Here is a 72089-nt window from a genome sequence, read left to right as displayed (position 1 = left end):
TCTTTTTCAATAGCTTCTTAACTCTCTTAACCCCTGAGATGGTAGTAACTGCAAAAGGCTACACTGATTCTAACAGTGCGCTTTTTTTCTTTTTTCTGAAAGTTAAACCACAGTGTAGGTCTGAGATGAACACCTTGCAGGAGACCATTTCACAAGCATTTCTTTTTCCAACCAAGTTGATGATCTTCTCTAGAAGTTTTATAGTGTTTGGCTGAACAGATTACATTTACATGGCTAAACTAAGATTACAATGAGTTTGTTAAGTGTATTAATCATGTAACTCTTGTCCTCCTTTCCTAGTGAGTGGAACCTAGAATTGTGTGATGATATTTATCAGCCAGTGTAACTCTTGCTGGGACTAACACAGATTATCTCCCCATTTTCAGATATACAGTTAGTCACAAAGAAGGACTTAGTTCAAGTGTAAATACAGCTAAACAAAGAAGCAACACCATTTAGTATACAGACTGTCTTCAAAGGCTAGGAATATTTATGCATTAGTCTGAAAACAAACAAACCAAAACCAAATGTACTCAAGTTGGTGGGCAATAGCAAGGTATTCACATGATGAACTAGAAAGTGAGCCCGTGTATTTGTGCATCCACATGTGTATGTAGCGGGGCAATGGTAAGAAAGTGTCCTCATTAGGAAACTTAAAAGAATCATGCTTGTTTTTATGAAGCCCAAAGTCATACCTTACAAGAGTGACTTTTCTGCTTTGGGCTAGGAGATCATCTCATTATTCCTTTCAGTTTAGTGGCAAAACTTTAGCAAGAAGCCCTTCCAGCACTTCATATTTCTACAAATGCCAAAATACAAAATATGCTGGAGAATCCATGTGTTGCTTTGCTTATAAACAGGAATGATCTAGCCTGAGTACTGTTTAAAAAGAATCAAAAAACACAGAAAGGAAGGCAGACGAAAGAAGAAGGTAATAATAATGAAAAATCTCTCCAAGGGGGGGTGCATCTTCAGGAACTGGAATTTTTTATTTCTCCTCTGGATAAGAAACTATGCTATGCTATTTTATCTTTGCCATTCTCTTAAGCTCTTTGATAGATGTCATACTTTAAGGGAAATCATCAACAGTTTCAATTATTTATGAATGCTACAGAAAAACTGATCAAACAAGACATGGAAGGCAGGCAGTAGGAGGAACACTAATAACTAGACATGGGTTAGTTCTTCAGATATTTTCTTAAATTAGAAGGATTTTTCTTGACAAATATAGAAACATTTCACTACACAGTAGAGAGACTAAACCAGGAACTATGAAATTTCTGATAATAAATATAATCTAAAGCAGCTTCATAAAAATCGTCTTTTAACAACAGTCTGATTCAGCTTCCTGGTAAAGACAAAAACCACCACAATAATAGTAGAGCTCACTTTTTTACGGTGGCCTAAAACTGATTCAATCACTTCTTTCAGTCATTTGAGAATAAGATGCCTAATAGGGATGCCATAAATGTAATCTCCTTCTCATTTCTGTATTTTGGCTAATGCTTTTTATCATGTATAATGGTGACACGACCTGTGCTGACAGCAGCAGATTCAGGGCAATGTGTTGTCTCCATGTCCTCTTCCTCCACCCATACCACAATCCCTGTAGAGGTTTCGTATCTCAGTGCTATTCTTTTAATTGCTTTCCTGGTTGATATCTAACCTGTAGACTGTATTGATATCAACCTGTAGACTGAGCCAGCTTGAAGCAACCCTTTTCTTATAAAGAAGGTTTTTCAGTTGAGTATTTCTCAGAACTCATTTAGAAACTGCGTAACTCAACCTATTCAAAATGAAACAAACAAGCAGAACCCAAACCCAATCTGCTGTCTGGCAGAGCAGCAGATAAAGGTGAGAACAAGCAGCTCTGGGAGGGGGGAGGGCGGGAGGTGGGATAATATCAATAAAATATCGATTCATCTCAGCTATAACCAGAATAGTTCCTCTAACCATACTTGTAGTCCTTGTCTCCTGCTCCATCATATTGCCTGTACGTGACTTCTTTAATTGAAGTGATATGTCTTTTGGGTCACTTTCCTTGTGTTAATACATGATGAAAGACCTAACAGTCAAGTGAGGGAGGGGAAAGAATGAGGCAGCTGTTATAGTTACATTCACCTTCCTAATATAATACATGACTGGAAGAATCTGAAGGCACGTCTCAGGCAAACATCAAAACAGCTATTATACAAATATGCTAGAACATCAAAGTGAAAGCTCTTGTGTACCCTAGCTGATTTCCATTGCAAATACAAAGCCAACTCATTTATTTTCCAGTTTGTGCTCATTATTATTTTAATTTAACATGTTTGTCCAGAGGCAGCCGTCATGTTGATGCCATGGTGCTGTGTCACACAAGCTGTGGCCTGAGACACCCCAGCTGGGCATCTCAGTATCAAGAGAATTTATTCATGCCTCATACAAAATGTATTGTATGGGAAAGCTTGCAGTGGTATTTTGCAAAATAGCAAAATCTGTTACTTTGGGATGTTAGAGGTATTTTAAGAAACCCATATGGGCTTATCTAGTCTACTTTTCCTGAAGATGGTCAGATTATATCTTAGTGGTAGATAGAAAAGCCTCAGAATGCACTTACTGACATCAAAAGCAGATTGTCTGCAGGTCCAGTTGTCCTTCTGCATGAGACAAGCAAAATGAAATCTGCTGGGTTAATGGAACCCCCACTGATGCCAAGGTTAACATTTAACTGAAATTTTATTATAAGATCAGTTACAGGTCTGCTACAGAGCAACAATTCTACTGAGTTTTGAAGAGGAGGTGTCAGCTGTAATTGTGAAGAATCATGCAAATATACCCTGGAGCCAAACAGGAGAAAATAAAAAATAGCTTTATAACCAGTGATTTTAACTTCATTCGTTGGTTGTTGCAGGCATTTCACAGGTTCATGGAAGTTATGACTGGAAAGGACCTTAAGAACAGATTACAATTTTCTTAATGGTTATCCTAAATTTATCTTGCTGCAATTTCAATAAACTTTTGTCCTGTTTGCTAGGGAACAGTGACAATGGAGTGAACAGAGACCAGGGCTGGCAACAAGGTCTGTCAGCAGCCTCAGACACAGGACTGGAGATGAACCAGAGCCAGGTCCATCCAGGGGCAGCAGAAGATGAGACAGGAGATGAGGCTGAAGACACGACTGGAGACAAGGTGACAACATGAACCTGATGTCCATCTGGGAAACCCTGACAGAGAACTGGGGCAGGAGAAATCGGGATGGGGATCCCAGGAAAGGCTGCTCAGGACAATGAAGATCCATTAATGCTGACAGCATCCTGACAGTATTTGCAATGGTCATGGTGATCATTTATACTCTTCTGTGGAAGATGCATCTGCCGTTTTTATCCTTTCTTTTGAAGTTGCACTCTTATACTCACGGAAAGCAGAAAGAATTGTGAAAATGTACTTGCAAAAGGTGTATAAAATCATCCACTCAGTTCTTGTGTTGAGGGTGTTCTGTCTCCATACAAGCCTATGGAAGGATCCTGTTTCTTTGGTTTTTTTTTTTTGGTTGTTTCTCAAACCACTTTACTCTAAATTCAGATATGTGAACATGTTCAAAAAGCAGCCCATGAGAACTGTGCTTATCTTGCAGTGCTATTTTTTTATCAAAACAATTGTATAAAGAATATTTTTTTTCCTCCAGAAGGTATTGTGAAACAATTTGAGTCTTCAGTATGGGAAAATTGGGAAAAGTGCAACCACAGACACTACAACTGGTTGCAGTTTCAGATAAGATGGTTGAAACCCCAGACCTCTGTCATCTCCTTTAGTTTGTGCTTCCAATTACTGTAGCATGAGAACTGTCAGTACTGTCTCTGAGCAGCAGGTCATCCTCCCATGTTTTTCATGTACTCCAGGATCAACAGTTATTTTATTTGCTCAGCACTATTAAATGCTCATACAAAAACCATGGGCTGAAATCTGATAATTGCTTCTCATCCTTCCCAAACTACCAATTGTTCAGCTTTTCTTCCAAACATTATCTATGAAAGATTTAAGAGAGGATAGAAGAGCTCTCTAAAGGCTGAAAATGCGAGTAGTTATGTTGAACTGAATAGCAAAATGAATAATATATAAGTTATGTGTTTTTATATATTTTAATTAAATGAAAGACCACAGAGTTTCTGGTTTGCAACATGCTTTCTTGGAGCTTCTTCCAAAGAGTACACAGAGGTATACCTATACCCACTGTGGGATCTTTCACACACATTATGTGAACAGTGCAAACACTGAGTTATTTAAGAAAAAAGTATTTTGACAAGGAGCATCTATGTACGGAGAAAATGCACATACTTGGGAAATAGGTCAGTTTACAGTGCTAAAGCTTCACATATTCGACTATTTCCCACATTTTCTGCCGTATATTTTATTAAACCAGGAACTTTTGAACCTTTGTCCCTGTAGGGAATTTAATTTAATCAAGGCTCATTCACAGGAGCGACAGATACTATATCTTGTCTCAAAGTGCAGTCTAATTCTGTCTTGATGCTGCTGCATAATGGATGCATACTTTACACTTACATTCCAGAGTGTATTTTTCAGCTAATATACTGTCCCAGTACTGTAGAAAAATCATCTGAAAATTGAAATGTGTTTCTGTCAAATGGTAAAGATTAATAAAAATTGCTGTCTGCATGAAAAACCTGAACTAGTTTTCCAGAAAGAAGATATTTTATTAGCAGAAATAAGAAGTTCTTTTCTGAATTCATTCCCATATGATAAATTAACTTCTCTTACAGTACAGACATTAAATCATTCGAAGTTACCTTAACAGGTTCTCAACATCTGTGCCCTTGCCCTTCCTTCAATGCCCAGCAGCAGGAGCACTCCTCTAGCTAGAAATGAAAATGAGTTATTCAGTTATTCATATAAAAACACTGAGCCACCTCTTAACCAATGAAAAGTCCCTCTGTACACTGACTGCATAAGTGATCATCTGAGATCATTTGCTTTGTGAATCCCTCACCTGCTGTAGTTTCTGTCTCATAACCTTTAAGACCAATGACGTCTTGTAGTGACACTTTTCAAGCCCAGATTCCTTACCAATTTTTTTTTAATTTAAGACAAAGCATTTTTATTTTGCTCAAAACACTCATACCATTGAAGTTTTCCATATCCCTATAACTAAGACAGACTACCCAGACAGGAAATAAAGTGACTAAATCTGTCTTGCTTACTGCAGAAGTTTGACTTTCGTAAGTTGCAAAGGGACAAGAAGGAGGACAGATGGATGGGATAGGACACATTTCCTTGTTTGTTGCCAGGGACGGAACTTCTAGTTTGCTTCATTTGTCAGCAAATGATCCTAGAATATTGCCACTCTGGTTTCTTTACAAGATAATTAAATAATCAAACTATTCATGATGCCTCTTCAGAATCCCATTCATAGGGTGCTCATTTTCTGCATATATTGCAAATGGTTGATATACATTATGATCTGATAATCTGTCAGAATCATCTGATGCATGAATTTTTTTCTCATTTTATATACTTTGTCTTGGACAAACTGCATTATTTGTTAATAATACTACTGTACTATGTCAAGACGCTATTGTATATGAAATCCGGAATGCATTTTAATGAGAAAACAACACCCAAAAAAGTATTTCCTTCCCCAGTATCAGTATAAAAAATAACTTATAATTGTTTATGAACAGACTAACAAGAGCGAAGAATGAACACAAAGCTGGTCAGCAGGATTACCAGTGATCTGATGCTTCAGGCCAAACAGATTTCACTGTTTACTTTGCAAAAAACTCATGCTTCTTCCGCTTAAAAGCTAGATGAAAAATTTCTGTAACTATCATCTTTATAGATCCTCTCAGTGGGGGCTGCAAATTAAGAATATAAGACCTGTCATGGGATGATCTGCATTACTCCCAGTTCTACCTACGATAGTTTGCAATAATCCAGCTCCATTTTAGAATTGTTTAGAATTGTTTACAAACACGATGCATTGTCTCATAGCTGATTTTCCAACTCATGAAGAAGTCCAGTGCTCTCTCCACAGAAAAGAACATAATTCCCTTCCTAGTCTTAACTACAAGATTTCCCACCATGTTGCCAGCACTCAGAATTTCGCAGCATGCATGGACAAAGAAGGCTAATGTTCTGCGTTCTTCAGAGAGCATCCAGACAAACATGCACAAGCATCATCTGTGCAAGGCAGTGCAATCAAATAGGATTAGAAATGCATTTCATAGGTCAGTGCAATCCTTCATGTTTTTAGTACCATTAGCATCATCATGCCATTTGCTGGTGTTTTGTGCAAGGGTGCATGGGGTTAGTTTAGCTTAAGCTGATTCCTTACTATTTTAAACAGAATCATTATGAAACCTCTTTAAACATATGTCTATATTAGGCTGCTGCAGTGATTTAACAAAATCAGTTTCTAACCTGAATTTCCTCATGCAGCCAAGATCCAAGCTTGGAAATAGCACAATCTTCCAAATGGACTATCAGTTGAAAAATTAAAAATTCTTCAATGCCATCATCATAGAATCATAGAATCATAGAATGTTAGGGATTGGAAGGGACCTCAAAAGATCATCCAGTCCAATCCCCCTGCCGGAGCAGGAACACCTAGATGAGGCTACACAGGAACGTGTCCAGGTGGGTTTTGAATGTCTCCAGAGTAGGAGACTCCACAACCTCCCTGGGCAGCCTCTTCCAGTGCTCTGGTACCCTCACTGAGAAGAAGCTTCTTCTCAAGTTTAAGTGGAACCTTTTATGTTCCAGCTTAAACCCATTACCCCTTGTCCTACCATTGTTTGTCACCGAGAAGAGCCTGGCTCCATCCTTGTGACACTCACCCTTTGTATATTTGTAAACATAACTTAATCTGCTATCATTTATACTATAGGGGGAGAAGAAAATTGACATCTATGTAACAGATAAAACTGCTCTGCAGAAGACCTGCGAGTCATTGCATGTGAACTGAGAGAACTATTTGGACTTGATTACAGGCTGAAGGGTGTTCCAGTTGTATATACCACATGGATAATTCCTAACATATAAAGTCTCTTGGAAGGCCTGATCCAAATCCCCCTGAAACTTGGACTGTGTGGTCTTGGTGGCATCCATAACACAGGCTGTTCTTCTCTGAGTTCAGTGGTTGCTCATGGATGAATAATACTGGAACTTCTGGAAGAAGGTAATGGCGATGTTAGCCTGCCCTGTTTCTGAGGAGAAAGCGGTTGTGATGAGAGGCACACAGCATCATCAGCCCATCTCCCACCAAAGCTCAGTCCTACAACCAGTTGTCCTTGATACTGAAAACTTTTTTTCCCTTTCTGGGCCTCAGTCTATGAGTGCTTGTAGAGAAGCTGTTATTCCAGCAGGTGAAAATAGGGTGCGATGGAATGGTTTCTGAATTGGTTGCCTCTGTTCTTCTAAAGCATCAGCAGTCAAAGCTGGGATAGTGGTTACCCTTCACCTGGGGAAAACCTTACTAAGAAACTGAAAAAGAGACCAGAAATCACCTTTGCTGTCTCTGGATAACTAACCCTGCCCACTGTGTTTCTAACGCTTTCTGTGACAACAGCGGGTTCACAGCTTTCTCCCTCTTGTCAGAACCTCTGGCACTTAATAACAAGCAATCCCAAAGCACCAAATGCAGGCTTCACTTTATACTGTAATCTGATTTACCTTCTTTTTAGTGGTCAGATCTTCAGAGAATCTGTGGGAAAAGATCTCAAAGTCTCTTAGAAGCACAGCACAATTATTCTTCACTAGGCTTCAAAAAATTAAAGTTTTTTTTTTTTTATTTTCTACAATTTATTCAAAGAATTTGAGTTTGTGTTGGTTTGTTTGTTTGTTTTTTTCCTGTCTGCACACATAATTCAGGTATACTTTCTGTTCCTAATGAAGTATTAAGCTGGGCATAAGCTTAGTCTGTTAAGCTAATGATGGGGCAATGAAGAATTGCTGTTATTCCTATTTTGAATGGGGAGCTGAGGTCTGCTAGATAAGAGGTAGTATTTTTGGAATTGCCTGAGGGACAGAAAACTCCTGAGTTGAAATCCCAGTGAGAAGCCATGAGGATGGTAGTGTACTTTGTTGCCAACTAAAAATGTATTGGAGAAACTTATTTAAGGTAAGTTTTCATGTTCTTATTTGCTGAGTTTAACCCTAATGAGAATTTTCATGTCAGCAAATGGGACTGAACACAGGTTACTGCCAGAGCTCCATGCCTCTGCACATCTACCCAGAGATGCCATCTGCTAGAATATATGGAAAAAAATGAATGCAAAATATTAGGATTATAGTTGAAGGAAAATCACGTGAAGACTGTATTTATAACTTCATGGTTTTATCTTAGACATTATTTAATCATCTTTAGTAGAAAAAAATCTGGTTTACATTATATTGTCTTACATTTTCATATTTTCAGATATTTCTGCTCAGAAATATGTAGCCTAGAAGGAAACATAAGAGGGGATAATGCAGGTAAAGACTTCAGCATTCGAGGTGAGGTGGAAAAGAGAGTGCTGTAAAGATTACATCTTCCTACTCCATTTTTCTAACCAGACTGTGCCCTGCAACCACTAAAACATCCTCCACGCTTCAGTTCAGTCTTAGTTTACTCACAAAGCATCTGAATGTAATGAATAAGGAGCGACATTTTAGTAAGCGTGATTGACGCGCACAGGCAGATCTTGCTGTCTGCCAAATTCACTTTGTGCCCTGTAACTCAGAAGTGGTCAGAGCTGTGTGGTGGAGAATAAACTCTCAACATGAGAAATTTTCACAGGCACAGAACTGCCAGCTTCAGACATTTGGAAACCACAGTTCAGGCCTCAAAGGAGTGACACTTGGCTTTAGAAAGTATGAAACACACTTGGAGCAATACATTCTGTATTTTTGCATTTACACTTTGGATTAGGAGACTTCACCTTTCTTCTTATTATTTTTATTTCTTTCTTATTTTTTCTTAAGTAAAAGCTGGCATTCTTCTGAGATTTTATGGTCAAGCAGCCAGTCTCTGCGAATACACCGAGAAATTGCAAGGCTTAGGATGAAGTTGCAAGAGTTGGCAGCATGTCTGGCACAATGAAGGCTGCATCCTGCACAGGAAATTCCTGTAAGGTGTAAGATAGATAGAAGACTGGTAGCGGGAATATCAGGCTGAGATGAAATATGTCAGAGAAAAATAAGGGAGTAGATGAACTGAACTGCTTTGGCTCTTTTTATTGACATAAGCGCAAGTTCAGTCTCCTGAACCCTATAACTCACAGAGGGCTTTCAGAGAGGGAGAGCCTTCCTCCACCAGATCGGGCTTTTGCCATCTGTCTTCTTTTCTCTTTTCTCCATCTCTGTGCAGTGCAAACAGGAAGGGAGAATGTAAAAGCCACTGACACGTTATTAAATGAAAAATGTTCAGAAGAGGTCAGGAACGAAATCTCTGGGCTGTTTAAAGTTGCTTGATTGCTGCCTGTGTAGCAAATAAGGCAACCATACAAAGGTCACTGTGTCTCATCCTATTACATCAGTGCCCTTTCAAAGTACATTGTGTCCCTTCAAGTTGTGTCACATCAGGAGCTGGTTGAGTGCTTCATTGTGACCAATATTCATTGCTAATTTAACTTTCTGCTACTGGTACGTTATTTGTGAACCGATTCTTATGACTGCAAGCACTTTTTCTATTTGCAAGAGTGTTTGAGCAATTTGCAGATGCTCCGTTTGATCGTTCATGCTGTTAGAAGAGTCACATAAAACAAGCGATTGCTCCTTCTTGATCAGATGACACTCTTTTTTTTTTTAATAGCAGAAGAATAAGATTACTGAAACGTATCTTCTTTGAAAGAATAAAATAGCATGAGTAAAAAGAGCCAAAAGCTTTGTCAAATAAGTTGAGAATGAGCATGATCTTTGAGGATTTAAAATGCTGACTGTACTTTTAGTACAGGCTTGTGAGCTGGAGTATTTTTGGGTTACAAAACCAGTTAAAAATCAAATCCTTTCAAACGTTACATTAAGAGTAAAACTAAGAATTCTCCGCTAGAGGACGCTCTCTTCTTTTAAATGGCACACTCAGCTCTTGGTAAGGAATACAGGACCGTGTCCTTTGGTCCTAGTTGTGGGAGTGCTTAGTTTATAAAAACCTGTGAATGAGGTCAATGCTGAGGGACGTGTGTAAAGTCTCAGATGCTCAGCCTTTAGCTTGAAATAGAAAAAGATTTTTAAAGCAGCACCCAAATCAATTAACCAAGCTGTGAGATTGAACTGAAATGCATGGAAAATCTCACTCTGTTTTGACACATGCATAATATTTTACACATACTGTTGCACTCTCAAAATTATCTTCACCTCCTTCTATCGCTCACACTCAGAAACTGATCAAACATGATTCTTACCCACGATTAGGACACATTGGTTTATGTTGCCTTTTGTGAAAGCGGGAAGTGCCTAATATAAACTATTGAAACACAAGGGAAATAAAATGCTGCTTTTTCTTGGAGTCCATTCTCCCGTTAAACCCACCTGCTCCCCCTGCCTTTCCTCGAGCAGACCTCATGCTTGTGCAGCTGCAAAGTGAGCTGGATTCGTCAACTGCCTCAACAGAAAACAAACCCACCGAAACAGCCAGACAGGCGCAGGGAGGCAGAGCAGCAGGTCCCCTGCCAGGGAGCTGGCACAGAGCGAGCGGGCTGGCCAGGAGGGACAGGCAGGAGCAGGACTTGCTTCCAGCGGCAGTTTGCAGTTGCACCAGCTTAGGTGCAACATGATACCCCCGATTTTCAGGCCGTTAAAAATGTCGTGCAGACACCACTTTGGCTTTTTATTTGTTTTGTTCCTGAAACTGAAGTTAGGTCACATCCTGGCCTCTGATCTGTCGTGTTGGATTCAAGCACTTTCCTGGAGTTCACTGGGTTCACAGCTGCTTAGTTATGCAGCTACAGAACAGGTGGCCTGAGAGAGTCTGACCAATAAAAGATGTATAAATAAACTTGGGTTTACTTCTTTTTTTTTTAATTGTATTCCTCCTCATGAACATCATAGTCACATGGCTCTTCTGTATGACACTACAAACTATAGTACTCAAGGGATGCAGTCATTGAAAATAATGAAGATGATATATTGTGAATCTACTGGTTTATGCAAACAGTCTCTATAGTGCCTATTTATTTGAACAGAGACTAACTTGGACAAGGTCTACTATACGTATTCAAGTTATAACGCATTCTTACATATGTGGTACCCTTATTTTAAAAGCTAGATCCTGGATATGTGTTGAAGACACAAATGTGGTGTGATGATTTGGTGTTTTTCCTGTGTCTAAGAAATTTGTTACCATGCCCTAAGTTTAATGAGTGAAAGAAATTACTGTTTTTTAAATAAAACATCTGAAACAAACAAAAAAACTCCACCATTGATGTTTTAGCATTCCTCTATATTTGTTGTTTTTCAGGATTGAAATTTTATATTAGTATACTTTACAAATATTTATGCCTTTGATAGCATAGTAAAATGTTTAAAATATTTACTACTAAAAATTATTTTCTGTCTTTTTTGTACTTACTTTTGAAACATGCTGATAAAAAGCAAACAGACTTTTGATAGGCAGATGTAAACCCAGAGATAGCAAACTAGTACCCAAACTCTACTACGCTCATTAAGCATCTTGCCCTTCTTCCTGAGGGACTGAAGTAGGAGATATCTTTCATTGTACAAAGGTAGACTGTTTACATTACTGTTAGTTACTTGATGCTGGATGATATGTATGGTTTAAATATACAATAGCCCACAGATTAGAAAAGCATGCTTGTATGGATAAATTTGCTGAAGTCACAGAGTAAAAGAGTGCACACTTCCACGGAACAATGCAATGCGATTGGAAGACCCTTTGAGGTTAAAACCTAAGAACTACAAGTAAGAAAACACAATTCTGTTATCTATCTACTTTCATATGAGCAGGTAGTTGTGCTATCTAAATTTAACATTATACATTTCTCTTCAAGATAGACATCTCAAGGACCTGGACTATGATATGGGCCATGTTCCCATGCAAGGGAGTGGAAACCCTTTTATTTGTACTTGAGATTACTCTAATGAACTTTGATCCAGACTGTTTACCTGTCTGTCTGCTGCGTGGTGCTGGACAAGAAAGAAAAGGAGAGGAGGAAATCTGGGCTCTAAACTTCCATTTGCTGGTGGGCACATCTAATACAAGGAGAAAAGGCACCATGGTGTAGTGCTAACACAGGCCCACTGCAGGGGTATGTCTGAATCAACTCTTGCTACGTGACTCAAGGAAAAGTTTAATTAATAATTCTTTACCTTGTGCCCTTCATCTACCTTTGAAGCTTCATACCATGCCATAGTAAGCATAGCAATTGTCTATTCAGTCTGTAGATGAAAAATTCTGAAAAAAAAAGACCCAACCAAAAAATTCTGGTTCTAATTTTAGCTGAACTACTGGTGGTGTTAGCCAAAGTTCCTGAGGGTTAAATTAAGGCAGCAATAATAAGAATTAATTAGTATAAAGCAGACTATTGAGACACAACAAGCCATTCGGTATTGTCAAAATACACTTTAAAACTAGCTAGATAGCACATACTCAGCATTGCAGATTCTTCTCAGGCAATGGCTGCCAGGTAGGGATGATAATTTTATTGTAGCATAGAAAACAAATAGTTTAACAAGTATGAAGGAATGATGGAAGTCAGAGAAGAAGGAAGAACAATCAGTGGTTTAACAGGAGCCTCAGAAACTAGATATAGTCACACACACACACAAAGTAGGTGGAGCTTAACAGCAGTATTTTGGAAGAAAGTACACATTTTCTTAGCCAAACTGATAAAGCTGGATAAAATGGAGATGCTTTTGGCCTTGGCATCCCTTAATACCAAATGCAATAGGATACTGTTTCTCCCAGTATATTAGCTGACTTAGTAAATTATACGTCCTCTCCCTTTCTTCACTTCTATCCTTAGATCATCATGGTTGTAAACAACACTAATCCTATTTTCGCAAAATATTACAAAGCAGAAAGAAGATGTCTTCTACAGTGATAGGTATCAGAATCAAAATGAGAACAAGCATTCCTGCAGAAAGTAGTTCAGTCATGAAAATTTTAATTAATCATCTGTGACTCCTTTCCTCTTCTTGCGATGAAAGAATGTTTCTTTCTGCCAGGCACATACATAGGTGGCAAATGAAGTTCTTTCCTGATTATGGTGAGTGCAAAGGTCTTTGTTCCTAGGTGAAAGTTTCAAATCTTCATTTTCCTTTGGAAGCAAAAGTCAGTGTCTAGTCTCACCTGTTTTAAAGTATATGAAAGTTAAACCAAAACAGTGACAAGGCACAATTATGTCATCTAACACTAGTTACCCACACAGGGTCAGCTTGGTGCTGTCAGTGCTGACCTCTGGTAGAATATTGGGTGTCAAATTCAAAATCTTGGTCTTTCTCATTTATGACCATCCCAGGCCTTGGCTTATTGAACAATATTTCAGTTACAATTACAAAAGCAAACAATAATACAATATACTAACACTGTGGTTGGCACCTGCAAGCCGTTGGCACAATGGTGATCAGAGCAAAGCTTTCCAGAAAAGCACACCATGAAGGGAGATTCCCCAGAGTCTGTGAACCATCAGACCCCTTCAACACCTTCTGCTCCAAGTGCATTGCTTCCACCATTCTCTCCCGCCCTCCTCACACCCCATAGAAATTTACAACAACATATATGCTAATAAACACTTTAAAAGCAATCCTCCTTCCCTGTCTTGCTCTCATAAAAAATCCCTCTACCGAAGGTTTCTCTCTACACAGGCTCCTCTCCCTGGGGGCAGGCTGAAAGGAGAAAGAAGTGACAGATGTTGGCTGTTTTGGTTAATGCACTATTAGAAAGCACTCCAGCACTATGGTGATGAGGGCATTATAAAAGTCAATGTGGAAGAGAATAGAAAAGGCACATCACATGTAACAGCAGAAGCACAGTCGGTGTAACAACTGCATACAGCTTGTTTGCTGCACCTCGCTTTATAAAGCACCTTGTCCGCTTGCCAAGCCGCACCATTTGTCCTGGCCCACTGTTGACAACCGGACGGAGAAACATACAGGGTGAACACTCTTTCAGAGAATGTATACTCTGTCTTGCGTGTCCTAAAGCACTCAAGGGATTAAACAATAGGAATCACAGGCAGAATTAGGATTTTAATGGGGAACAATGAGTTTGAAAATTCCCATAATTTGGCCTTTGAGCACCATCTAATAAAACTGCAGGTGCAGGGGGCTGGAGACAGAGAATGTACTCTGACCAGACTTATGAGAAATTCAGCCTGTGTTTTAATGAGCAATGGGCTAAAGTAAGTCAATGCAGCTGACCTTGCTGGAGACACATTTTCCTCACACCGAATCCTGACATTTCAGACCTGCTTTCACACATTCCACGGATAGATGTCATTACTCATTATCACATTTATCATTACAAGTCTAAAACAATGAGGTGTCAACTAGGGAAAGGATTAAAATAGGCTTTGAAACTTTCCCTCCCAACCTCAGAAAGTACCTGGCATAGGTTATTATGTGGCAATGTGTTCTAAAAGACGAAAAAGAAGCCAGGCTTCTGACACTAAAAAGTGTTCCTCAGAGATGCTATTCTACTGAGACCAAAATTTTCCATTCTCCTGCTCTCTTCCAGACTAACAGAAGACATTGAGCTGAGCTTGGAAGGATAATAGCCAGTTCTGCCACATACTGGGGGTTTCATTTTCCACTGCAGGTAGCATCAAGCACACGGTGCAGATCTTTCCTCCTGTTTTGGAGGAAAGTCAATGCAATTTTCATGTATGGCAATAAAGCACATTACAAAGAATAACTTGACAGTCAATTTCTGAATCTATTTGTGGCAAACTGTCATGGGAAAGCTAGGGTGAATGGAAAATGACACAGTTACTGAGGTGTGGAGAAGGGTGAATACCTGGCATGCAAAACTAGAGAGGCTGAAATTATCTCCTTACAGATGTCACTCACTAAGCCTAAAGGGAGCCCAGCCACCCTGATTTCAGGTAGAGATGATGCTCAGTGCAGATCACAGGAGTCTTGTCCACCCTGCTGTACATGGCACCTTGCTCTGCTGTGCCAGAATGCCTCCATCCATTGCTCCATAAGCAACCAGATCCTGGAAAATGAGTTTTGAAAAAAATCCTCCTTTTTTTTTTTGGTAGGGCTTGGATGTTGTTTTTCTTTGGTTGGCAGCTTGTCTGGTTGGATTTGGTTCTTTTTTTTTTCAAGGCCTGCCAGTTCTTGGGGCTGCTTCATAACGTGACCAGATGCACGATGGTGCCAGAACACAGACAGAACCCCACGGCTCAAGGCAGAAAAGAGCAGGAACTGTGAGAAAAATAGGTGGTTGAGAAAATACAGGGAGGTAGTGCTGTCATATAGCTTATGTAGTGACTCCTAAGCCTGTTACACAATCCTAAATTGGTGATAAATGTCATATTCTTGGAATGGGAATCCTGCCTTTAGAACTGCTTTAATATTTTTTACTTTTTTTTTTTTTTTTAATAGAAAGAAAACTGGCATTTCACAAATAGTAAATCCTGCTATTTGCAAATGAACTTTTTTTTTTTTTCTTTAAAAAAAAAAACCCCTGCATCAGTTAATAGAATTCTCTGTCATTTAGCCAAATGCAAAGTCAGGTGAATAAGATTGCCAATTATCAGTATAATTTTGAAAGAGAGGTATTCAGGATTAATTGTATGCTTCACTTGGATAGCCAGTGTCTATCACTTTGTGTTTGCAGTGCCATCTTCTATCCAATTGACAGTATTACGTTTTTTATTTTAAATAGAATTCTCTCATTTGAAAAAATTAGAGCCTTTGTAAAAGAAAATCTACCCTCCCCAAATTAAATCTGTCCATTACTTTTTGATGCCACTCCATCATGACCAGCAGAACAGATAAGAGGACCAGAAAACCTAACAGAATCATGTTGAGGATGATTAGAAAATTGCTAGTTCTGTACATATGCATAGTCCTGCTAGGGAAATTGTTTATTGTTTGATTTGGGGATACAAGGAGACTGATTGCACTTACATCAGAGTGAGTACTATGTGAGAGCTGAATAACCTTGCCTTTACTCAGGTACTCCCCAAGTGCAAGTCTAGAACCCACAGAGCACTGACGGATCTATTTTGCTTTCTCTAGCACTTGCATTACTCAAGCGATAAAGTGCTGTATGCTGTACTGACAGAGGAAGGGGATCTAAAATGGCTTATGTGATACAACCCATAATGCAAAAAAGCTTTGTGTGGGAATGGATAATGCCCACACACATGCAGAATATCATGTTAACCGCTTCCTATTTTACAGCATAAAATGGCAAATGCAGATGCCACTATGTAGACCAAACAAAAAGAGGCAATAATTGATTTCGCAAACAGTGTTTGATTTCCATTTACTGATCACATATTCGTAGATTTAAAAGGCCAGAGGTACCATCACAATTGTTTTGTCTGGCCTCTTTTATTACACATGCCAGAGAACCTCACCCGTTAATTTCTGCCCCAAGACCATAACTCCTTCTTGTGTGAATAAAATCATTTTAGAGACATTTTTTTTTCAATTCCCAGTCCTATGACTACAAGTAAACAAGAACTGGGCGATTTTGTGTGAAGGCTGTAACCATCTAGTAGGGGATATATTTTTTTTCTGGGCTTTTTTAAAACTTTGGAATGTTTTCGCCATCACCTCTGACAAATGAAGTCCTGCACTTAGTCTGTCAGCAGTTAAAAGCACAGCAATACTTGTTTCTCCAACACCCGCCTCACCCTTGGCCTCTGCCAATGGAGGTGCCAGGTTTGGTGGCAGCTTCTGTAACATGGGGAGTTTTCAGCTCCAAACTGGACAGACAAGTTAATTCCCTTCACATGGTCCACTGAGCAGCCATCAGGTGGTGATGAATTTCAGCTGCTGTTCACTTGCACAGGGTTCACTTTTGTAATTGTAACTGAAATATTGTAATGGTCTACTCTGAGCTTTATTATTGATACTTTATAACAATTCGTTTCCCCCTTTTAAATTGTAAGTGTAATTTATCATGCTAGATTTTTGTTAAAATAGAATGAAGATGGAATTTAGCATATGACAGGGTATACTTATGTTATTCCACAGGAACATCAAGAATAGTTAGCCCCTGTTTTCGAAAGTTCAAAACCTAAACTGCATAGAATATGCCATGGTAAAGATCTTGTGGTATATTATCTGAAATAACTCTTAAAATAACTCCTGTCTCTATGCTTTGATACCTCCCTTGCATTTCCTGTAAATTAATCTTTAGTTTCTAACTCTTAATCTATGGAACTGCAATGTACAATATAAATGGGACCTTTTAAAAATAGCACGGTAATATAATGAATTAAAATGACAGTAAAGAAAAAAAAATCTTACCGTTGTGCCAGAAATCAGTTCAATATGCTGGCTTAGTCTTTTTTAAATGAAATTGAATTGATGAAGTTAAATGCAGTTCTTGCACAGAAAAATATGTATGATAAATATTTATGTGGTCAGCACTTTAGAAGTAACATATATTCACCATATATATCCATATGATCAAAATTTGGCATATCTTTCTTTACCATTTTTATGCAGGGTACAAACAAGCATACGATAGTAGTGAGTGAAAAGTAGAAAAATTTTGCTCCATATAGAGCTGCATTTATGAAAAGATAATAGTACACTGTTACCCCTTTTGTCTGAAAGTTTGTTTAATTTTCAAGGATGTGCCTTCATTTAATTAGAACCAGAAATGGTCAGTAGAGTCATCGTTGCTGATTATTTGTTTGGGTATTTTACATGAAGAATGCACCATATCCATAGATTTCCGCATGGGAGGATTTTTCCTTATGTTCTCAGCTCTCAGCTACCCAGCTGTCAGTGCAGAAATCTCTCTGAAGACTTTTCTCAGTGTCACGTTCCCGGTGCTGCTTTAAGCTGTCTCTGTATTTTCTGCTGCTTTTTTTTTCAGTTTCTCTTTCTCTCTTTTGCTAAGACTTTACTCAGCAAAATCTACTTGACCATTGCTGCTTCTGTTTTGAGAAATGATAAGCTGTAGTATTTTGCTTAACTATCTTCTTATACTTCAGCATTTTATTTCCATGCTGGAAAGCAACGATTTTTTTCAACCGCTGTAAGCAAGTGCAGTGCTACATTCTAACATTTTCAATGAAGCATGAGAGACTCTATATTAATATTTAACCTTTGTTCACCACTTTTATATTATGCTCAAGAAAGACACTAGAGAAAAAACAGAAACAGCTCTAGAAAATATCACATAACCTAACATAGCACACGTTTTTTTTGTGCCTATTAGTGGTTTCACTTTATTCACCACTGTTGCCAATTAATTGTTAGCCAGACAACATTAACAAAAGAAATAATTACTCAGTATCACCTATATCACCTAGTATCAATGCTCACAAGCATAGATAAAAGCCCTTACAAATCCTTATGATTTCTTGCACAATATAATGCTATAGAATGGAGCTTTTGTGTATGGGTGATGTTTATATGCTTGGCTTCTCTTACTAGAATCCTCCAAGGGATTTTGTTTCATTCATGTCACAGCTGTCCAGCCCAGATGCAGATGTTGTGCTGGGCTCTGATGCTGCAGTGAGTTCATGTCCACAAGCTGTGGCAGCATCGGAGAACAGTTCCCAGCAAAAGTATGTGTGAGAGGACCTTTCTTTGCTCTTGTCAGTGAGTTCAGAGCTCTGCCTGTGGTGGTTGTGAGAGGGACGATCCATTTGTAGAAATTAGGAAGATAAGGTAAATCACAGTCCAAAGATGGTGTTAATTATCTCAGTCAACTAAAACTGAGAGTCTGTAATCTTCTGTTCTTACAAAGGCCTCATCTTGGATCAGTGACGCAGTAGTAGCTAAATAAATGCTTCTCCTAAAAGTCAGTGTTGTATGGAACCAATCTAAATTTAACTATCTAAAAATTAAATGTCTGTTCTATACCTGGGCTCAACAGAAAGGAAAGTTTCCTCACTAATAACACATCTTACTGTACACAGTGCCTGTATCACTCCCTTATAGCCTAGACGCTTATGAGCTAGATGCTTGCCTTTAAGAAGATAAGGTGAGTTGTATCCCAGAGTTGGTGTATACTTACACGGCAGTCACAGAAACAAGCTTGCTTGGGTACCACAAGCAGTCTGCCAGTAGTCTACATGTGATGTGCATTTCTGGTATTCTGAATCTGAAGATTTAAAGGTGTGAAATTCTATTTACCTTGGATTTGAGAGTTTGCACATGAGTATGGTGGCTTAAGCCACTACTATTTGTTGCAATGGCAGGGAATGGTTCTGCAATCTCTATTGATTTGAAAAGACTGATTTTGAATTTGGTTTCTAGTTGCTATATTTGAGGTAACAACTACCTTAAGAATCATAGGCAACTGTAGGCAAAAGCCAGGAGGACAACTTTACAGTAAAGTATTCGTTATTCTTTTTGTACTATTTCATGTGACTGATTGTAGTTTTGCAAACATTTCAGGGTTAGCACCTATTAAAATGCTTCAACTACCATAACGCTTTTCTCCATGTTCTTTTAAAAGTTTTGAAGTTATTTGTTTGTAATCATAAGAATTGTTAAAAGAAGGAGGGTAGCAGGCATCAGAGCTGATACCTGAAGTGTCAATCAGCTTTTGGATCATCATTTGCTATGACAGCAGTGGGAAGGAAGAAAAATAGCAGTAGCAAATTTATTTTAATGTGTCCTGCAACCCTGTGATTGATTAGAGGAAAAACAGATTGTTTCATCCTTTTTCCACAATTGGATTTTCTGGTTAAATTCAGAACGGCCAAAGTGCAATAAAACACTCTCTTGAAAGCAGTAATCTCCCTAAATCTTCAAATTCCCCCCACCTCCACACACCTCATTTCATACACAAACACAGATCAAAATGATGCATAAAAGCAGCAAAACTGATTACCATCAGCAGAGTTTCCTTTTTAATGTATTAGACCTTTAATCTTTTCTTAAGTGTTGGCCATTAAAATTATTAAACTACTTCCCGTCCTCCTGCCAGTGTATATTTTTCGAATGAATTGACTAAGGTATTTAAAAAACACCACTGCGTTATTTCCACAGCTTTCCTGGTGTGTTTTCGAGTCTTGATTTTGCGTTGTTTAATGGAGCCATCTCTTCACTTTCTGCAAAGCCAGTGGCTCAGGTAAGCTGCAGGAACTGCTCCTCGCCTCTGTTCTTACCAGGAGCCCCAGGATTCAGGAAGGTCCTCTGGACAAAGATGGATGGGCAGAAAAACTGCTCTTTCTGAAGTCACCTGCTGGGGATGGATGCGCAGGCTTTTCAGAGCTACTTTTTACTTCTCTTTCAGGCTCATGAATTGGGTGAATACTGGTGAATGCCTGCAACCAGTAGGTTAACTACTGGTTAAATAAACATTATGACAGCTAATAGTATAATTATTTACACACTTCTGAGATGACAACAGCACCGCAGGCTCCATAGGGGCCATAGCAAACAGCAGCTGGTTAGGCATGTCCTTTTTGTTTCAGGATGACTAAAATGACTGGTAAAGATGCTCCAAAGTGGTGTGGGGTCTCAGGAGACATTCCTGACAGGTCCCAGGGAAGCACTGGCTTTTCTGAATATCACACTGCCTGAAGGAACCTCTATGATGGAGCTACCCCAAATCATTTGTAACATTTGAAAATACTGATCATTAATAAACTTATTACTATTGATCCCAAATGAAGTGTTACCCTGTATATCAGTGAGGTCAGGGTTCTCACACTAGACTTAAGAGCAAGTGAGAAGCCTTCCTTCAGCTTTTCATTCAGTATAAATCTAGTGCTTACAACTGACAGAAATTAATAACGCAGTCTTGAAAAATGAATCATGGAAAATGAGTAAGAGAAGTTCTTTCACTAAATAGGCCATACGCTGACCACGATGACTGCTCTGTGCTGTCTGGTCTCCCTGGAGAGTGGTGACTTAGAACTGGGTGCTGTGGGAAAAATGCTCAGATGTAGCAACTGAGTTTCTGGATGTCATGGTCTGATCTTGTGAACACTTAAGCAAATGAGTAACTTCCCACATCTGAGCAGTCCCACTGAGCACAAGTCACTTCTTCCTCATATGTTTGCAAACTCAGGGGCATTTAAGTATTCATCTTTCTCTACAAAGAAAATCTAGTAACTTACTTTTCATTTGTAACAATCAGTTTATCTTTAATTTCACTCAAACCAAGTAACTTTTATTTGAACGGGAACTGAGACTGTGCCACATCAGTATGTTGACAATTAGCCAACCCGGCTAACATAGTGCATGAGTTACAGTAAGCACACATGAGAAGTTGCATCGGTCATTTATTTTGAGCAAGTTTGCCAACTTGGCTCATCTTCCTGAATAGTTAACTTGTTTGATATAAGTAATGAAAGGCATTCCACTTATCTTGATTGCTTTACTCATGTCTTCCATATTCCTGTAATGGTTCTTGATCATTCAGCCTTAAAAATTAAATGTACCGTCTGCTATTATTTCCAAAGTTACCAAGTATGAGCAGTTAGGTAGTATCATAGACAGATATATGCTAACCTTTCACTTTTAAAAGCCTGAAATTCAGCTTTTGCATGAGATTAAAAGTACAAGCAATGCTGGCTGGATTGGTTTATCTCCTGGCTGTCTCCTGTAACAAAGCAACCAAACCAAACTGGCAGTGTAATCAGTTGTCACTAGCTGTATTAATAACTGCAGGTTTTGTGCATAACTTACATGTAGATAACCTTGTATGTGATTGCAGAAAGCTTGATTTCAGTTAAAGCTGTTTCTTTCTCTTCACATGAACAACTTGGTTTTAGACATTTCTGTAACAGGTATGCATAGCTAGTAAAATTATGTGCAGACAAAAAAGACTAGATGATTTATATCTGTTAAAAAAACCCCAAAACCTCCAGCAGCCCACATGAAAGTAGATCATGTTTGTTCAGGCAAACATACAAAAGCTAGGAAATACCAGAATGAATGTTGTCCATGTAACCTTAACACAGCTGTCTATATACGTGCCTCATTTCCTTGGCCCCTGGTACCTGAGTGGCATGTGAATCAGGGTTGTGTAAGACAGGGGAATTTTGATATTCAAACCCTCCTCAAATAAAAAGTTGCTAGGACAGTTTTACAGGGTTAAAAAAAAAAAGCATTGCCATTCCCCCACGCCCTTGTGTTTTGAGACGCCTGCCTTGTTGTAGGTGAATCATTTCAAAGGAGGCATACTTGCAGCATCTACAGTCCTGCTTGGTGGAAGACTGGCAGTTTTGACAAACAACACAACATTGGGATTTATACTGGAAAGCGTGTGGCACCCATAGTGACAGAATTCTCTGGAGGAATTTCTGTTGGGAGTTGTGGTCATTTGGGTGTTTCTGTGATAAATTGCTCCACGAGTGAGGCTTACGGAAGGGTTTTCTAACTGTTTTCTCTCTTCAGCTTCCTCTGAGCCACAGTTTTTTACGTGCTCGGTTGTGCCCCTTACGTGGCTACAATTGAAATAGTTCATATTTTTTGGATGTATTTTAAAAAAATGATGATTTAACTAACTGGGTTCAGAGCGTGTCTCTGTAAAGAGTTGCAGCAGCTCCACTGTGTGGTGGTCATTGACGTAGGGGAGAGATCAGGAACCTGTTAAGCTGGCTTTTCTTCTGGAAAAATTATAATGTGGAACAAACCATTCCTTTTTACTTGTGCTCTCACCTGTAACCTTAATTTGCATCTCTGAAGATACAGTACTGTGCTGCTACTCAAGCAACAGTCTCTCATCCAGCTCATGAGCACATTTTACCCAGACCTCACCTTATCTGCAGGCAATCCAGTACTTTGTACCATTACTCTGCTCTCCCAGAAAGCAGTTGTGAGCTCTGAAGGCAGAGTGAAACCAGTGCATTGCTTCCTGCTGATCAGATCTCAGTAAGAATTAACAGACCTTAGAAGAATTTCCCAGCAGACCTTGGTAGAAATTAATTAAGTGCCCCATCTCCACTGGATTAACCAAAACATAGTTTTGTATAGTAATGAGAACTTCTTTGATATACAGATCAGGTGCTGCAGCCCTGTCCTTGCCTGGACCTGGGCTATGCTGAGCCGGGCACTGCCCTGACCCTGTCCCATCCCATCCCATCCCATCCCATCCCATCCCATCCCATCCCATGGGATGCCTTCCTTGCTGCGCTCCATGATGCCTGGGAACGGCTGGGCCATGGTCTACACCAGTCACTATCCCCAGTCTGGCCTGGCTCGTCTTGCTGGGGTCCACAGGATGGGGCTGGCCATGAAGAGAGGGTACCATGCCACCCCGATGGCCCTAGAGCCCACAGCCTTGCCCAAGTGCCCTGGTGCTGTCTCCTGGTCCAGCTCCACAGCCCCAGGGCAAAGTCTTCCACTGAACATGCCCTCTTACGTCTGTTTTCATTAACAAAATCAATTTTGCTTTATGGGCAAGCTGAGGCTGAAGCTCTAAGAAGCACACAACATTAGCTTTGTGAAACCCCTTCTACATACAGCTAATATTCCCCATGAACGAAGTTTTCTATAAAAATGGGCACAGAACTGAAGCGATCTGACTTCAGGATCTGTGAAGGAGGCTCAGCACATGCTTAAAACAGTGAGAAAGCGTCAGTTCCATATGTGACACTTTCTAGCCCTTGGAAGGCAACAAAAATCAAAACATTTGGCCTTAGGACTTCCTAGAGACATGGAAACTTCCTGGGAGCTGCCCGGTTACCCTCTGACTCCCCATCATCATGTCCTTGAGGCCACGGACATTGATCCTCCTTGATTCCCAGTGCCACTGCTGCACCTCCATCTCTCCCAGTTCTCCCTCAGCAGAAGCCAGGACAGAAATTAGAGAACAGCATTCATGGTGGTTCCCTTTTCTACTGGGTTCCTAGCAGGAAAGCATGCATTGCAAAACGTTTTCTTCTTAAACTCAGCTAATCATTTCTAACCAGGTCTGGAACACACAATGTTGCTATCAGAAGAGTTTCATGAGCAGGTGGAAAGAGGGCAAATGGCTTCTTTCAGAGATTTTACCTTTCTCTTTGGCTCCTTTTCATTCTCATCTGTCCTACAGCATAAGGAAACACAGAGGTCTCTGAACAGGCTACCTAGAAAATTCACTGTTGTGCAATGGAAACTGGAGAAAAGAATGCCTGATTCATCACTGTGCTGCTGCCGGGCTGAGGGCAATATAACACCATGGAAATCAGCTGAGGTGAAGCTGTAATAGAGCTACAAGAGGATCAGTGTAGACAATAAACAGTCACATCATTATATTTATACTTGAGGCCCTTGCATGGTGAAAGCACTCCCTGCACTGAAAAGCAGCAGCATTGCACTTGCAAGTACCAATAAAACACACCCCTTTGCACAGCTTGACCTGCTTAGAACAAAAAAATACAGCAATCCAGTTTTCTGTAAACAGCCTGCTTTTCCTTTTCAGGGCTGCGAGCGTGTAACATATCGCTACTGACTGACTGTATTCAAGAGGAATAATATCAAATGCTCTTCTGGCAGCAAAAAATGCAGACTTTGACCACACATTAACCCCATTAGTATGGTGTTAACTTTTGACTTTAATTCTGGCACAATGTTAGGGATATTTAAAAGCAGAACAAAATGAAAGGAAAAGTTAAACACATTCCTCTTTCTCTTGAAAACTGGAACAATAACACTAATGTCATGAGATGGCTGAAAGGGTTTCATGTCTCTGTGTCTTGCATAGAGCGTTACTGGAGGTAACCTGGGCAACTTAGAAATGACAGCGGAAAAAATCCCACATGTAACACAGATTTAAAAGGAGTTACACATGTACTTTACCCCATGCAGTCATTTCAGCTGCATATCTTGGGAGGAGAAAAGATATTACTTCAGTAGCACATTCATTAATTGCTGAAAATACGATCATGATCAAAATAATATAATGAAAAAAACAATTATTAAATTTCCTAGTATGTAACTTACGCCAGCATTTTACATGTTAAGAAGTCTTTCTTAATAAACATTTGTTAGGGGAGCAAACTTCCTAAACAGGTATAATTTTGGTCTTTGAAAAGCTACATACACTGCCTCCAGAGGTTTAATATTTGGTGTAATTTAATTTGCAGCTTCAGCAGTAAAAAAGTGGCTGAGAAAATTAGGGGCCATAAATTACTAATTACATAAAACTTACAATAGCCAAGTGATGGTTGCTTCCAACAGTGAGATTACTATAACAAAAGCCGATATTCCAATATCCCAAGACTGCAAGATTATAGATGGATAAACCTGAGGCATATGAAGAGAGATGTGCTCAGCACTCTCTTAAGGTAAACCTGTATTTTATTTTTCAATGGTTGCATATATTTACTGAAGGAGAAATGTGGAGTCAGCTGCAATTGCATGGAGAAACCGTTATATCCTATGAGTAGTAAACTCCAAATATGCCCCAGGGGACTGATTGGAAGTTACGTACAGTTCTCTCATTATCACAGCACTTGGCATCTCTGGTGACTTTTGTCATGGTAAGCAGATTGCAGAGGAGTGAGTGCAGGGTGAAAAAATCAAAGTACAGGAGCATATTTTATGAGATACCCACACTTCATTTACTTCAACGAAGCACAGGAACAAACACTCTTAACTCTTCTGTAGCTTTAGTTATTTGTTCTTCTTGCCTTGGTGATACCCAGTTTTGACAGGATTACTCCACTGCGTCTGTTTGTAAGTACTATAAAAATGGAAAAATATGATCCACACAAAGGTTTTTCTCACTTCCCTCAGTAACCGAATGACCAGAGGGTGAGCTTGAGTACTTCACATAATGTACATGTGGCCAACACATCCATTAGAGGGTCAGATAAGTCCAGCTCTCTGAGACCTTTGCTGAGATGTGAGGATGTTTCCACTGACTAGTGAGCTAATCACCTTGGTCATGCCTTCTAGCCCATGCTGAGAGCTATGAACATACTAAGACTGACGATTTTTAATCAGTTAGCCCTCCCTCCTGTTAAAGAAGAAGACCTTGACTTTTTGTTTGTTTGTTTGTTTAAGTTGCATGGAGAGGAACATTCATTTGAGCCTTATGTGCTATAGGAGCAGATTATGCTATTCGGATGTTAAAATTAATGCAGTGCTTTGCTGTCAGCCAACATAAAATGCATTGTTTGGGATTTCTCTGAAGTTTTACATTACAGTTGTTGTAAATTATTTTAAATAACAGGGATGAGAAATGTGGTGTAACGCAGCACAAGAATTTTAGCTGAGATACCACAGAAATAATGGATGTTTCTTTATAGTAACAAAATTTGTTACAGTAGTATAATTATACTTTAGTAAATGAAATATTAGGCTATATTCGAAATATCATTGTGTTAGATGTTGTAGAGATATACCATAACTGATTGTCTGTGTCTCAGAGCTATGATCTAAGAGCCTTAACAGAAGAAAAAAGCAGCAGAAGGGAGAAAAGGGTGACAATAACATCTCAACAACTGAAGTGTGGGTCATAGCCAAATATTAAGAGCAAGTATCTCACCATTTCTGATGTTGTCCTCTCTTCACGGTTGCCAGATCAAACAATGTGATGAGTAAGAATTCGCCCTGCTCCCTTTCTCTGGCCAGAACTGCACCAGGTGCTACCAGGCCAAGAAAGGCTGTGGCCATCTCACCATTCAGCTATGCCCATGAAACATGCCCGGATGAAAGCTGAGAGCGCTTGCTATGTCCAACCAGCAAACCTTGTTGTAGGTTGTTTTACTTTTGTTCTGTCAATGACTTCTGCTGCAATTACCTTCAAAGGCCCAACACCAAAATCTATCACTTAATCTCCAAAACATGACAAAAGAAAGTTAGAAATTAAACCAGTGTGTATAACTTTTTTGTTGGTTTAGAAATGCAGCTAGTCCAGCTCCTCAGTTCTTCTTTGGAAATCCCTAGATAGCAAATATTGACTACAGAAGAAACACCGGGCAAGCAGTTAATCCCTGACATTGGCACCTCTCTTAAAGGCTAAGGAAAATGGCTGTAGCAATTTGATGTGGTAAAAGCAGTAAACATAACATAAGTTGTAGCTACCTTTGCTGAAGCAGTGTTTCCTGTTAGTTTTCCCTACCTTTTCTGCTACTTTCTTGCATTTAGAGGAGGAACAAGTAAATATTATTTAGCGTTCATATAGCAAATAAGAGACATTGCAGTTAAAACCTCTAGATAAATATATGTTCTAGAAAAAAGCTTCCACATAAAAACAGACAGTTCATACATATCTTTCATATGATTGTTTAACCCTAATAGTATTTCTCTATATGATTAATATTTTGTTCCGTTTTACCTCCTGTATATTCTTGGGAAGTACACCATAAAAAAGTGACAGGAGGTATCCAGTTTCCTACTAAGAAGTCAGAGAAGTCATTGCAGGTCCATTGAGTTAGCTCCCAAGCACTGATTTTCTAATTGTACTTGGAAGCACATCTTCATTCTCTTCATTAGTGTGAATAATTAGTAATTTATAGGAACAGGCAGCCTCAGAGACGGTGGTGCAGAGGACTAGGCTTTCCAGTCTAGATCCCCCTCAGTGCAAACAGAAATCCTGATTCATGCAGTCTCCCTTTCGATTCTCTTCTGCCCTCTTTTCCAGAAGCACTTTTCATATGACTGTGCTCTGAATCCACAGCTTCACCAGCTAATCACAGCCGTGCCCATTCTGCAGCAAGAAATTACTCGCATTCAATGTACGTCAATCCCCTCTCAATAAATGTGTCACAACCTGCTGCTGGTAGCCCCACGCACCCTGACACAGAGCCTCTCCTGATCCCAGGAGCTCTCAAGGAGCCCCAGGCTGTGGTATCGTACAAGGCATTGTCATCGTCATGTTTATGTCTTCACAACAGGAAGCTGCTCAGTGGGGATGCTGCTGATTCTTCAGCTCAATATGCTCTTAATCACAACACTTAGGTCCATTCTCCTCCAAAGTACCAGTATAAGAACATGAGCTATAGATAAATACCATGCAATAAGCAGAAAGCAGCGTTTCTTTTCTTTTCTTTTCTTTTCTTTTTTTTTTTTTTCTTTCTCTTTTTCCTGCTCTCTTATTACTTCTCACCAGGTACTCTTTATTCCATCTCTGCTCCTGTGCTCTTTCATCTATTTCTGCTATCTTTTCTCTCTCAAAGATGCCCATTTTGTACGAAATACTACCGTAAAAAGTGTTGGCCCATAAAAATAATTCAGCTTGCTACTAGTCTGTGGATCAGTTTCCAGGGAGCTGCGTTTACATGACAAAACTGATGAGGAGTCAACCTATCAATACAAAAGAGAGGCTGGCAGCCATTAAAGAAAGTCTGAGAAGCCATTTTAGAGAGCTGAAGAAGGAATAATAACAAGGTGGTTTCCTGAACAAGAGGAAATTCCACGGGTTGGAGGAGAGCCACATGCAAGAGGGAGAGAAGAACCTGGAAAATTTGGGCCTCAGCCTAGAGTTCTCCAGAAAACAAGGAAATGGAGGCATGGGAATACATAGAGGACCTGGATTATTTTATCTAGATTTATTGTTTGTCTCTCGTGGTACTAAAAGAAAGAACAATCAGTCTAGAATCTCTTTTGAAACGCCTTTGTGTTATGACCTTTAAGTGCTATGTAGCCACAGAGAGGCTAAAGTAAACTCAAATTGCTCATGTGGGTGGATATTTGGGAAAGGGAAGTCGTAGCTTAAGCTCCACTTCATGAGCCTCTACTCATGAAGGGTACCTGCACCAAGAAGCTTCACACTGGAGAAGGCAAGGAAAGAGTGGGCTGGTTTTCATCCAAATCAAAGACAGCTTTAGAGCACATTGGTCCAACAAGTGAAACTAAAACACAGGCACCTAGCTACACAGCCTCTCCCTATTTCTTTCTTGCCTTCCATAACTGGCCATGTCCAACTTGAGGGAGAAATGACTTGGTTATTCACCACTAATGGCCTTTTCCTTTGGTGGATCTCATATGTCTGGGTTAGCAGGCTGCATGTGGATGATCCTGTCACTGAGCTGCTTTGCCTCATGCCTGCTAATTGAAGTCTATAGTGAAACTCAGTGGAAGTTCAAAGTGGCTGAGATGCAGTCAGATCCACTTGTGTGTGAGTGGTTGCTGGCCCTAACACATCTAGAAGCAAAAAATAGGCCAGGACCTATAGGTCAGTCAGTAGTGTGCAAATGGTACCCAACAACTGGAACTTGTTATGGGCTCATTTAGCATTTTGAATAAGCCTCTGTTTAGCAACTGTTTAAATCTTTAAGCCAATTGAAGACACGCTGAAAAAATCTTTGTCCCACATTGCTCTTTCCCATTCTCTCTCAGTAGATAAAATCTGTTTTCCTGCTGAGGTTTTATAGATGTGCATTTCTGACTTTTCAAATCCAGTGCTGGCCAACTGCCCTTTTCTTGCCAGAATGAACCACAGGGTTCATGCATGCAGATTCACAGAGTTCCGGCTGATGTCAGACCCCCTCAGATGTGTCTATGTACAGGATAGAAAGCCAAACTTTTTAACCACAAGAGTGATCTTGCATGAATCAGGGAGTTGTGCTTCTGAATTTTTCTTCATTGCTCATAGGCCGTGTTGATCTAGCTGATCAAAATTGGCAACTCCTTTGCTCGGAATCTTTACGACTATAGTTATTTACCACTTAATGTTTCTTCTGCCAGATTTGTCTCCATATGATCATACTTCATGCCAACATGAGATACTTTGTTAGGAATTTGTAAGTACTTCCGTCAATACATTCTTAAATCCAGACACACTACTTCTATGATTCTCATCTATTTAATATCCACTATTGTACTTCATGTCCATATCTAAGCTCTCTCTTGCCATTAATGCTACTTTGATAGTCATTATATTATTAATATGCTATGACTATTGCTTAGCACGACTTCCTTGTTCTCTCTTGCCTCTATACATTATCTGTTGTCAGATACTTGCCATAAGATACTTGCATCATAAATTTTTGGGTTTTTTTTTTTTGCTTTTTCTTGGCATATAAGCCTAGGAGAATCCTTTTTCATACCCATAGAAACAGCAAAATTAGTTACAACATCAACACAAGTTCCTTTTTTTGTTCTAAAGTAGTAGCTGTATCCAATTGATGTAGTTAGTATTAAACTGTCTTGGTGCCTGTTAGAAACTCAAGTGAAGAGGTTCAAATGCTGAGTAACATTTGATATTTATTGTAGAATCACAGAATCATAGAATCACAGAATGTTAGGGATTGGAAGGGACCTCAAAAGATCATCTAGTCCAATCCCCCTGCTGGAGCAGGAACGCCTAGATGAGGTTACACAGGAAGGCGTCTAACACTAAAGATTTTCCTACTTGGACTAACAAGCAGATTTTCACAACATTCTTGCATATAATCTTTCATAATGAAGCCATCCTGACTACATAGCATTTGGCCAACAATTTCTGAGACATCCTGAATCTTTTTTCATTAATTGGTCATCACTTTATTTTTGCTTTGACAGTGCTTAGTTTTTTTGTTCCTGGAACATAGCTGTGCTCAACATTTAATACACAAATTTGTTCCCACCTGTAATTCTTAAATACTTTGATGTCTCAGTATTCTGCAAAGTACACAACAAACCTGAATCTCATTTATGCTAAGGCCTTTTTCTTTCAACCACTCTTCTATCTAAAAAGATCTTGAACTTTATGGAAACAACCTCTTGAGAATAATTCCCTCATGAAAAGCTCTGTAAGCAGCACAAGAGCTCTAACTCCCTGGCCCTGCTGTCAGGAGGGAAATACAAAGACAGGAATTTCTTGCGCTTTACAAGTTCTTTGCTTTGCATGACTGTTAGTAGGTCAGGGGAATCAGAGCCTTTGGGTGCCTCAAATACATGGCACAAGCTTATCCAGTTGAGTGCAGGAAATACAAATGTTTCCATTTGAGAATCATGCACATGTTGCTGTCGGATCCCAGGTTAGCTGCTGCAAACACCCCTTATTATAATTATGTTTTTTTTAAAAGCTGTCGTTTGTGGGGTAATTTTCATATGTCTGAAACTGTCATTGCAGAGGTACCTGTTGTTTTGTATTTTGAAAACATGACAAGGCCTGCATTTCTTTCTCACATTGGCTTGGTGGGTGTAAAGCATCCAAGCCATCCAGAATGCATTCCGTACACCATTATTTTCTAATAAGCAACCATAGTCCTTAATGTTTAATGAGAGACTTATGGTTTAAGGTGTGCCCAAATTCATTTCTGTGACTTCAGCTGTTTTAAGGATCTGAATGTGATTTACATTTATTTTCTGTTGATTTCAAACTCTTTAATTTGGAAACACTTTCACCAGGCTTTACGATTTGTATGGCTATCCTGCGTTTTGCCAGCAAGCCCAGCTTAAAAGACCATCATCCGATAAAAAATCTACAAAGGTAACAAATTTAAAACAAAAATTTTTTCTTGGTTGCTCCACTATATTCCTTTTGGTCCTATTTGAATTATTAGCTGAGAATAGTACTGTCATGTGTCCAAATGCCATGATGGTAAGTGCATACAAATCTTTTAAATGAAAATAACCAATATGTGTATTCAGTGGTGGAAAAATGTTGAATAAAGATTATATGCTTTGGCCAATGATCACAGGAAAATTACTAATGAAATGCTGTGTGCTTTCTAAGATCAGTGGAAAAGAGGGCTAGGGGTTAGAATTTTTTTTTGGGTAAGCAGCTGTCAAGACAAAACTTACAGTCTATGGGCTGAAAAGTCAGTATGGCTGAGATTGGAACCTGTTGGTCCATAGCACTGACATGTCTGAAAGCAATATTATTCTATTTCCCAGCAGAATATTTAATATTACGTATAAAACAAGAAAACAAAAATTCAAAGCCTGCTTCTCTTAATGGCGTCTCTCTTCTCCTCCTTCCCCCGCACCAATCCCATAGAACCAGACTTGAAGATCAGGACATGATAGAATAATTGTTTCCCAAGCAAAGTCTATTTTGATCTGTGAGCTATCCGGTGCAGGGGATTTTGCTGTCAGAAGAAAGATCAACGATTTTAAACTTTGTTTTTTTTCAAATAGTACCAAAATGCATGTGCACTACTGGCAAACTAAGATTGCACAGCCAATCTTGATTGTGTCATTTTTCAACTTTTGAGTACTTTCCAGCTTCAATTTAAATTATAGTGAAATTATATAATTTAGATGTGTTATTTCTTAGGAATATTTTAAGGTAAGGATAAAATTAATTACAATTTTTATATGCGAAATACAAGCCCAAGAAAATAAAATGGGTTAACTTCTTTAAGAGTTTTCACTTAGATGAAGCAGAGGAAAGTTTAAGAGAAAAAAAGGCACTTTGAAGCTTGAGAGTGTTTTGCAGTTTATCAAAGCCTTACAGCCACCAGTGAAGCTGTGAGAGATTCATAATGGAAAAACCACAAGTCTCTTTTATCATGGAGAGTATTAACTAACCTAAATACTAGGGAGGATACCAGACACCAGATACTCTATAGCAGACCTGTGAAAGATACATGTGTTATGTGAAGAAGGAATTCCAGCCTAGTACATGCCAGCCAGGTGACTGTCCCACTCTGCTCTGCACTGGTGCGGCCTCATCTGGAGCACTGTGTGCAGCTCTGGGTGCCACAGGATAAAAAGGATATAAAGCTACTGGAGAGTGTCCAGAAGAGGGCTACAAAGCCGGTGAAGGGTTTGGAGAGGAAACCTTATGAGGAGCGGCTAAAGTAACTTGGATTGTTCAGCCTGGAGGAGACTGAGGGGAGACCTCACTGCGGCTACAGCTTCCTCATAAGGGGAGAAGGAGGGGCAGGCGCTGATCTCTTCTCTCTGGTGACCAATGACAGAACCCAAGGGATTGTCAGGAAGATGTGCCAGGGGAGGTTTAGGTTGGACATTAGGAAAAGGTTCTTCCCCCAGAGGGTGGTGGAGCACTGGAACAGGCTCCCCAGGGAGGTGTCATGGCCCCATCCCTGACGGTGTTCAAGAAGAGACTGGACAAGCTCTCAGACACATGGTGTGAACTGTGGGGTTGTCATATGCAGTGACAGGATTTGGACTCAATGATCCTTGTGGGTCCCTCCCAACTCAGGACATTCTCTGTATTACACTAATGAAAAAATTACTGAAAGCTTCTAAAAGTCAAGGTGTCAGTTCTGCTGTGAGGAGAAACCCCTGGAAAGTCCTGCAGCAGCCCTTATCAGTCGTGGCTCTGGGTGTCAGAGTCTTAACCTGCTGGATCACCAGGCACGGAAGACTTAATCTGGTTTAGAAATCAGGACAAGGTGTAGCCAAATTAGCAAAAGCATGTAGTGGTGATTTTCTGCCAGCACGTGTCACTGGTATGCTAGCCAGCTCCCTGCTTGTCCGTCCTCTGCATACCAGGACACCAGCCCTGCCGCACAGTAGGAATATTTTGGGGCAGTTCACTTAGACAGAGCCAGCTTTTCATTTCCAAGGTCAACTGGAGACATAGGAAATAGCTTCATCAAAAGTACCATACCACTAACAGGCCAAAATGCCCCAGGAATCTTGGCATTACAAGTACCATGCACTATTTTAGCCCTGAGCAACAGAAATAGCAGCAACAGCGTGCATCAGTGCTTGCCAGAACCGGGCAAATGATGTGGCCTCATCAAGGCTTGGCATCAGCCTTCTGTTCGCCGTGGACCACATAGAGAAGAAAGAAGGCAAAAGGCAGAAAATGGGAACCACAGACCTACAAAATAGTTGCAGCACATACAGGTGTGTTCTGCAAGAACTTCTCCAAGGCAAGGAAGGGACATGTTAAGCTTTTCCCAGCAGAGCTGATGTGTATAAGTGTCCAATACAGCTGGTTTTGGCCTGGGGCTTGGTTCCGGCTGGGCTGCAGTGGCATCTGCTGTAGTTGCTGCATGTAGACATAATGGCCAAGGTCTGATGCCAGTGTCCAAAAAGAAAGAGATGCTACAGGTTTCTGGAGCCTGCATTGAGAGGTGGGCAAGAACTCTGAGTGAAGAGTTAAGGCTGGAGGGGTGAAAAAGCTTGCAACATTATTGTGGCCATGCTGATAGAGAAAGGCAGCATGCCAGTGTCTTTTCAGTGCACCAATCCTGCCAGGATGAGTTTGTACTAGATAAGTCCTTTCTTTTATGGTATTTTTGATGTGGTAGTAGAAAATCTACAACTGAATTTATGGCTTAGGGGAACCATAATTGTCAGAGAGCTGTCAATATTCAATGCTGCTTGCCTCCTGTATGTTGGACTGTGAACTGCTGCCAATGGGGAACTTGTAAATATTTGCTTTTGCATCCTCTTCTTCAAGTGATAAGTCATCTGCAGGCTGGGGGTACAGCTGAACTGTTACGTCTCAGACCATGGCAGCTAGACCTCGTAGAGATCACCTGTATGACTCCTGCTCAAGCAATACAGTTTTTTAAGGAATCTCTTATGTGGATTTGTTTGCATAAATATGAAAACCTAGGAAAAAAAAAAGATAAATAAAAACTGCTCCAAATCAACTTCTCCCAGTGAAAATTAATCAACTCACCAATCCTGACCATAGGGTCAAAGGCATGTAGACTATTAATAGGAATATAAGTATATTAATATCACTGAAAACAAGCACAGACTATTTCTTCCAGATTTTACAAAACAGAGCAGCTTAATTCTCAGCTTTATGAAGCCTGGATGTCTGGAAAATCCAAAATTAGAGATGTGAAAATGATACACAAAAAATTTGGAACCATTGAACGAATACCAGTGTTTGTATGTCCTATTTCTGATCTAAATAACACTTAACCATAAAGCAAGGTAACAACAAGTAGGACTAGCAAGAAAGTTATTCTGGGGCCATGATCAATTTTGTCCTTGTAATACTACTAGTAAGGAGACAGCGTGTAATAGTAATCTCTGCTTTACATGTTATGTCTTGTAGAAAGCCCAAGATTACATAAAAGAGTTAGTGACCTGGCAAAGCTTTCAGGAAAAAGTTAAGACATATTTTTGTATGTCACATAACCAGCAGTGGACTTAAATGAGGGACTCATTTTTCTTAAGATTTAAGAAAGTCAAAGGAGTTAAGAAAATCCCTGCTAAGGTGGACAGGTGAATTTCTTTTTTGTTGCTTGTGCTCAGATCTGTCTGGACTGTTGACAGGTTTTGTTTGCTTCATGGTCATTTTCTTCCTAAGTTCTTTGTAGATCTAAAAGTACTCATTTCCAGTTAAATTATATCTTTTTCTAAAATTCAATCTGAAGTATTATTACATTTCTGATGTTATTACAGAAAAAACCAACCCAAAAGCAAAACAAACAAACAAACCAAAATCAATCAACCAAACAAGAAAACACACACACACACAAAAACCCCCACCAAAACAAAACAAATCAACAAAAAAAACCCCTAAACCAAACTGAAAACAAAAAATAGTTCTATAAAAAAACAGAGGAAGCAGTGGTGATCCTTGATGTAATAAGGACATATTTATAACCATGTACACATGAAGTTAGGCTATGCCCAGGTCTAGAGGTGATGCAGGTTTAGATTCCTCTGCAAGTAGTAGAACTAGGATATTCTTTTTCTGGCCAGGAGTTTCTAACTAGGAGGATATAGAGTGAGCTCCTCTCAGTCTTTACTGCCTGAACCATTCAATTTTATATGCAACATGTAGATAAATTTTGGTTGAATTACTCATTTTTTATCTTGTTTTTTATGTTATCCAAGGGGGATCACACACTGAAGTTTTAGCACACCACAACTGGATCTCCACAAACACTGTTTGTCCAGATCTGGGACCTGACCTGAGCAAGCTGAGCCCCTCTGTAGCCTGTGCATCTTATGGAGTTTCATTCCTATGGACATCAGGCCATGAGGACAGATATGGGAACCAAACGCTTAATGTTTACCCCAGTACATGGCTGTGACATGTGCCTGGAGCTTGGAAGTATTTCTGAGTGCCACCATGGCCTCTAAGCCCTGCAACTAATCTCAGTCCTGAACTCTGCAGACAGCAGGAGCCGATGGCACCATTTCAAGGGCAAATAGTACCTGACCGAAACAGGAGAATCAAGCCATGGCTCACGGCTCCTCCTGCAGAGTCTGGCCCACCCTTGCCTCCTTATGGGACTCACTGCAGGACCACACGGAACCGGTAGCAGGTGCCCCATTCCTGGCACTGGCATGGGGACAGGCCTCGGAGTACTGGCAGGCAGTGGGCATCCAGGGGAGCAGGAGAGAGAGGGGAACCGGGACAGAGAGCAGGAGGTCATGTCCCCCTCGGCCATCCTGCTAAACCCACACCTGAGTTTCATTACGTTATTGCCTTACAGCTGACATCTAATTATGTAAGCTCACAGAAGGCCTGGACTTTTGAACTGAGGAGCAGAGGTCAACTTTTGCCACTAAATCAAGGTGGCAGAGGAAACATATGGTCCATGGTTGATCCCTCCTCCCTGTCCAGATTTATTAGAAACCAAGAACTGATTTTTGGGAGCAACTGTCTTTGCATTTATTTTCTCTATATTTGGAATATGCTATCTATTAGATCTCTTAAACAAACAAACAAACAAACAATAAAAAAAGCGCCACCAAACAACAAACAAACAACAACAACAAAAACCCAACCCCAAAACAAAACAACACAGTACAAAACCAGCAAATCTTTATACGAAAGTTTCTACTTAGGTAGCTGGTATTTTAGGTAGCTGATATTTTTTTTTCCTTCAGAGACCATTTTAAGCTGTAGTCTCTGACATTGCCTTCTGTTGAACTCTGTTGCTGTCCCTCCTTGCAGTCCCTCTAGGATTTAGTAAGTTTTCATCCTCCATCCACATTCCATTGTGACTGATTTGGCTCAGATCCTGCACTAATATGGTCAAGAAATGCAAACATGATAGGAAAAAAAACCCTGTAGGTGAGCTGAAAGTCCTTTTCTTGGTAATTTATATGCTCTTTCCAGCTAGCTGTAATAGCATCAAATCTAAGTGATAAGGATACTGCTAAACTTGCTTTAATTAATGTCACTTTTACAGTCATAAATCATTATTAATTCCCACATTAATTTTTGGAAATGGCCTAGATTTTTTTGGCCATTGCTGTGGTTTGTCTGGAAATTCTCCCACTCGCAGACCTTTGCTTGTTTGTCTTACTCTTGTCCTGCTGTTTTCCCTGTCAAGTTGAGCTTCCATCTGGCTTCAATGTACTCACAAAGTTACTCTCACTTCTTTAACAATGACCGAGCTCCACTTCTGTCTGTGCCTGGCTTTTTTGTAATTCCAAAGGTAGATGAGATGTTGGAAGTCATTGCAGCACTGCCTTTCAAGAGACAATATCATTGATCGGCAATTGTCTTCCTGTATTAGTGCATTATTGCAATTCAACAATACTACTGATGTCTACAGAGAAAGGCCGAGCACATCACTAATACATCTGCATAGCTTGAGCTATTCCTTTTAAAAATGAAATGCAGCCCCTGACTTCGCTGAGGCTCCTTGCTTCCAGAAGCATTAATGAAGGTGAATAAAATATTTAAGTTACTTAACAGCTCATCTATTTTACTATATGTTGACTTTCTGGTGACTATTTATCAGGCCTTTCCTTAATTCCATTTGGGAGCTTGGACTAGTTTGTCTTTGCTGTTTTATACGTATTGACAAAATTCACTTCTGCTGGAGGGAATTCATTCTTTAGGAAGGCTGGGATTCTCTTATGGTTTCAATTTTGATTTCTATTTATAAGCTTCCCTTAGTTAACATTATTCAGCTGCCCTGTTTGCTGTGTCATTTGTATGCAGACGATATTCTGATATCCTCTCAGTCCCCGCAGAGCCTACAAAGAAGCTTGATGTTTTGTGTAATTGCCTCTGTGATATTTAATCATGGGTAACTTCAAATTTTGTTAAACTTAACACAGACAAAACTGAGTTGCTATTGATTAGTTCACTGGCGCAGAGGTCTCAGGTGTCATCTGTGGTAGTTTCCATTTGTGGTAGTTCTTTTATCCTTCAGATAATGCTTGTGACCTTGGGGTCATCTTAGATTCGGTGCTTTCTTTTGAAGCCCACATCAATCATGTAATTAAAGTGTCTTACTACTGTCTTTGGAATCTAGCTGGGCTGAGACCTATGCTCTTTCTAGCCCACTTGCTAAAACTTTAATCCATATTTTGTTTTTCTGACTTCACTACTGCAGCTCTTCCATACACACTCTGCTGTTTGCATTAGGGACACAATTTAACTATTCAGGCATAGGCAGTGCAACACTCATGAATTAACGATGGTTGTTGACTTCCATTCTAAGCAGAGGAAGTATTTTTTAAACATGGTTAGACACTGGGTATCACTTGGCTTCTTCTTAGCTGGGGGCTTTTAGTGATATTTCATTTAACAGAATGCTCTTTCCAGACAGATCAGTAGAATTTTACATGAATCATATCAATTCATGCTGTTATTTTTCAACCTTTTTCTAGATGGCTTTAAAGCCTTACAATTTCAAGACTGCTGTCACTTCATATTATTAAATACTATATATTTGGCAAGTTGCAGCAGCGTTGGTTATGATTCCATTACAATATTGTCTTTACTTACTCGTCATGTTGAGGGCTAATTTCTTCCAGAACAGTGTCTACTTGTTTCAGTTTCAGTAGAATTTATTTGAAACAATAATTTTCTCAAATAGATGTTTTTGCCAATACAATCCCATAGGTCACATTCTGCTTTCACTTATTTCTACAGAGTTCAGTGGGATTGTATAGGATTAACAGAAGTCTTGACCATGATGGGAAGTTGTAAGACTTTTAAACAATCCAGATAAACCAATACAAATATGTATGTTAACACTAATTTAAGTTTAAAATGTGTTTAATTTTATTTAGTTCAGGCTAATTACCGGTAGTCTTAAGCCACATTGAAACAAATGAAAAAGTGATGCAACCTGTTGTCCTGGTATAAAAATCATGCTATATATTTGCATTTTTGAAAGTCTAATGTGTAAACATAGCTTAACAGCAGGTTACTGCCACATATACCTAATTATGGTTTGTATCTCTTCTAAAAGGTGAAGCACTTGAAGTGAAGTATGCTCTGACATACAGTGGGTAAAGGTAAAAGCTAAAAAAGGTAATCCCTGGAGAAGCAGGACAACTGTTACCCGCATCTGAAATGATTTCTCTTAAAATCCCTTAAAAGAAAGAGTAACATGGAACACCAAGTGGATTATCAACCATGTGCATGCCAAGGTGTCAAAGCAACACACCTTTGCTCCTATTCCCCAACACTACAGGAGTCACTCCTGTGACTACAGGAGACATGAGCTGTCTGGCATTTAAATACAACAAAAATGACAATGGTACAAACTTTTCTTTTTCCTTTTCAGTTACATTCTGTAAACAAGTGCCTGAAACAATTCATTAGCATTGCTACATGCAGTCTCAGTGTTTATAGGGCAGGCAATTGTGTGAATTTCGCTGCAGCAGACTGCTACAGGAAAGGTTCATTTACACAGAATTAAGTGGTCTATTGTCTGCCTTTGCTATGATGCTTTCTGTCTACATGCCCAACTCTCCCTCAAGGCTGTATAGGGTATACTTAGATGTGAAAATCAGATGTATGGGATAAACTTAATATTTTATTTATAGCGAGAACATTAATATACAGCACATTATGCTCTATGTGCAAGGATGGTCTAATGGCATTCTGGAGCAGCTTGTTCCGAGCTGAAATGTGAACTTCTATCTCTGACGAAGAAGTACTGGAACACTACAGCTTTCTCTGAAGTTGGATGCTCTTCCTGAATCATTACAAAATTGTCTGGCAGTCATAGCAAGTGTTAATTGCTGCAATGAGAAGATAAGTTAACCTACCTCTCTAATTAGAGAAAGCACATCGGCCCAAGCAAGGATAATGTCTGAAGCTTTGCCTAGTCATCTAAAATGGATCCCAAAAGTGAATACATCAAATTTTCAGTATCTGAACAGCGCTGTCTGCTTTTCTTATGTCCATCTGCAGTCTCTATCTGGAGGCTACTGGGCTTGGAGAAAAGATGTCCTCAAACTGCAAGGAATAAAGGAAATCTGAAATTAAGTAAGAAACTTTCAGACAACAACTTTCATGGGAAGATTATTCCAAAGTATCTAGAGAAAGGCAGTTTTTGTGTCAAAGATGTATAACCTCTTTTAAAGCTTGTGTAAACAACCAAATTTTTCTAATTCACCACAAATGCAGCCAATTGATTTTAGCTGGCCATGTTTGCTCCAGGGTATATAACAAAATAGAGAGAATTGTTTCAAAACATTATTCTAAAGATACGACTCACTTCAGGAAGTGTTGCAAAGTCAGTGTCTTCCCTTTCCACCTGGGCTCGGAAAATTTGCAAAGCCATCCCAAACACAAGAGAAGTTGTTGCAAACTTTTTCCCACCACACAATGCAAGGGTCAAACACAAAAATAAAGGGGATATAACATGAAGACGTATTTGTTCTGCATTATGATGTGCTGCTTTTTGGCAGCAGTGGAAGTTCAAAGAGAATTACTTTATCTCTAATATGGACATGAGTAATAGATGGCAGAATGTACTGAGACTTATATAGGCAGATTTATGAGGCATGCCAGAAAACAGTGGCCCACTGAGTTTATTTAAAGCCATAGATTCTGAGCAAGTCTGCAGCAAGGACTACAGCATTCATTGCCCTCCTTGCAGTAAAACTGTCTCAAGCTTGCAAAGGTGAGTGGAGCATCACTGCCTTCTACCCAAAAGAAATGGGAACTATTCAATAGTCTCAAAGGCTCCAACAGCTGTATGAAAATTCTTCATTAGTGAGTAAGCAGCATTTGGGTTTTGAAGCAAAAGTCTCTGTTGTAAGTCTGCTTGACTTGGGTGACTGAACAATGAAACAGAGCTCTATGTAACTACAAACTTCATTACAAGAGGTCTTTAACATGGTTTGCTCACTTTGGTCAAATTTAGATGCTTGGCATTTAGTCTGTTTGCACTTTGATGTTTATATCCTCTAGTTAGCAAATAGAAAAAAAATAATAATAAAAAAAGTTTGTGTGACTCCAGAAAAACATGCCCTAGGAAAGTATGAGAAAACTTCAGCATCCCTGAGGAGAAATGTAATGTTCAGCTGCTGTATAATGAAGAGAGGTGGGACTGGTAGTGGAGTTACTATGCAGTAAAATATTCAGAACTCATAATGTTTCATGGGCCCAATGCCCCTGGGAAGAGAAATAAACTCTTTTCTATGGCAGAGCAATAAATATTTATATATCGTATTGCCCAAAGACCTCCATCAGAAGGGACTGAGAAGGAGCTGATTTTGCAGAAACAAAAAAGTGTAATCCTTCTCTTACAACCTGAAGATTCAGACAGGCAGAGAGGAAGAGCTATCACATTTAAATAAATTAGTGCATTGGAGAATTTGCAGAGAATTTGGTAACTAGAAGTATTACAGGAGTGCTGCTTTTTCTTTTTTTTTTTTTTTTTTTTTTTGGCTTCACACTGTTTAGGAGTGAATTGTATATGACCTTTGAATCAACTCATCTAACATTAGCAAATTTTACTTTTTGATAGAGGGAAAGTTAATCATAATTGAGGTATCTTCCTGCAGAATCTGGATTATATGAGTAACCACTTAACCCTTAAGGACAGAAGACAAAGAATCACATCCCTCTTGAGCACAGAACATTAACTTTCCCAAATTTCAGAAATGGCCATTGATACAGTCCTGTCTTAGAAAACCATAACTGGTTGAGGCAAAAAAAAAAAAAAAAAAAGAGAATCAAAGATTGCAGGGAAATAATTCTTACCCACACACACTGTGTTAAAGGTATTTTCTAAAAGTACAAGCCTTGTATAATTAAATGTGACACCCACAACACCTATTCATAAGACACCACATGAAATAAATGAATTTTAACTTGATTTTCTACTTTGGGGAGTTTAAGCTATCTCCCTAAGACATCAAAGCAGACCAAACACAGTCAGACAAGTGAGATTTGGAGATTCACAGAACATCACAAGCAATGCATCTCCCATTGCAGTGACTCTCAAGTGTTCCTCAGATACTAATAAGATTGAGACTTGCAATGTTCATCTAAGATTTATTCACGATTTATAGATAGGAAAACCAAGGCATTATTATCATGAGCAAGATTGGTCTCTGATTTTGTAGGCATTGGTATTTGTTTTCCCTCCTGAGCCAAGCAATGTATAAAGATGCCTGGGAGCTTCCAAACAAAATTGGTTTGGTTTCCTTTTCTATTGAGCAAGTAGAGTTGCCAATAGCTTGATGTTTTGCAGAAATCTATGCATTTAGATGAACTTATGCTTAAAAAGGGTGGCCACTGGAAACTGCTTTTTTCTCTACCTACAGGGTCTTAAGTATCCAGATTTCTAGAGTCAAGATCTCTGGGGTGATCTCTTTGTATGGACTGCCATAGACATAGCAGGTCACAAAGTTTTAGGGTTCCTGCAGCATGGTTGATAGCCCAGAAGTTTTTCAATATCTCAGTTCTCCACTTTTCCGGAAGCTTGGAGAGGTCTAGCTAACATCTAGAAGAATGAAAAGGCTCATCTTAAACTTGCAAGGCTTTTGGTCTTCTAGGAGCAGCTCAGTAAGATGCAATGAAAGCAAGTGTTAGGAAATATTTAGTTAGCTACTTAGGAAACTTATACTTCAGTTTTTCTTAATTATTTGTAGGGAGTGGAAATATATTTATTTCTGCAGGGAAGTTCAGTATGTGTAGTTTTTCTTTTGTGACAAACAAACAAAAAAAAATGACATATCAAAATTACTTTGCAGAACAGAAATGTTCCATTTGAGTCTTCTCTTCCATGTTGCTGCTCAGCCTTTAGGGAGATCTTGGCTGCCTGCTTGCTTTCTCTGTGTAGAGACTGACTTTTGAAAATACAGGACGCTGAAAATGCTGGACACAAAAAATACCGAGCAAAATCACTAGGAGTTCCTATTTTACCTCTCAGAGATGTGCGTGACACCCATGTGAAGGACAAAGCTGAGAGGCCAGAGAGGGCCCAGGGCCACACTGGGAATATAAGTGCTGAGACTGGGAGAACTGAAGACAGGGACCCATTAGCTTCCCTAGTAGCCATCAGCCTTCCCTGTTTCTCGAAGAGAGACTCCAGATGGAGTAATCTGCAGATTTGAGCAGGAAAAAAAGGGGACCTACTGAAACCAATCGCTGTTTTGAAAATGTCAAATGCCAAAAGAAATAGACCCCAGTTCCAGAGATGTGAGGGGTGCAGCACCTGTCAGGGCTGTGAGAGGAGGGGCTGTCCATCACCTTGGGTGGCCTGGGGTTGCTTGTGGTGCTACAAAAGAGAGGCCATCTCTGGCATTTGGGTCTTTATTATATGTGTGTGAATATTTATGACTCTGAGCAAAACATTGTCCACATTTCTTCCTGGCAAGGTGCTATCATTTTCTGAGGTGTAAGAGAGAGGCTTTCAGCTGTGAGGGTTTAATGATAAGCAAGTGCAATTCAAAGGAGTATTGTAAATTGAAGTCTACTCCAAAACACTTCTTAAAACCCTGAGTCATTAGAGGCTGAATCACATTATTCCTGTCAGCAAGATCTCTTCTCTAACATCATCCTCTATTTACTGTACATTACCTCATGGCCCTGGTCAAACTGTGCATCTTTTATACAAACATGAAGCATCCTAGTCATTAGGATGATTTTTACATGATGTGAGCTTCATTTTCTGATGCTAATTAAAAAATAACAATCCCAATTCAAGGTTTTACTTAGCCTCAGTCTGCACACAAAAGCAGCTTTTCCTAACAAGCAGGTCAAATAATAAGCCTTGTTTTCTGTTTTTCACATTTCACTTATTTGCTGAAGCTCATGGCTGTCTGTTGCAAGAGCAATTCTAAAAGTCAAAAGGTTACAGAATAAAGCATCACCCTTAAAAATTCATCATTTATCTGTCGAACAGTGACCTCATGGTGACTCTCTCTCAGCTACAAAGCCATTGATTGCGTGGTCCTTCATTCTCCTGTAAATCCTATAAACAAGCCCCTCTGAAATCCTGGAAGAAAATTTAACATGCAACTCTTGTCACATATGAAAATAATGATGCAATATTAGATTGGATATTGGACTAATTACCACTTATTTAGCTCTTTCCAACAGTTCATCATATAAGATTAATGGATATATTATCAGAAAAATATATTATTTTATTAATTTTCAAATGTTTAAAATTATTTCTATAAAATGTATACTTATCTAAGTGTGTATAATTTTAGGCTTATTATTATGACAGGTATTATGTTAAAGAGATAAGCTCCTCTGATCCAGATATGTTTATAAATATTAGTTCCTTTAGGCACAGAGCTGTTGATGTTGGAAAGGATTAGAAAGTTTAAGCAAGCTGAAAGATAAGGATCAAAATTAAATTGAAAGTTACTTCAGTTCATTTGTTTCAGTGATTAGAGAGACCACATTATTAAAATAGTGAGTCAATTGTTTAGTGCTGCGTTTGACACAACTGCTCAAAGGGCAGAATTAATGACAAAAAGTTTAGGAGTTAGAAGTTAACTCTTTGCTGAAAGAAAATACTCAAACCTGCAATCAAACAATTATATTTACAGTCTGGATGATGACAAACTTCAAGATATATCTCTTCAACAGTACTCCTGAGGGACCTTAAAGTCAAGTCAGGCTTTTTGCTTCTCAGATATCACTTTCTGCAGAAGAAGATCTTTAATCAAAACAGACCTCTACTTTACAGAAGTGCAGCCTTATTACCATTATTGCATCCCCTCTTTTCTCTTTAACACCTGTTATTTCTGGTGATGATGAATAAGAGGAAGGGTTTGGGACTGAATTCCAAACCCTGATACAATTTGACAGGCTATTTGCTAATAATAGCATGCAGTTCATAGCATCAATGAGACAAAGCCTATGTCCCAAGACAGTTTACAACCACATTTAAAGCTTGCAAAGAGACCCTTACTTTAGCCAGTCTCTTAACCAAGAAAGTTATTCTTGGAATTGAACTTCTCCCTGGTCAGAGTTAAAGCACTCCTGAGACACCTGCGAGATAAAGCTGTGAAGAGTAGTCTTGCTGGTGCTACAGTTTGGAAATTACAGTATTGGAGCTGCTCTATCAATTCAGACAGCAGCTGGCCTCTGGCAATATTTTTTTCCTTCAGATTAATTAACATTTCCCCTCAGCCTCCTGGTTACAGACACGATAATAAAATCTGTGTGTGTTAGCAGAAGTTGCATCAGATACTGTTCACCTAGCCAGCTGTGTAGCAGTGATTTTCTACCTCTGCACAATCTTTCCTCATGTTTCTGAGGGGTGGGAGACTTTGGTGTTGAACATGAGAATGGTCACATCTCAAATGACTGGGCTGAAAGCCTGTCAAATATTTCCATTCACCTAAAATTTTGTTCTTTCTGGGCTAATTATGCTTTCATAAGAAGCAAAGCTGTCATTCTGTACAGGGTCAGGTTTTCATTTTCAGAAGTCAGTAACAGACTCCTATCGACAACCTCAGATCAGGATTTCACAGGTTGCTTAAGGGAAAGCTCAACTTCTGCTTCTTTGTTTCATTGACAATATACATTTCAGGTTCTCAGGATGACAGAAAATATCCTTTAGGAAATCTCCTTGCTTCAGTAAGACCTTTTTGACTATCATCTATTACTCAAGATTAATTTTTCTTATTAAAAAATCCTTATTCTTATATTACTGAGTAATACTCTTCCTTCAGTGAGGTATGAGATAGTGATGTAAATGTATAAGCTGTGGTGCAGTTTTCTAAGTACCTTTTAACCACCAGCTTGATAATACTAGGTAGTTCCAGTAGGAATCTTCATGGATGTGAGCAAAGCTCGCTGTGACTAAGGTTTGTAAATAACAAAACTGTTGCTGCTGCAAAAAAAGCTTACTTGTCAAATTGCTACAGAACTGCTTCCCTCTTTCACACTCAGCGTGACCTGGACTCACTTTTATACAATACCAGATCCTAAAAAAATATAACTAAACATCAGAGATTGATCAACATTTGAATTTTATACCATTGTGCTGATTGAAGCTGATGAGCATCTTGAAAACATAAACTGTTTCTGACAAAGAAGGATCTTGACATAATGATTACATGCATTTCCTCAGTCCTATGAGGATGTTTGATATGCCCCTAGCAACATGCAACTCCCAGTGCTTTGTTCTTTAGATGAAGGTAACATCCTTCTCTTCCTGTTACTTTCCTGGTACTTCAAGATGCATTGCTCTGGCTCTTGAAGCGAAAAGAGCAACTGAAATTAGTAAAGAAAACTCTAGAGGAGTTAGGGTGTGACATCTGGGTACTGTAGCTAGCCTACAGAGATATCTACACTAGTCCTTAGAAAATGTCTTGGAGGCCTTTGATAAGTAACAACTGCAGGGTTTATTAGAGAAGAAGAAGTCATGGGACAGAGCCTGTCTTGTCTATGCTAATTAATTGTATGCACTATTTAGCTCCATTTCAAAAACCCAGAGCACTGAGGGCAACATAAACCCTATATTCTTGAATAGGTCAATATCAGAGATCATCTGTAGATCAAAACCTGGAAAAAGCAAAATGTTCAGATTAGTATGCAAAATAAAACATCAATGTGGAGAGTGGATTTATATGATTATACTATGAATAATTCATTAGCACAAGAAATACAATTAGCTTTTAAAAATGGTCTAACTACTAGGCTCATGTTTAGCAAACCTAACATATAGTAACATCAGGAGGTAGAAGTCCATAATGCAAAAGAAATTAAAACAAATTCCTTTAGGAGTCCAGCTGTCTTGTTACTAGGAGGGAAAAGGGCAGTGGATTAGATGGGTTAGATCATGCCCAGAGAGGTTAACTTGCCTGTAGTCAATACCCTTGCATTTGCAGGTGTGCCCTCAATTGACCTTATTAATGTGTGCAACCCTTGCTGGAAACCTTATTTCAGAAACATTAAACTCTGGTTGTTTGAAGCAGCTCTGACTGTGATGAAGCATTCCTTAAACTTGTAGGGGGCTTATTTGGTGGGAGGATGCAGAAAAGCTGACATATTTTTCATGAGAGAGACTTTTCTGCACTTCCAGTATATAGAAATCAGAGGGCTGAATCAGACAGAAGATAATCGATGCTATAGCTGGCATACTAAATCAATACATTACTGGCAACTGCAGCTAGTTTTAGCTGAACCTCTGCTTTCCAGAGCAATCACTCCAAGTCCTGACTTAGTCATTTTCAAGATGAAATTGCATCAGGCTCTTAATCTGTGTTGTACCAGTTTGATGTTAGCCAGCCTGATACCGATAGCAATTTCCTAGGAGGCTGAGTTTTGTCGACTGATACTGCTCAAGAAGTAAGCAGAGCAAATGGACAAGAGCTTGCCGTGGAGAAAGCTTCTAGTTGTTGCTTCCCTTCTTCCCTGCATCCAATTTCTGCAGATAGTTTATGTAAGGGAACGTAGACGGTGCTTTCCTGCCCTTTGGTATTTTAAAAGTATTGTGTATTTGTAATAGTTGTTCTTTCAAGAACGAAGAGTGCCACCACTAAGTGACATTATGAACAAGAAGCCAAAAGCTGATACAACAATTCAAAAGCATACAAATTAAAGTCGATTGTCAAATGGATTTTCCATTCCATTAGAAATGTCAGGATTGAAAAATTTTGACATATAAAAGATCATATTAAATATTCATATTAAATTAAGTGGGGACAAACCCAAAAAATAATCCAAACATTGTGCAAAATTAAATTCTGAAAATAACTAGTTTGCTCAAAATGTTGAAATCCAAATATGTTGTTGACATTTGAATCCTTCCTTGGATCCTTTTATTTTCTATTTCAAATAGCAGTTTCTTTTTAAATAAAGCAAAACATTTTGTGCAATAATATATGTCAAAAACACAACATTGCTTTGCTATAGTGTTCTGTTTCTTTTCAATTGTTGTTACCACTCTATTATTGTTAATTATTCAAAACCATCATTTATTTTTTATCGTATATTCAAATAATTTGTCATGACTAAATTTGCCAACATAAGATAGCTTTAATGAAAACTTTCAACCTACTCTAAAATCACTGTAAATTAACCATTATAGTTCTATTGGCTGGATTAGGAATAGGTATAACTATTATAACATTATGATTATGTTCTTGTCTTTAAAAAATATTCTTGCTCTTAGGTGAGTGCTGACCCAAGTTGTACTCATTAACACCGGTCTTCTCACTGAATAGCAGGGGACTTTTGAGTTTGGCCGTCAAATGGTTTGGATGCCTCTGCACACCCAAGGAAAGGAGAGCCAGGGGACAGTACCTGGCACAAAAGGTTGAGTGGCATTGACTGGCTCATTTCTAACCTCATCAGGGCTCTTGGCCCGGTAGAGCAGACTGGCTGTGCTGTCACTACGCAATGCCTGGTGCTCTGTCTCCTGCCCTGCGGGGTGCTGCTCATGCCTGTTACTATTTGGGGCTCAAAACACTAGTTCAAAACCTATTAAATAGTGCTGCAGACCAGGAGAGTGCTGTTTTTTCAGCTTGGAGCTGGGAGGTTGCTTTGCATGCCATGTGATTGAACTATGAGAGGGTGTAAAGGTGCTAAAGAGGACTGTGGAGGATGGAAGAAGTCAAACTCGATGCAGCGTGGTCCTTACTGTCTCTTTGCTGAGATCGCTGGTGAGATCGCCAAGCAAATCCAAACCGTCCCCCAGGCAGAGCTCCTTGGGGAGGTCCCAGACAGAGACAGGTGTGAACTAACAGCTCAGTGGTGTCACCAGTCTGGGGGCTTGTGCTCAGCTGCTCCCTGGCCCCTTGTTTACTCAACAATACAAATCCTCTAATATGGGCAAGGCCCAGGTCTTAGGACTTGTGACAATTTAATTACTGGGAAGAAGTGTCTAAATTTCTTCTTTTTCTCTTAATAGAGTTGAGGGCAGCTGTATTACTACATGCACATCACACTGTGCCTGTATTCCCCAAATTTTCTTTGTTTGTATCAGAAAGCTCTGTCAACAGACAGGCAGTGAGCTCAGTGTTAGTGGCAATATTTGTTTGGCGCCAAATGTTCACTGTTCTGTATTTGTGTTGATGTTTTTGTTCTTGCTCAGCTGTGGGAAGGTGTCGCCATGATTGCTGTACTTATTCTGTCCCATCCTGAGATTTTGTTGTGTTCAGCGCTGTAAACAGCTCTTTCTACACCCTTTTCTCAAAGAACAGTGGCATTTCTGAGCCACATTTGCTATAGCTCCATCTTTTTCATCTCAGAAGCTACTCCTTTTCATACCATTTTCAGACTCTGTTGCAAACAGAGATTCAGCAATTGCTCATCTCTCCATTTTAAAGAATACTGCACATTAAATGTACCTGATTAAAAGATGAAGTTAAACTCCGCTAGTAGAATGTCTTTTCTAATTCTTCATCCACTTCAGTGTATGTCACCCATAACCATACCCTCTAGCTGTGACTTTGCTTTCTGCAGGCACATCCTAACCATCCATTTGCAGAAAAAGGAATTGTAGGTGCCTGTGAACTCACCTGAAGTACATTTTGTTTTAAGATGAATAAGGTGTTATTCATAACAAGATTTTACTAGAGCTGCCAACATAGTGGCTTCGGAAGAGTAGCTAAAGACCGAGGATGGAGTCATCCTTAAACAGTGCATAGTAACTTCAAGACTGGAAGGAGGACACAAAGCACTATGATCCAGATTTTGAATCTGAAGTACCCAAGACATAAAGACAGCTAGGTAACATAGATTTAATGAAGAGAAGGCACAGCAAGGGGAATTGAGGTGATTTGATCATAATTCACAATCACCCACATGAGGATGAAATGTCTGATAGCAGAAGCTCTTTTATCTAGTACAAAAAAAATCATCAAGACATGCAGTCACTGGAAGCTGAAGCTAGGCAAATGTGGGCTGTAACTAAGAGGCATTTTATTTTATTTTATTTTATGTTATGTTATGTTATGTTATTTTATTTTATTTTATTTTATGTTATTTTATTTTATTTATTTTATTTATTTTATTTTATTTTATTTTAATGTAACAGATCATTAATCACTAGCAGAGTTTACACAGGGACATTCTGGATTGTTTGGTGAGTCTGTCCTGGCAGTGACTCATACCGTGGTCCTTTCCTCTTGACACAATTTTCCACATCTAGGCTCTCATTTTCAGTGCATTCCAATATGTAAACAATAACTCAGCATTTATCCAGTAACTCTGGTGCACATTTATGAATTTTAATCAACCATTGACACACTTACATGAAGTGAGTAGAGTTGACAAATGAGATTTTTGCTTAAAAATGATTTTAGATTCATATTAATATTCAGTTCCTATCTAGGACTCTTGACATCAACTGTGTTTCAGCACTTGTATGGCTGTCTTGAGTCTACATGATTATTTTCTATAGCCCAAACAGGGAGCCCATTGTGCTAAGCATATAATAAAAAGACAGCTGCTGTTTCTGAGAGCTCACAATCTAAAACAGAGAGAACAAATGGCTGGTAGATGAGGATAAAGTAAGTTTGAACTACGTTCGGCAAGGTAAGAAGCACTGTTGATGTACCAGTTAGCTAGCTGCTGGAGCTGCATAATTGGAATCTGTTCCAAAGATACAGCAGATTTCTGTATATAACACAGTCCTCACAATTTGGATTAGACTTTTTTTTTTTTTTTTAAAGCTGTGCCTGGTTTATCAGCTAATGCGATTTTCCCTCTTTTCCCTGTGCTGCCCGGAATCACTCCCTGACCAAGCTCCCCTCAGGTAAAGGTCTTTGTGCCTTTGATTATTTTATGGTATTTGCTGCAGCCCAGTTTTCATCAGAGCTCTTTCCCAGCAGACTAACAGCCCCATGAATGAAATCAGCAGGGAGGCTCTTCATTATCACAATTCTGGCAGTGAAGTCTCTGTACTTTTATCACTGTACTGGTATCAATTATTTGGAGCCACATTAAATAAATGAAGTCAGTAACATGAATATGTCATGCCCAATCATACAGAGGCTCATGAACTCCCTTTAAAAAAACTCCTCTCTTTTATGCCTGCTGCTTCCCTTATGAATTTTTTGTAAGCTCTGACCTTAGACATTTCTCAATCATTGCAAGCATGCTTAGATCAAGATTGAATACACATCCATTTTATATGGGTTGAGGGGGGCAAAAATCATGAGAAAAGCAGATGGCATTGCAAAAAATTGACTTTTCAAAGAAGGTTCACTGACCTTCATACAGATATGACATATTAAAGTCACTGACTTCTTTTTAACTCAGCACTTGTGTATATATATTTAGTATTATGTAATGTACTTGTAAGAGCAAAGCCTCCTCAGCATTTGATCTACAATATTTATTGTAGAGTTCTGACTCACCTTCCTTGGGTGTAGCCCAGAGTCACCATAATACCAGTAATGACAACGAAATGGGACTGAATTGGGCAGTGCCCTTTGGTTGTTCAATGGGTCACAGCAGAAAACAGATCACAGTTTTCTGCAACTTAAAGACAGTCTTATATATTTATTGATTCTGCTGAATCAGAAGTAGGTTTGGCAAAGCCTATTCTCTGAAAAAAACAAAAAAGAAATTAAGAACTCTCTTGGATTCGGAGAGTATTTTTCTAAAACATTTCTAAAAAAATTAACATATTTTGGTCTAAAGTAATGAAAAATGTAAATCTCTGATGCATAGATTATTAACTTCAGAAACCCTAAAGCCAGTTCATTTTGCTTGTAATTTAACTGCCCTGTTTAAACAGAGTCGGAAAAACACAGAAATGTGATGGGAAAGGAGATTTCTTGGACAGCGCTTTGCACAAACATAGAATAAAAAAGTCACTAAACCTTTGAGCTTACTGAGAGTAGAATTACACATAGACGGAAGGAATAATGGGTGAATGCTTTGTGCGAGTGTTTGCAAACTCTGAAACTCCAATTCAGCCACATTTGAACAGGTTTCAGCCTCTTTTCTACTAACATTAATCAGACTGGCTTTTGTTTAAAGGAATGTTAGAGAAAGGGTATTCTAAACTCAAATAGTCTTGCAAACACACTTCATTTAAACCTGCTTGAGAAGTGTTTTCTCTACTTATAATTCAGACAATCAACCTAGCAGCTGAAAGAATGACATGTTTCTTAGGTGGCCAATTACACACTCAAAATAAGTAAGAGTGAATAGGTAGAAAACATAATTAAAATAAGAACAGCTTGCAAATAAGCCCAGTCAGAATACAGTTTGATGAAATGATTATGCAGCCTGTGCCCCATGTTACAATTTGCACAGATGCTCAGTTCTTATGCACTCTACTTCTGCTGAAGTTTACAGGGAAAAGTCCCATTCTGTTAGAGACAGAGACAAAAGCATTGACCTCAGGATTTTGGAGGGAGTGCATCAAGTTAGATCTGTGGCTTCACTAGGGCTATTAGTGGTGTGCAAATCTCAGCAGATATTTGCATCTTTGCAAAATTAAAGCCAGCCTCATAAGAAAAATAATACAAAACCATGGGTTTTGGAAAGTTATCAGAAAAAAAGGGCCATAGAGGATTTAATTCAGATTAGAAATATGCAGTCAATGATGAGTAAAAAGAAGAAAAATAGTTCTTTCTTGGAACCCCTGAGTTTGGATGCTTTCTTGTTTTACTTTTACCCAATTTCTTAAACATAAAGTGAACTGGGAAACGGATAATTCAGGTATCGCCTCTGAAAGAAAAGTTGATTACCAAGTCAACAACAGGAATCATTTGGAAGTTAGTATCACCTGAGAACTTCCAAACAGACCATACCAGATGTCAGTGTTCTGTGTTCAGGAAGCAGAACTGAAGCATAGAGAAGGTCTTTATCTCAGTCTTATGCCATATGATACCCAACCAGACGAGTTTAAAATAAGAGGCAAAAATCCTATATACCAGTTTACCATTCTCCTACCTCTGGATCACATACTTTCTGTTTTCTGTAAACATACAACACTTTCACAATGAGCATTTCATCATGAGTTAAGTCGTTTTTGAAAGCATCCATCCTTTTTACAGTCTCTTTGCATGTATTGTCCAGTCACATAGGTGTGGGAGATGTAGCAGTCTTTCACCTAATGTGCATTCATCGTGTTAGTTCATGAAGTAAGACTGTCAGGTTTATACCCACAATGACAAGAGAAACTGGTTTTGTGCTGCTGTTCAGGGGAGAAAGCCAAAGACAGATGAGTCAAGTACACAGCTCACTCATCAGAAATTGTACGTGTCTCTCAGTTTGGATATATTTCCACATATTCCTAAACTGTTCATTATAATTTTACCGTATGATTGCCCCACAAGTACTTGTCATCACTGCAGGGGCAACCCTGAAATCAGCCTTTCTGAAAGCCATGAATTAAAACGAATAATCAGATAAATGCAATGCTATGTATTAAACATGAAATGACACATCTGACTGTCTGTAAAGGCAAAAAGAATTTCCAAAAGACCTTACTGCAACGCAGACTGCCACTTCTATTTGTTTTTGATTGCTATCACACTGCACAGATGCAATGATTGAGAACGAAACTTGAATTTGGTGCTAGAAGTCCACTGTAACATCAATCACTTGAAATAAAAATGTCATGCTTATGATTCTTTGGAAAATGCTGCACTTAACTTCCAAACTGTTGCTTTCAGAAAAGGCTAATTCAGGGTTGGGTACATTAATGTCAATGTCCTATAAAAGTGCCAGCTAAAAAAAAAATGTCTGCAAAGACATTTTTTAAGCCTATGTCAGCACAAAAGGGTGCCTCAGTTGTTTCATCTCACAACAGCTGCATGCTTTCATTGACATTTGTTGCCCTTTCTTTGTGCACTCATCCTAACCTCATAGGTTATTTCCTGGCCTCCCTTCTGTGACCTATGACCGATGATGACCTTTTGCTAGAGAATGTGACATTTTGTTCTCCTCTGGCTGACATGTGATGCCCTCATTATTCAAAGGTATGTGAAAATAATGACCTGTACTGACCTCTCAGTTTCCTTTCGTTTATTGGTCTACACTAGGTGCTTGTTCAGCAGATTGCTATGACTAGGTGGTGGGTGTACAATTTCATTTGAAGAAGGAAGCTCATGAATTGCACCAATATTTTAGCTCTTTTTGTCTGTTGTTCCATTTGAGGAGCGGGAGATGAGGTGGTGCAGCTGGGAGAAGAAGATTCAGCGTTCACCCTTCAGTTCAGTTTGGGTGTTGGGACCATCTTCACAAGGCTGGCAGATATGGCCAAACATTTGTGGTCTTACGAACTGGCAGCTGAGTTTCAAGCTGGACACCTACCTTAGGGTGTCTCAAATGGTATAAGGTACCAGCACATGAGCTGCTGATTCAAGTCCTCAGTTCTCAGTCATCTGAACTAAGCAACCTCAGGAATTCAAATCAGGAATGACTGTAGCTTTCCCATCTCCAAGAGTTCTACACATTCCTTGTTGTGACCACAATGGAAGCATAGTCACAGCTACAAGAAATACAATATTAGTCTAACATACTATCACTGTGTTCTTGGGTAAGTCACTTTTTACATTTTGAATCACAGAACTGCAAAATGTCCTGAGTTGGAAGAGACCCACAAGGATCATCAAGTCCAATTCCTGTCACTGCATATGACAACCCCACAGTTCACACCATGTGTCTGAGGGTGTTGTCCAGTCTCTTCTTGAACACTGTCAGGCTTGGGGCCATGACACCTCCCTGGGGAGCCTGTTCCAGTGCTCCACCACCTTCTGAGGGAAGAACATTTTCCTAATGTCCAACCTAAACCTCCCCAGGCACATCTTCCTGCTGTTCCTTTGGGTTCTGTCACTGGTTACCAGAAAGAAAAGATCAGCACCTGCCCCTCTTCCTCCCCTTGTGAGGAAGCTGTAGCCGCCTCAGTCTCCTCCAGGCTGAACAAAGCAAGCAACTTTAGCCGCTCCTCATAAGGTTTCCTCTCCAAACCCTTCACCAGCTTTGTAGCCCTCTTCTCGACACTCCCCAGTAGCTTTATATATTTTTTTATCCTGTGGCACCCAGAGCTGCACACAGTGCTCCAGGTGAGGCCGCACCAGTGCAGAGCAGAGCAGGGCAATCACCTCCCTCGCCCGGGTGGCAATGCTGTGCTGGACGCACCCAGGACACAGGTGGCCCTCTTGGCTGCCAGGGACACCATTGGTTCATGTTCAACTCAACCAGAACCCCCATATCCGTCTCTGTAGAGCTGCTTTCCAGCATCTTGACCCCCAGTCTGTATGTACAGCCAGGGTTGCTGTGTCCCAGGTGCAAAATCTGGCACTTGCTCTAGTTGAACTTCATGCGGCTGGCGATTGCCCAGTTCTTCAGTTTGTCCAGATGCCTCTGCAGGGCCTCTCTGCCCTTGAGAGTGTTGATGGCTCCTCCCAATTTAGTGTCATCAGCAAACATACTTAAAGTTCCTGATTTTATCTCCTGTGAGGTGAGATGTGCCCTCATTTACTATAGTAAATATTTCAAATACTGAAAGTCTAAAGGAGGAACAAGCCACTTTTGTGTGAGAGATTGTGACATCAATTAAGAGTTTATTCAAGACCTAGCAAGCATGAATATTTAAACCTCCTTTCCTTGAAGAAAGGATGGTTACTTCAGGTCAGGGATGAGGCCATGTAAAGAGCAGCATATGGAACAGATGGCAGCTAAAGACAATTTGTGTCTATAAATAGTCCCTATTAAGAATATAGGAATAATCAATTAGGAACTAAGCTCTGCCTCCTGTTGCACAGAAGCAGAACAGCAGAAGAAAGCATTAATACATGTATCAGTGTGTGTTTCTGGCTGGAAAAGAGATACCAGGCCTTTTATCACTGGAAGTTTGGAAGCTGCACTGGGTCTCAAGGTTAAGATGGAAGATTATCAACAGCTCTTTGGAAATGGTTTTAGCTATTTGGTATGCAGGTGCGGAAATGTACTGAAAATCAGGATCAAGATTTTGACCTTGTCGCAGTAGTCAGTGCAAACCAATGCAGAAGCCAGGGGAAAAATCCTAGTAACAGTCTTTATTGGTAAACAGAGAGTGTTCTCCATCACCTGGAGTTTGTGAACAACTTTGTGTCGGAACATGTCCACTAAGGCTGTAAAAGGTACTAATAACTGATGCCTGTACATCAACTTGCAAACTTTGAGGTTTGACTTGGACATCTGGGCCCTCAGGCCATACATTCATCCTGAACTGCAATCCAGCTAAATAACCCATTTAGATTTCAGGCTGACACTTATAGGACTGAAGTGTAGTGGAAATGGGACTCTGGGTTTAGACTAGAGATAGCCTGGTTTTGGGTTGAAATAGAAGAGTTAGTATAATCTGATAAGAAAAGGTTTGTACCTATATTGGTAGGAAAAGCTTCCTCTAGATACTTCTATATAAGTGGCCTAAATATGGACATGACTTACCAGTTGTAGGTATATCTCTTCATCTAAAGGAAGCATAGCTGAAAATTTTTGAGAGTACTGTTGTCTGTCTACCAATATCATCTTTGTCCTGCTTGGACTTAGTTTTACTGCATCAGTCCCAGCAGCAAGTCTAGGCAGAAGGCTGAAATCCAAGAACAGCAGAAAGAAGTGATATATGATATATCACATATACGATATGCTATAGCACATACATGATATATCACATCTATTCTCTTGATCATTTCACAAATGTCGCTGATATTAGATTTCTGAGGGCTAGCTACTGATGGATTAATTGAAGGAAAAATAGGAGCATGTAAGTGGATCCCAGCTGGTGCCAGGCAGTCCTCCTGTCCCTGACCTGACAGTGCTCAGAACCCTGTCACCGAGCAGGGCTGTTACATGAATCCTGTCATGCCACTTTGGCTGACAGTAACTTTCGTATAACTCCCACATGGAATGCTTTTAAAAGGATTCAGCTAAGGAATCCTTACATGTGACCCAAGCCCAGATCAGGCGTCAGGTAGCTTATGACTGATCATGTAGATGAACTAACCCACTATGGCTACACAACTCTGGAAGGTCTTGCAGAAACCTTGTAGAAATATATTTATCGAGTGCCCAAAAGATTGTGACACGTGAAATCATGAGTTGTTTTTAGCTCCTTGGCCAAGAAAGACAACTTGTTTGTACGTCAAGAACATGATGTTAAGAGGATAGCACTAAGGTAAATTTTTAAACCAAGAGCATGTTTAGACTTTATTGTCTTTGTTTTTCCCCAGAAGTAGAGTTTCAGAAATATTCTATTTTTCTCCCCCTCTGTCTCATTTGCCTCTCAATGTTCAGGAGCTCATAGGGTTTCACTCCTCTCAAGATCCATAAATCAGATGATTAAGTTTCAGTCCAAGAATGTTTTGTATGAGCAGAAGAAATCTAATTGGAATACAATCACCCTCCTACTGCTTTTCACAGCTTTCTTTGCATCTCAATGTGATCTGAATTTCAGATCACTCTTTCTGTGAGATATTTATTTTTCCCCATCATGCACTGAACCCAATTGTGCTGCTATCTTTTTCTGCCCTTTTAAGCTCTGGCTGTAAATTAACCATTGTTTAACTGAAATGAGTTCCTTTAGAGTTCATAAACAGTATGTCAGCATGATAGCTTCCAGACTAGTTACACAGGAAAAAACTGCCTAGTCTCCTCAATACGAGGGGTTAACACCAGTTTCATTTTTGTCTCTCTCAATATGGATGCTTAAGGGAGGAGCTCTTTTTTAAGTTGGGGTACTGGATGGACTGAAGAAAGAGTGAGTCTGAAAATGCAGAACTCCACTTGCAAATGCTGGATTAAGTCCAGGTTGAGGAATCTTCACATTACACTTATGGTTACTTGTTTTGATTTATGCTGATAGAGATTAGTACAACCGAAAAATCCTGCTGATTATGGACCAATTATTGCCATGTGATTTACCGGCTTATATTAATCTTTAGAAAAACAAAGTCAAAGCCTTTTCTTATTAACACAGCATTTAAGGAAAATGGCAGCCCAAGAGTCCTGAATACTAAGATGTAACTCATGAGCAGCACAAACTTTTCTTTAGTTTCTCCCCTCCTGCACTTCAAGCCCTCTCCAGACCAAACAGTGCATCTCTATGGGAGAAGTTAATACTCATGGCTCATTAAATACTTCTATCTCTTCTCAGACACTGTTGCTGCAGTGATTTGTGTCTGTGTGTGCTACAGATACTAGCCTACCTGAGGAAAAAAAAATCACTTAAATTTAACCACTTTTACTTATTCAGATATCAAATGAAAATCACTTAAATATTACCACATGACCATGAACAAGGACTGAATGTAACAGGCATGGTTCCTACAGCTCTATGAAACCTGCAAGATGACGCATTTTTCTGTCCACATCCTGAGTCATTTACACCGATGCCCTGCCAGAGAGTATCGCAGCTTCCCATTTCTTCTCTCCTCCTCCAACAGGCACCAGGGTGCCATTCAGACTGAGCTGAAGTGTGCACGCCTGGATTTCACCCTGATGTGGAGTTCGGACATAGCAAGATGCCAGCTCCATGTCCCACAGTTTAGACAGAGCCTATCAATCCATTAAGAAACTGAGTGTCATTTAAATAACTACATGCCAAGCCCAGGTTTGCTTCTCATACTTTCAGCAGTCCCACCTGCCTCAGCAGAGCTGCTAGTACAAACATCTTGCGGAATCTGACCTGTCAAGTGCTAGAACAAAACCTTGCAACCAGATACTTTTGAGTTTGAAGTGTAACATGGACATTGAATTGGATTTCTGATCTAAAGTAAAATTAATGATTAAAATGATAAAGTCATTAAATAAATACAACTTGATTCACAGCTGGTTATGGGTCAGTGACAGGCCCATTAATCAAAAACAACAGACGTCTCATTTTCTGGGTCTTCACATGTATTGTTTTATGTTGGTGTAACTTTTCTCACTGATGTTTTCAGCAGTTTGGGGGAAAGGAGGATCTGACTTAGTGTAGCAATTCCACTGGCATGATGCTTTTTTGTGCCTGTTTTTGTTCAAAACATCTTTTAGGTCTCTGAATTTTTGGTTTTTTTTTTTTGTTTTTTTTTTTTTTTCGGTTTTTTTTTTTTTTTTTTTTTTTCCCAGTATAGTGGAGAATATACAGTGGGGACTAAGATGGCATTTATGTCACCTTACCTTAGGTATCTCTAGTGTAAGTGTTTAAATCTGAATCAATTATTAGGGGATTAGGGGCTGCCCTTATAATTTTCTTTAATGGGAAATTTACCTGGCCAAATGAAGACTCATGTTTTTCCCACTACTAAATTGAGCCAAAGTTGATTAATTCAGAGGTAGAGATCTAGATTTAATCAGACTAATCCCATCCAGCGGTTTGTCTTCAAATGTTTCTTCCCTGATTACCACAGTAGTGCTACATGACAATGTCCACACTGGTGCTCCACTAGACGTACTGGAAGGGACTTTTTGTTCAATATTCTCCTGGTTCTTAGTAATTAATTAAATGGGGTTGTCATGGGGATACAGTCTCAGGATGGCCTCACTTCCTTTCTCTCATCCACTCATACACACTGTGCACTGTACAATACTTTATGCAAATAAGTTCCAAGTCATTAGCACAGACAAATCTAGAGGCAAAACCAAACAGAATTTGTCAGTGAGAACTCTGTCATTAAGGAATTTTGTTTGCACCCCTGCAGTGATTCATAGTGCACTTGACTGTTTTCTGACTACCTCTTCATATCTATTTTTGTTCATAAAGTGAAAAAACCCATTATTTTGGATACATTTTCTCCAATTATAGGTTTTATCCATATCACACCAGAAACCTGGTTTTAGCTTCTGGCAAACTAGTAGCACAAGAGATGATTTTCTTTGATGTCATTTTCATTCGAACACTGACAAGGTGCATCCAAAGCAGGGAAGACAAACAAAAGATTTAAAGCACTGCTGGCAAAGGAAAGAATTAGACAAGAAACCACAGCCTGGTTGTAACAAAGAAGTAAAACTGGACAACTATCAGCACTTACGCTTCATTTTTACAGTGAAAGCATACATACCTATAACCTGGCTTTGCCAAGCATGTTCTGCTTGAACCTGAGGGTGTCTGTGCTGCAGTATGTAGAGATACCTGAGTTACTAAGGACACCTCATGCATCCTAGCTGAGTGTTATCTCAGAAATACCAGGAAAGCATGCTGATTCACTTATACTTCCCTGGTATTTGAACTAACCTGGATGTCTCTATACTAAACTGCTGCATACCACTACACACATGGTGACTGCCTCTCAGGTCCCACTGTCTTTGTTGGAACTGAAGTCTGCTTAAGAATTCACAGGTTCAAGCACTGACCACTCAGCCAACATCAACTTAAACAAAGCCACCAGTAAAACACCCACTTAGGCCCAGGCCTTGTGATGTCTGCTGCCTGAAATGAAAAAAAATTAAACTGTGAGCAGCACAAAATCCTTGGCTTAATTTCAACTACTGAAGGAAACAAAATCTCCTACCCTCCATGAAAACTTCAAACACAGCTTTAAAAACATTAGCCACACAGAAATACCTGTGTTATATAAAGTGTTCCTCATGAAACAGTGGGAGATCTGCCTGAAATTAGCAAGAATTACGAAACCTCCCACTCTGAAAGTGGAAGGAGAAGAAAGGTTATAATTATATAAATGACTCTGGGGGAAGCAGTTGCTCTGTACAGAGTGTGGGATCCAAGCAGTGTTGAGCACCACATGGAGACAGCTTTCCTGAAGCCAGGGAATTTATATATATATATATATATAAATATTTTTTTGTGTGTGTGTGTCTCTTAAAGCTCCAGTCATTTCCTCGGAAAGACTTCCACCAGGGGCTGCACCCCACCTGCACTCTCAGAACAAGGGATTCAGATGCTCTTTAGTCTTGATTTGGTGGCTTCACTCCCTTTCACCCTCTCTTTACATCCTCACTCCCTTTCACCCTCACTTCATTGCTGTGATTCTTGGTGTAGGCCTATAAAACTTGCAGAAGAACTGGACTACAGGGCTTATATATTTTTAGGCTTCACAATCGTATTTACCCAGGGTAAAATAGGATTATAGTCCATTCTTCTGGGACATGTGGCAACAGAAACAAACAGAAATATGACCTTTGAAGGGTTCTAAACTCCAATTGTATCTTACATCAGTTTGCCTCAATTGACTCAAGAAACATACAAACACATAAAAACATGGCTCTTGCACAGTTATCGGTTAAATTTCCTAACCCTTCTGAAGTAATACCTGAATCTGAATCAAGAGCCAGCTAAAGCTCTTCTTACACTTGGCTTCCTCTGTAGATTAAGTGGTGTCTGTTCCATGCTCTTTTTCTTCTACCCTCTCTGTTTTAAGATTTGCTTCCATTTTCTCAGCAGTCCCCTAAAAGAGCTTCTCTGCTACAAAAGCATTTCCCAGTTTTGCTTTCTCTCATTATTTGTGCACATCTTTTTCCCTAATCAGTTTTCAGTCAGATCAGCTGACCAAACTCAATTTGTGGCCAAAGCATTCCTAGAGCCATGTGAACTGTGGGGACACGGGGCCTGGGCTGAGACAAGGCACCTCTTCCTCTTTCTGCATGGCTGGCTTTAGCTTCAACTGAACAGAAAACCACACTGACACTGTGTAAGATTCTGCTTCCCAGTATATGTCTGAACATCTTTGCTATAGTATCATCCACAGTGGAAATTACAGTAGTTATTGAAGAAAAACAAACAAACAAACAAACAAACAACACGACATGCTTTATTTTGGGTTTTTCCTCTTCCTTTTTGTTCATTTGAAAATTCAACGGTATGATGTTATCAAACATCAAATTGGCAGAGTTGTGACTGCTGCACATCTAAAAGAACTGCTAGGTGCCAGCAGTCTCAGACCTCAATAAACATTTCAAAGGATAGACCAGAAGTCAACATTTGCTAACCATCACTGTGTGTAGTATATGGTATCCTCATTGTAAGGAAAAGGAAGTCCAGGTACCTAATATTGCTGTGATAACTATTGACAAGTGCTGACATTTAAACAGCAACAAAAACAAGACCTGACCCTGCAGTGTCCCCACAAGTATCATTAGTTGTCTTCTCAAACCCATTAAAATCAAATGGGATTGCTCTCTCACAGCTGCAGATTTCAGGATCAACCCTTTAGGGTTGAAAAGAATCCCCCTTGAAGTAAGATCCTGCTCCACTCATGCTAATGGGCATATTCAATTGTAGCATGACAGAGCTTGTAGTATAAACATGAAGTCTGTAATTTTAAGGCATTAAACTATTATTAAGACAAATATTGAAGGTATTTTAATTTAAAAGTTCAAAGAATACCTAGTTGGTCAGCAGGCATTCTTGCCATTAATTAAAAGACAGCTAATGAACAAAGCCCAGTCCATAAAACCATACAACTGGAAACCCAGCAGTTGTGACCCAGCACCCCAGCACAGTGGGTTTGGGGAAAATGGCTATAAAGCCACATCTTTCAATCTGACCTATTCTTAAAGGTAAATCTGTGTCACACCCTGGCCTCCTTGCCATTCAAACAATTGTAAAAAGTTCTTATAATCGGAGATGACTTGTCACCACCTCATTGAAGTTTGGTGGCATTTATTTCTTCAGGTTTTAGGGGACTTAAATAATGGAAAAGTCCTTCATAGAAATACACAAGACTGTGAGTAGAGGACCTTAACAGTTTTAAAGGAGCTACTAAGCTTTCTGATGTAAATATACATTACCTGATTTTTTCTATAATGTGGCTTAAATAAATTTGAATTAAGTGACTTTTAAGAACATTGATTATTGATCTGATAAGCTATAAAGGCAAGCCATCAGGAACTATTGTGTAAATAACAATTTAAAAAATTGTTATGTCATAAAAATTCTTATGAAAAATACTTATGGTACTTCATATGCTGAGTAACCACTTTTCAACATTAAGTACCTCAGCCAAAGATACATTTTTAAATTAAGCAGCTTTTAATTTATATATGATTTTAAAAGAATGCTTTTAAACCACTCAGCATATAATTTTTGTACTTGCGTAATGTTAAAATGGCCAAGCCAATGTTTTTTTTTAATCCCTGAGAATGAAGATAAAGGTAAAATAGTCCATCAAGTGGCTGTACCAGGCTCATCAATGGCTCTTTGTGACCACACAGCTTTTGTGACAATACATACCGACAAATGCACATTGGTCTAAAGAAGAGCCTTTCAGCTCAAATCTCATTAACAGCTTCCTTTGAGAATTTGTTTGTGTCAGTTATTTCCAGCAAAGGTGAAGATACCAGCTATTTATGTTCAAATCTAGAAGGGTCTTGTTGAGCAGGCTTTATACCACGTAGTAATGAAAGTAGAGGAGTCATCTCCTAACACAAGTGATCTGCCATGTCCTACTAAGAGAAACAAAAAGAGTAAATAAACCAGCAGCTGAGAAGATGGAGTTGTTTGGGATGAAGGGCACTAACACAGAAGAGTCTGCATGTACTGGAGTTGTAAAAGGCAAGCTGAATGGGGAGCAAATGAGAGTACATGCAAATGACGCTAAAATAAAGCAGCTACATTCAAGCGAGCAGACATGTGATGAGGAATGGTGCTCACAGCTGGAATGCCATGGATCAGGAGTGGAGCCCACAGAGGAGAAAACAGAGGTAAAAGGGCGATGCAGGTACTACCCACACGAATTTCTCCTGCTGGTGCATTCACTGGAGCAGTACTGCACTGCAAGAGGGATACCAGTTCCCTGCAACATAGCCATTTTTTTTGCATCAGAGAATGTGATAGGGAAATTATTTTAGAAAAGATACTGGCACAGAATAAAACCCAAACAAACACACATATAAATGATTGCAGGGTGTATTTTCTCTAAGTATTTTGGATGCTCTTGCACTAACTGGGGCCTCAGCTGCATGGACTCATGTGCCTTCCTCATCACCACTGCTTGTGAGGGCAAGAGTCCAGACTGTGACCCAAGGCTACCTCATGTCACAGTGGGGACCTCTGTCCTTTGACAGCAGGACATTCCAATACTTGTTTATTTGTGCAGTTGTGATGTACTTACTCCTCCCTGCAGTGGCATGGCTCAAAGTTCTCTTACAATGAGGCTCTGCACCACAGTGCTGCAGGAACCACACTGAGGATGGCTCCAAGGCAGCACTCAGAAGATTTGGGAAAGATCCCTGGGAACTGGAACTGACCCCAGCCTCACCCATGTTCCTCTCTGCCCTTACTTAAAACTAACTTGACACACCGAGCTAGCACAAACAAGAATGACAGGGAACGATAATGACACCCTAAAAGCACTGCTAATCACTGTAGGGAGGAATTTCATCAGGATAACAAACTACAGTTTATGGAAAGCTGTTTGTTGCATGGGCCAAGATGTACAGAATTAAAAGTAAAGTCAAACAGAAGTGGCAATGTCTTAATTGTCCACTTTTATTCCTGTTCTTATCAACAGGTATTTAGTGTTGCTTCTGTCTGTGATGCCACCCATTACTGGACTGGACCTTTTCTACATAGAGACAGGGGACATATATTTGCAAAGAGAATGTATTTCGGCGTAACTTAATGTTACCTCTCTCACGCATCTCTCACCACAATTTATTTTTTAATCTCTGGTATTCTGGAAACATGTGCCAAACACCATGTGTACCTTTCAGAGATAACCTGGAGTCAAGGTGTCGCACAGAGAGTCACCACCACAAGCAACACGAACTTTGGTCTCCCATGGCCTGTTCCAATCTGCTCACGCTAAGGCCTCATGTTCCCACAGCAGGTGCCAGTACCTTGTGGTTGTTGGTTACACAGCTACTCTGAGAGAGTACTTAGGTATGCAGTTACATATGTATTTGGTTTTGCTCAGTTGCTGGGTTTTATTTTTATTTTTGTTTATTTATTTGTTTGTTTGTTTTGTGAAATAATGGAAATTCCACTAGTAAATTTGGTGGGAGTTTAAATCTCTGGGAATATCTTCCAATGTGCAATGCCATGCTGTTTCAAACTTACAGAGCAATAAATAAATATTGTTCATGAATGTCTGGTGGATGAAGGGTCCTATACAGTTAAAAGCACGTTTGGTGTCAGCAGGAGTTCACAAGCAACTTAGGGAAAGGCCATCTTGATGTCAAAGGCTGCAAGAAATGTCACATACTTTCTCTTAATTAATGCAGGCTAGGAGAGAATCCTCAGGGAGCACCCAAGATCAGAAAGAAGAAACAGACATTGTTGTACCAATTATCACTGCTTATTTGAGCATCTTCCTCTTTGTGATTACCCCAGTTTAACCATACATGTAATTTCTAGGCTGCATCAGTTTACTATAAGTGAATCGACTTGGATAAGTGTCCATTCGATATTTAAATATAGATAGACCCATCCGTGCCAGGTGCTGAGTTTGCTCAACTCCTACTGAAATTAGCGGGGGCTCAGCATTTTGCAAGAATCACTTAGCAGTGCCCAGAATTGGGTTCTTTATGTGTCTTATACATCAAACCAAAATCTGTGCTCCTCTAATGTCCATTTGCACAGTAATCCATATTTATTTTCATTCATTTATTAACAAACACACATCCACTTGGTGTTTCTCCTAAACAAATGTTAGTGGCTGTCACTACTAGATACTTAGGCAAATTGAATGTATTCCTGTTCCCTTTTGCACCATAGCAATATTATGCAGTGTACTTTAGCTTTCAGCTTTTCCTTATGTAGAGAATATTTATGGTCCATTTTGGAGTTGTCATCCAAGCACTTGGGGTCATTTTCTTATTAAACAGTACAATATTATAGCAATAGGGCACAGCAGGTGGTGTGTTTCTGGCTATTTTGTCATCCCTCAGGCTGAGTTGCCATCTTCCACCTAAAATAATGTCATACTGAATATTAGTACAGGAAAAAAAAATCCCAGTAAAACCAAATAATTTATTTTAAAAAACGTTACATTGTAAGTTTCAAACTTACATCGGGGCATTTTTCATGTGGGAGCTCTTCAGAGAGATAAAGTGATTGATTTTTAGAAAAGTTGGCATGCATGACTAAGGGCAGATGGTGCATAAATTTGGGCCCCAGTCTTACATTCTGCTCCGTGTAGGTGGACCATTGAACTGCTGCGACTCAGAAAAAAGAATACAACCGTGAACAGATGCAAGGCGCCTGGGTACCATGCTCAGGCTGTAGGACTAGTACGCAAACTTGTATTGCAATAAAAATTTAAATGCCATCTTTTGGCAAAACATTCAAGCTTATGAGCTAGAATTTTTATGCTAGTATTTATATGCAGCTGATTGATCGTGTAAAATGTGTGAGCTGTCTCTGCTTAAGATACACTTGGTGCTGTTATAGGTTGTGTGATAGATGTTTGCTCATACACCCTGCTAAACACAAGGTTCCAGCCACCATCACAACTAAGATGATATGAAGTACCCTCCCCAGCTAAACTTATTGCAGCGCTGACTAGAGGGACAACAGAATGGTGAGGAAATGGAGAGCCAGATACTGTAGCAACATGAAAGACACTGTCCTTTTTCCATCAAAAGATGATCCAGATGCCTCCCTTTGTCATGTCTTCTTTTTTACTGGATCTCCTGTCTTCTATTTTAGTGAATCCTCTGTCTTCTATTTTACATTTGCTATGTTCATCTGATTTTCAATCACTGTACCAATCCAATGTATTAGTTCAAAACACACTGTCGTTTCATGTCTGATGACACTGAAAATATAGAATGCTCCTGGAATATATGCTGCTAACCTAATGAATCACGTCAGCCAAACATACACAATTTCTTTATCATTTTGTTGTACATTTACATACACAAAGCCTATAAGGCTCCAGCTGGTTTAGCATTTTCCAAATTGGAAAATGCCTGACATTCATATCTATCTTTTTCTCTGTGGTACTCCAGAAAGGTGTGTAAGGATGAAGAAAGGGCACAAGGTGGCCACAGAAAAGGAACAAATAGATGGGCAAAGCTCAAAGGAAAAGCCAGTGTCCCTAGAGAGAGCAAATCAAGGAACATCAAAGAATGAATTTAGTGATCTTGGGAAATGAGGAACAGACATCACATACTACAGATTTGGGCTCTCACCATTTACAAGCTTTTCTAGCATCTGCAGTAACCAATCTTCTATTCCAAACTGTAACAGCAAATACATTTCTTTGGTGTTTAATTACCTTGGGATTATCCCAGTGCCTCTCTCACAGACAGTGAATTCCCTATTTGAGAACAGGGGATAGCAGAAGCACACAAAATGAGACAGCAATGTACTGCATCCATTTTAAAACCATTGCCTTGCAATTTCTTCAATTTGTTGTGCCGTGGGCAGACTTAGAAAGCATCCTCAATCTGTATTTCAGTTTCAAAGGATCCTATAGCACTTCCAGAACTGCTGAGAAGCTGGATCAGGCCCACCAGCTGGGATGGCAGAATTTAGCTCAGAAATGAATGAATCTGACTGTTGGCCCTAGAGCAGCTGGATTAAGTAATTGTACAAAGCGAAGCAAACACTTGGTGAAGCCTCCATATATTCCTAGTTACTTCTTTGTTTTACCTGGCTTATGAATATTTACATGAACAGATTTTGGCTCATACTGGGAGACTGTCGTAAAAATATCTATGGTAACATAGCAACAAGGGATTTTGTGCACAAAACTGGTTTTCTAACTAATTTATTTGGATTTCTAAGATGATCAGCTCTGGTAGAAAAAGATCTTTTAAGTGGCTAGTTCACGTTTGAAACCTAAACTCATTGTTTCTTGAGCATTTTCAAGAGTGCTTCTGCACAATAATTATTATGGCTTCATTCTTTATTACAGGTGCCATGAGGACATTTTACATTTGGCTTTATATTGAAACAATATCATTGCTAAGATGTTCTTGAGGTGGCTGTTCTACAGCATGTCTTTTTCTAGAATTTGTATTCTAAAATTAATCATGAAACCTTTCTATCATATATTAAATAGGTGAGATAAAGTGTAAAAACAAGGGCTGTACCTGATACTTGAAAGTTGCTATTCCTGACAGCACTTCATCTTTTTCATACCCATTTTGGCTTTTATCCCGGCCCATCTATTCCTTAATGTAAGTGTTATAAATTGTTGTAAAGTGCCATAAAATATAATAAATATGAATCAATATTTCTTGGTTAAAAAACTTAGAAATGCTGATGAAGCTCAGGTTTATTATAGATGTCCTGAACCCACAATGTGCCTTTATTTTTTTTACCTTCATCATTTTTTCAGGTCTTGAGTTCATGTGTGCATACACATTCATTCTTCACAAATCAAAGAGGCAGTGAAAATTAAAATTACCAATGCACATCTAATGAAGCATCTAACAATTTAACCAGTTGTTTTAAGCAGGATATCCTGTGCATACAGGGTTGTTATATTTGGTATTTCTGACCCAATTCAAGCAAAGTCCTTGTAGATCTAGTGAATATTAAGCATGTACATGGCACCAGAAAGTTTGAGGATTACTCAGATGCTTAAAGTTAAGCATATGCTTAAATCCTTTGCTGAATCAGGGCTTTAATGAAGAAGCATGGCACAGTAGTGCTATTTGCCATAAAAATTCATCATTGCCATGGGTCTCTGCTCATTAAAGGAGATTATATGATTTCTGTTTAAAATATGAAAGAAATATGATGCCTGCATGGTGCATTAAATACCCAAGCATACACATGCATTTAAATTCTTGCTATCTTTTTAAGGATATTCTTGTGAATTATGTTCTTGTATATGCAAGAGCATCGTTCATAGTGAAGTGACAGTTGGTTTCCACATCCAGCTGATGCTCTTTACATATCATTAGTATTATTTATTCCCAGTCTGAGGCTGATGATGGATTTCTTTGTCCTCAGTTGGTTTTGTGGTTTCTCCACAGGAACCTCTCTGGGCCGCGGCATTTCCAGGAACATTGGAAGACTCTCCTCAGGGTGGCTGAGAGGGAGTAGCTGGGCAGAAGCTTCCTTGCAGGCTGCTGTCAGCCCTGGGGCTTTGTCCTCAGGTCCAGTCCTCCTGCAGCCCTTTTCCCAGGCCAGAGGGGTCATGGTCCCTGGCCAGGCCCAGCTCACCTCACTGGGGGCTGTGGGATGGGACTGGTAGGGGAGGGAGGGCACCACACCGCCCCATGGCCCCACAGCACCTTCCATGCTGGACCTTCCTTGTTATCGAATGGAAAGAGATCCTGACAGGAATCTATTGTAAAGAATCCACATCGTGGTAAAACAATATGGCTGCTTATATACTATGACAATCAATTTGACCGAGTTTTCCTGGGACAGGGAGGCTGGTGAGGACCAGGGAAACAACCATGGCTTCATGCCACACACTATGCCTGTGCCTCCTGGCTGTTCAGACAGAGTGTCCATAGCTGGAAATGAGGGCACCAAAGTGGAATAAAGATAAAAGGTCTCCAAACTATGTGTTGTTGAGTGTTGTTTTTTTCAATTCAGCTATTTATAAATGTGACAGTCCTCTGTTTCTCCTGCCTCTTTCAGCACCCCAGTGAAGAATGTGTGAAAAGCTCTGATTTCCCTTGAGGAAAAGAGTCAGTATCTTGTGATTTCAGTGAAAGCTGTGTTCACACTGTGGTCAATAAATTCCCATAGACAACTTTTCCCCCTTGGAATTCTTTTATCTTGTTATTTTGTTAATGCTTGAGATGAATATTCCAGCTCAGCAAAGACAGGGTAGAAAACCATCCCATTTCTTGCAGGTCAGCTTCAATATGAGGATGTCAGAGCTTTAACAGACTCTCCTGGCATTAAGTTTCCCTTTTCTTTCATGAAAACTTAAATATTCTTGGTTTCCTTCTGACTTGGAACAGGATCAAATTTCAAAATATCCAAATCCTCCATGAAACAGCATTATGTCTTTCTCTAGAGCCCCAGTTGTTACTTCTTACACTGATAAATCCCACCAGTATCATATAAAGAAATTTGTTGTTGAGAAAGAAGCCGAAACATCTCCCTGGAACAAAACCATAATAGCATCCAGTTTTATAAGCAAAAATACAGTTTGAAATATCCAAGCCAAATGTTCCTGCCTCAGTGGTTAAACTGCTGCTGCATTCATGCCCCACACCTCCATGAATTGCCTGATGAAAGAAGGCAGACTCTGGGGATAACTGCGAAGGAAGGCACAGCCCCACAGCAAGTGTCCCCTGAACCTGTGTGTCAAACTGCTATGTAGTAATTCCAAAGTCATGGGAAGATCCTACACCCTCTAAGTGCAGGGATCACTCTGATTTTAGCCTCATCAATAAACTCTAGTGCAGATCTGCATGCAGAATTTTAATTACTACCTTTAGATATACCATGCTTCTAACATTATATTTGAAGACTGTAGTCTTTCTAGGAAGGTCAGTAAAGAAAAATTTTCACAATACTATTCTGTTTGATGATACTGTTTTTCTCCATGTTTTAGGGGTTATTTGATGCATGCCTTTTAATTTTTTTAATTAATGTAAGATTGATCCCAATCGTGAAGCAGTATCAGTTTACACCGTGAGACTTCTTATTTTCTATTGTTCATTTGGTTTTCATAAGATAAACACAGCTCTCAGCACTATATCATAGAGTTACTGTACAGAACACCACAACAGTTCTGTTAATCTGACTGACAGCACACAACAAGATGGAAAGAAAGACAAAAGAAAAGTGTTTTAGCCTGATGAGAAGCTGCACTCAGGTCTTAGCTGAAAATTCAGAGCAGGAACTGCAGCCACAGTGATTAACAAGGAGTTTCCAGAAGTTAATATACCGGGCAAAAGGGTTGCTCCTTTGGAGGCTGAGCACTGGAGAGTGGAAGTTAAAATGACTTGTGCACCATTGAACTGGAACATGCTGCTCCTGGGTCATTGATCTGCTCTGCTCTGGCAGGGCACCGCTTTGGTATTGTTTATTTTCAATGACATAAAGACTTGTATTAGTACAGGAAGCAGAATTGAAAGGCCAGAGACTAAAGGGAAGACAAAAGAGAGGCCAGCAGTAAACACGGAGAGTTCCAAAGACTGTGATGCAAAACCAGAAACAAACACAACCCCTGAACAATAAGAAATTCATTACTTCATGGATCAAATGGACCAGCCCAGATCCTCAGCTGCTATAGCTTAGAATTGTTCTTTCATATCAGGGAAACTAGGCTCACATGAACTGGAAGAGGAGGTCCATAGTTTACATAGGCAATGAATCTGTATATAAGAATCACATTTTTTTCCACTAAGAGGTGAGTGCTCAGAGAATTGTACAATGCATTTTTTAATAAATATTTAACATCTAAAGCACACTGCCACTGCAATCCCTTTTTATGAGGTGCATAAACCTCAAAGAGCTATTCATTTATCAGGAAGAGAGATGCTCATTCTAAAAACTAAGGGTAATAATTTATTGTTTGGATCTTCTGTAATAAACTTGAAATAATGCCCCTAAATTTCAGAATTTTACTGTCAGTGAGACAGTCATTAGTTCTTATGACTGAACTTCCATGCCATAACATTCATCAGCATCTCCAAACAGCCCTCTTGTACTTTTCCCCAGGCTCCATATTGCAGTGGGTACACTGCCTTAGGGTCTCAGTGACACAGGCAACCTCACAGTTTCCGTATCTTTTTAACAACCAAGGCACTGTGAGTGTAGATATTTACTTCTTTTCCTTTTACATAAGTGAAACTCCTATTGTGCCACCACCTCAGCCAGCTTGGGAAGGCAACCACCACTTTGCCAGTGTTGCATGTAAACTGGATCAGTTGTCCATGGGGGAAACAGGTTCTACTGAAATGTCCATCACATCATTGTGTTTGATAGCTTCGATGTTCGCAGAGAAATGGACAGCTAGGAAAGGAATTAAGCTGGTAAAGTGAGCTTTTGTCTACATATTTTCTGTAGTTCTGCATTCACAAAGCAGAGCAGACTCTCCACGTCCTTCAACAGAACAAATGGAGAAAATAAGCTGGCATGTTGCGGGGGGCTGTTTCTAGACCTCGTCTGGGCACTGAGTTTGTTGCTGGGCTTAATGTAAAGTAGCAATTATAGAGAATCAACATTTATTTAAAATATCAACAATCTTCAATTAATTAGGGAGGATGAAAAAAATGCAATTAAATGGCAGCATGAGAACAACAGTCAAACTGGAAG

The sequence above is a fragment of the Nesoenas mayeri genome (assembly GCF_963082525.1).
Source record: "Nesoenas mayeri genome assembly, chromosome: 1".
Classification (NCBI taxonomy): domain Eukaryota; kingdom Metazoa; phylum Chordata; class Aves; order Columbiformes; family Columbidae; genus Nesoenas; species Nesoenas mayeri.
This window is presented reverse-complemented; position numbering follows the sequence as displayed.